General features: G+C 37.4%; 4 protein-coding genes across 4 annotated transcripts; 2 read left to right on the forward strand and 2 right to left on the reverse strand.

Annotated features, from left to right (window-relative positions):
• Positions 1-2,254: 2,254 nt before the first annotated feature.
• LOC108672511 (protein ZBED8) lies at positions 2,255-12,545 on the reverse strand. The gene is made up of 2 exons (XM_018160192.2): positions 12,483-12,545; positions 2,255-4,646 (listed from the first exon to the last, which is right to left on the reverse strand). The coding sequence occupies exon 2, from the start codon at positions 4,636-4,638 to the stop codon at positions 2,791-2,793; it is 1,848 nt and encodes a 615-aa protein (XP_018015681.1). The 5' UTR covers positions 4,639-4,646; positions 12,483-12,545; the 3' UTR covers positions 2,255-2,790.
• A 7,949-nt stretch (positions 12,546-20,494) lies between these two features.
• Positions 20,495-21,968, reverse strand: LOC108672512. The gene is made up of 2 exons (XM_018160193.2): positions 21,624-21,968; positions 20,495-21,097 (listed from the first exon to the last, which is right to left on the reverse strand). The coding sequence occupies exons 1-2, from the start codon at positions 21,868-21,870 to the stop codon at positions 20,790-20,792; spliced, it is 555 nt and encodes a 184-aa protein (XP_018015682.1). The 5' UTR covers positions 21,871-21,968; the 3' UTR covers positions 20,495-20,789.
• Positions 21,969-26,124: 4,156 nt separating this feature from the next.
• On the forward strand, positions 26,125-31,957 carry LOC108672513 (4-hydroxy-2-oxoglutarate aldolase, mitochondrial). The gene is made up of 6 exons (XM_018160194.2): positions 26,125-26,381; positions 29,073-29,201; positions 30,350-30,447; positions 30,654-30,738; positions 30,967-31,097; positions 31,414-31,957. The coding sequence occupies exons 1-6, from the start codon at positions 26,171-26,173 to the stop codon at positions 31,756-31,758; spliced, it is 999 nt and encodes a 332-aa protein (XP_018015683.1). The 5' UTR covers positions 26,125-26,170; the 3' UTR covers positions 31,759-31,957.
• A 6,423-nt stretch (positions 31,958-38,380) lies between these two features.
• Positions 38,381-51,972, forward strand: LOC108672496 (RISC-loading complex subunit tarbp2). Its single transcript, XM_018160171.2, has 10 exons — positions 38,381-38,463; positions 43,258-43,457; positions 43,808-43,964; positions 44,474-44,648; positions 45,147-45,210; positions 45,866-45,983; positions 46,363-46,481; positions 48,503-48,643; positions 49,303-49,414; positions 49,635-51,972. The coding sequence occupies exons 2-10, from the start codon at positions 43,425-43,427 to the stop codon at positions 49,775-49,777; spliced, it is 1,062 nt and encodes a 353-aa protein (XP_018015660.1). The 5' UTR covers positions 38,381-38,463; positions 43,258-43,424; the 3' UTR covers positions 49,778-51,972.
• The last annotated feature ends 5,918 nt before the right edge of the window (positions 51,973-57,890 follow it).

Here is a 57,890-nt window from a genome sequence, read left to right on the forward strand (position 1 = left end):
CACTCGAGTTAACGAGAAGCATTATTCGTCGTGGCTAACCACAGCGCCCTGCATGGCATACGTTGCGGCAATCTTGCATTTGATTGAATTATTACAGTAGCCGGAATATTTGTACATTAAAACTGGATAAGTAGCATTGTTAAGAGTTTGTCAATATTGTTTTGCGCAAGCTGGATTTTGGGTAGTTTTCAATTAACAATTTATTACCTTACAACGTTTTCGATTAAATTTGCATTTCGTGTTTAAATCCTATATCTTAATTAGCAATAACCTGTTCACGGCAGCAACTAAGTGTATTTCTAGTGCAAAATATTTTCAAGCAAAATACGAGCAACCGCTGATCAATTAGACCGATTATCACTTGACCACCTAGATTTTCCGCCACATCTCATCATTGTTGTCAATTGATCTTGAGCAATTCAGTATACGAAATCTTCAACGCGGTAAAATTAACTTCATTTACTAATAAAACTGTCGATTTTTCATTTGTTTCTTCATTTTAGTGCTAACGATGCTGGAGATTTTGGAGTACCTGTCGGCTGGATCCTGGAGGTTGCTGAAAAGGATGTATTCGTGCTGCGGTTCTTCGGGAGCTCGCTGCTGCTGCAACAAGTCAAGAAAAGTGCAAGAAAACCAATAAGCGTTGACGGTATTCAACTCAAATTGGATGCATGGAATATTATTCCTCACGCTTGTGAAATACGGGTTCAAAAATTAATTTTGAATTTAAATTCAGGGGATAACATTTAAGAATTGTATATGAAGCAATTGCGAGAGATAATTTCAAACACGTGCTTTGAAAGAACTAACATTTATTCGCCAGAAACCTTTCAAGCATTTCATATCACGCTTAAGCTTCATGATACAAATATTCTGTTTCCTTTAAATTTGTTCGTGTACAGCGTGAGATTTCAATGATCGAGAGACGGTTCTTCATTACTTCTGACAGATATAAAATATTACAGAAAATTTTTCATCCGTCTTTTCCTGTTACTTCCGGTCAATAGTCAATTTCCAGACGGAAGGTCAGCCCGAATTTTACAATTTGATATAAATCATTTTTTGCATCCTGTGTACTTTGCACATAATATATCACATGGCCAGCCTTTCTGCATAAGTCGGTCGCGCTTTTTTTCTTCCAACGCATTACTCGAATTTGAAAAGGAAAAATCTGCCCATTTCACTCTCGATTTAGCAGCCCTCCTCAAAGGGCGTGACTGGAGGCAGCCGTGAGGCGGTTTGTTAAAGCAAGCCGCTGCATCTGCCTCCGGCGCAGCTGCTCGCTCGTCATTAACTGACTATATTTTGGACTGATTAGCTAACCTTTCTTTATCCATGAGCCGGAAGTGTCGACCGTGTTGTGGGCCTAGAGAATCAGCCTCGTTCATGGTTCTACCACTGGCTCTGCCTTCCGCCTGGACGTCGACCTCAAGTCAATTGTATGTTTATTCACCTGCATGCGATCAGCGTGTCCGAGTCTACAACTGCGTGGACGGTGCTTGCCTAAAACGAGTTCCATCGTGTCTGCATGCCACCAGGAATGTGCTCTCCCTGCTAATTTCTCATCTGCCTCCCAAAGAAACGTTCTACCATAGTGCAGCGTGCAACCTTACCAATGTGACTTCATATCGGCGGCGTGCAACCTTACCAGTGTTAGTACTTCAAATCGGCGGCGTGCAACCTTACCAGTGTTACTTCAAATCGGCGGCGTGTAACCTTACCAATGTTACTTCATATCGATCAAGCGCCGGCAACCTGAATGGTTGGGCCCAGCTGACTCTTGTCTATCGTCTCGAGTTCCATCTACCTAATCGTACTTAATTACTAATTGAATAAATCTTCATTTACAGTTCATCAATTAAGTAATCCACGTGCATTCTAGTCCTGTTAGGCATCCTTTTTTTATTAATTGGATTTTCAACGAAATTATAGCTATCTAGGTAAAGTGTTGTCCGCTTTACTGCAACAATATTAGACATTAGCTAAATGTGTTCAAGCAAGGGTTTTATTTTTTATGCTTCTTGCAATCTTGCAGCAATATTTATGGAATTTGCACTAATCAAGATTTTCAAGCAGGAAAGTTCTAAACTGACTTCTTTCAGATACGATATTTCTTGAAAATCCTTTGAATTTTTCTCAATCATTATTTAATGCAAAATTCATTTACTTTCTCTTTTGCGATCTCGATGGTACTTCGTAAATAAATTTTACCATGTATCTACAGTAATGCAGAGGGAGCAAAGAAACAAAAATGTGGGAAATAATAATTTGAAAGCCCATTCTCCAGAAGTTTGTTCGCAGAGACTTTCTCCATTGATAGCGATTCATTCACCCAAAGAGGGTCCTGTTCTCTGTACGCTCCTCAGCTCAAAAGCGTCTTTGGCCCGTGCGTCGCAATTGAGTCTTCGTCCTCAACGGTATACATGAAACAAAGCCCCACACTCCCGCCGCTCTCTTTATTTGCACGCAAATGCTGCAATAACTGCTGCAGGTCCTGGGAAAAATCCAGTGCAAGTGCACAGTCAACAATGCGACAAAATATCATGCGTCTATATAGAGTGTTTGAAATATTTAACACACAAAAAGTCATTAAAATATAGATCAGTTATTGGATACTGGTGCACTGTTAGATGTTGCTTTCTGTGCACATCTTATGTTAAGTAAGACCTGAGGGTTGGTTTGGTTGTAGCGTGTAGGATATTGAGGAACAGCGGCATTATAGTATTATAATAGCATATTATTATTGATGATTATATTCGTCTTTAAGTAAAAGGTTATAATGATACAATATTATATGTTGGAGCCTTCGGATGTCTTAGGCGCCCAGTCCAGTTGAAGGAAGTCTAGAGCATGGGATGGATGTGCTTGGTGCTGGGATATAAGCTTCTCAACATCAGGCTGGAACTCACTAAGAATAAGTCGTAGATCCCCGCGATCAGTAATTTTCAGTCGGTTTCTTTGCTTGGAAAGAAGCAAGGCGACTGCACTGGAGCCCCGTTCTACTAAATATGATGTTGGGAAGGCAATAAAGTACATCTTGACCCTGTTCCACAGCACTTTATAGCAGTCAGAGATTTTTTTTTGTAACCAAAAATCTTGATATGACTTCTTGAACTTTGGCCTTAGCTCAATGTCATTTTGAATTGAAATCAGTTCTTCCTCTGCCACTCCAGTTTCTTCACCGTCGACATTTAGGAATGGATTAATCACCCAATCTGGTATTTCAAGCAATAAAATGTCCTCGAATCTCTCAGACATGTCTCTATGCAGTTCATCCAGGTGTGTACAATACACTTGAAGGTCATCGTCTGCTATGCCTTTTTCCTTATCCAATTCAGAGAGGCTTGGGAACTGGTAGAGTGCATGGCTAGCTATGTTTCGTTTGAATAACTGTAACTTGGTCAGGAAGGTGGAGATAGCCGATTTGACTTTAATTAGATTAGACTCATTTCCTTGCAGCTGCAAATTAATTTCATTGAACTTTGTGAATATATCTGCCAAATAAGCAATATCGTGCTTCATGTTTCTTAGTTCATCACACAGAACAGGATTGGAGTCATAGAAGAATTCAACAACTGTATCAAACAGTGAATAGAAACGTCCCAGGCAATTTCCCTTTGACAGCCATCTAACTTCTGTGTGCAAAAATAAACGTTCAAACTCTTCATCATTATCAGTGCACAGCTGACGAAACAGTCGGGAATTGGGGGCATGTACCTTGATATAATTTATTGCTGTGATAAAAGCACTCATTGATTTGTGCAGTCTACCACTCAGGTTTTTTGCAACCAGATGCTGCCTGTGGATTACACAGTGCACTGTAAGCACTCCAGGTACAGCTTTTTTCAAGAAATAAATGAAGCCACAATGACGACCTACCATTGATGGTGCCCCATCCGCTGCACAAGCAAGAATGTTGGAAAGTGGGACGTCTTTTTCTTTGAAAAAATCATCAACAACATGAAATACAGACTCCCCTTTTGTTTCTGTCTCAAGTTGTCTTGCAAATAACAGCTCTTGAACCAAGCTTTCATCTTTGATGAAACGAACATAAGCAAGAAGCAATGATTCATTGCCTGGCAGAGTGGACTCTTCTAACAGTAAACTAAATTCTGTTTTCCTAAGCATGTTACACAATGTTTCTTCAATATTTTCAGCCATTTCATCTATTCTTCCCTGAACACAGGTATCACTAAGAGGAATAGCTTTTATAATTTGGTCAGGTGACTCATGTAGAACTGTGTGTAGAACCTCTCTTATTGCTGGTAGAATAAGCTCTTCCCCAATTGTATGAGGCTTAGCAGATCTAGCAATCAGCAAAGAGATGTTGTATGATGCTCGCAAACCATCGGTAGATCGCTGTAAACTACTGGCAAACATATTTCCAAAGATTGTGCGCTTCTGAACTTTGTCTTGAAGTAACTGAAAATATGTTAAGTTTTTGTCTGCTTTATCAGAGTGCATTCTCTTCAAATGTTCCACAAGCCTTGAAGGTTTCATAGCTTCATTTGAAAACACTTTTTCACACAGTAGACACATTGGTTGTTGTTGGTTGTGTGGTGCTGGGATAAATCCATATTTCAGATATTCCACATTATATTGCCGACACTTCTTTTTTGTTTGCTGTATGAAGGCCATACTTTATTCTGGAACAAAAAATAAATAAAGCCATTTAAAATACAGCATTTTATCACATTTCATGGATAGGCCTACATAAAGACAAAAATGACAACATTGAAGGTATGAAAAGCAAGTTTACCCTCTCACATATTCATTATCTTCTATTTACTTACAGAAAATAGTGGCAGATGTGATCTAAGGCATGCCACCCGTGCAACCAACACAATGATACATGTGCAAACATGCATATATGCTAACACCCATGACACACAAGTAAAAAGACATACATTCTTAACAATATACTGGTATATCAGTGAATGCACCACCCTAACCAGCTGAACACAACATGGCACGTTCCACCATAACATTTGTCCAAATTTTTAACAGTAATGAAAAATCAATTAACTGAAGCCTCAATCTTAGTTATGAATGCATATATGCATACAGCATCACAGGGACAACATTGAACTGAGGCCTGAGGCTCAGTGCTCAGTGGCATGCCATGGGCTTGCAGTTCCCTGATAGGAAATAAACTCAGTTCATACATGTCTGATACTCATATGATAGGTATATATACTCTTTAAATATTTCAACATTTTCTTCTTCCTTTCATGTGTGTAATTTTGCATCAGGTTTGCCTAACTTTATTGTATGTAAAACAATCTTTTCTCAAGCATTCTATTTAGAGTAGTGATTGATGAAAAAACAGGTTTTTAATATTTTTGAAAATTTACACTAAAACCCAGGAGGTTAAAAAACAGATCTGGGTGGAAGCCCCATTGCTGGGAGCCATGCGCTGCATGTGTTGTGCACAAATTGTCGAACAAACGTTCAAACTTCTGACTTTGACTTTGGACTGACACCCCCCTACAGCCCCATTCTACATCTTTTCACCACCTCCCAAGGGTAGCAGTACCATCCACTTTTGGAACCGCTGCTCTAGAGCATATCCAAGGCCAAGGCCATTCTCTACTCTGAAGTTAAGTTAGCTTTACTGTCCTGTGTCAGCTGCGTGACATGGACAGGAGCTGTGTCAGGAGTTGATACCAACTTTGGTTCTTGCCCGTGACTGAGGTTTCCGGGTATAGACAGAGCTCATAGCCTCATATAGACTTGCTACCAAGGTGATAAGTCACTACTGGGTTGGATAAGGGAAGTATGACACACAAATATGTTTATGGACATATCACAATTAAGGAAATTAGCTTCTAACAAGTAAGATACTAATGAGGAAATATCCAAGGTCAAATGGTATTAAAAATCACCACCTGCCACATCCAAATTTATACATGAAAATTTTGTCAAACTTTTATTTGCAACATGTTAAGTTTATCTTGAACTGTGAATTGGCATTATGCTAATTTCTTAAACAGTAAGTTTTGCCTCAAATTTTGTGGATTTGACAATTTGATATAAATAATTTCTTATTAGAAATACTGGACAGTAAATATATTTTTGCCCACAATTTATACTTAGATACGTTGTATACGCTTGATGATTTTCATTCAAAAACTAAGGAAAAATTAAACTTCATTCAGAATCTGAATTTACTACTAACTTTCATTAGGATTTTGTGCATTTTAAAATTGAGACGCTTGTGTGAAGCCTTGCATCATAAACACAAATCATTAGAGTGAAGGTAAGACAAAATCTCAAGGTGTAGCAAGAATTTGGGTGCTCTTATTCAACTTCAACAAGGTCAAAATTTTCTGCTCGGAATGAGCTTCAAAATTTTTCAACTATTTACATTGTAGCCAGAGCATTTGTGGGTGAAGTCAACCCTATATAACCTACTTGTGTTGCCCAGGCAACTAAACAATCAGTGCAGAGCCATTGCCAACCCGGAATTGTCACAACTCACGAGGCTTGAAGGAATAACAAGTGAAGATTGCATATACATATATATATATATATATATATTGATGATCAGATTACAATTTAACCATTTTGCATGTAAGTTCCCATATATGGTAATTGAAATGGGAGCAAAAAAACACGCCCACATTTCTTTCAGCAGTCTGCCAACAAGCTCAAACCAATCACAGATTGTGTGGGAGTTACTTCATGTATGATGTTGCGCTCTGACGTGCTCCTGTGTCTGTCTGAGCTGACTAAAAAACTAAGTACTCTGCTGAAATGGCAAAAATGGCATTTCAGGCCCTAATTGTATTCACTTTAGCAGCTCTAGTCCACAAAGAACTGTTGGCAAGTCCATGATAGCTGCGAGTATCATAGTCAAAAACTTGCTTTATCAACTGATTGTGATGCCATTTACTTGAAGCAAATGCAAGATGGTGAAAAATAGTGTGATCATATATGTTCATATGCCTGCCAATGCTGAGAGATAGAAGTGACTATGTTTGGACATATGCCCGCTAGAGTTAAATTTCTACAGTGCTTGGTAAATAACCACTAAGGTTAGCCCTTAGTGGTTAGCTGTACTATGATTTGAGTCATGTTTTCTAGTCTAAGGTACCTATAGTTTACCACTTATTGCTTTCCCAGGCATTAACTGCAGTCCAAGCTCTTGGCATTTCCTTCACTACAGAAAATAGAGCCAACACAGTTGCAAGCAAGATGGTCTCTGCACTGAGCCAGACAATAATATGTCCTTCACCAATATTAAATCTTACTGATAATTTCTTCACAAGTTTTAGGTATATGTTGTATATGAATGCAACTCTTTACATGCAGCATGAATCTTTCATTGTATGGATGGTCAGGAAATATCTTGCCATAAAATGCTAGATATTCCTATAATTTAATTCATCTTGATTGCTTCCTCTGTATACCGTACATTATAATACAAGCATAAAAGAGCAATCAAGTAGTTTTCACAGATAAATAGTAAATTTTTAATGTCAAAATCAGCAAATTTTTCTTATGTTAACTGCAGTGTGGAATTCTAGAGGGATATTAAATTAACCAGTACACATAGCATATTGGAAAGCAGGACCAGAAAGCTTGGGAAGGCCATGAACTCAACACTTTCAGTCCATTATTTACATATAATATCCCTTTCCAGAATTCCAGCTGTGATTGGTTGATGGGATTGTGATTTTAGCCCTTTCAGCTTTCCAGCTGTGATTGGTTAATGGAATTTTAATGTTATCTGCTTTCTAGCTGTGATTGGTTGATGGGGATGCTTTCAAGCTGTGATTGCTTGATGCAGATGCTTTCAAGTTGTGATTGGTTGTGTCCATAAGCCCTGTCCCCATGGTGCAATTCTATAGGTTATTCAAAAGAACCTGGTCTTATGTCATTTTGAACCAATCAACGCTTCTTTACGGACCGATCATGTAACACAACCTTCCCCGGCAAAAGCTTTCTTACTTCTGAAGAAAGAGGCGGTTCGCTGTGTCAGCTGACACTTATTTGAATTTGAACACATGCATCGATTTGAAATCCTATATGCATAGTATACAAGTCAAAGAGCCTAAATTTTTAATATCTATTTAAAAAATGTACATTTCTGCATGGATTATAATGCTGTTAACATTAACAAACTTTGAATTATCTCTAATGCAAGAAATACTTGCTTAAACAATTTTATTTTCAATTTAAGTGACTGGATGCAAAAATCGGTTCGCAAGAACCAACATAGCCCTGAACAACAGTAATTTTGCTTGACATTAATTTCTAAATTAAAATGTATTTAGCCAGTATTTCTTGCATCAGAGATACTTCCAAGTATTTGAATGTTAACAGCATCAAAATCCACACAGAAACGTAAACTTTTAATAGGTTTTAGACTAAAATTTACACTCCTAGTCCAAAGAACTGAAAGCGATTTGAAATCAAAAATGACAAATGAATCGATCGCGCTTTCTGGCACCTTCTGTCACAGCTGTTTGCAGTTTCATTGCATTTTTTTAGCATAAGTTGCCAATACGTATTTAATGTATTTTTCCGTTGGTACAAAACTTACAAAATAACCTTGAATTATTGATTGCAAATTTCTTGCATTAGGTAAATGTTTATGATTCAAATTAATCATAGAAGTAGTATATCCATAATCCAATGTTGAATTAAAATTACCCATAGAAGCTTCACATACAGATGTCAGCACTAGCAGCGGCACTCAAATGAACTACTTTATTGTTAGTATCTTCACTAATAATATAATAATATCGTATTCTGTTTTGGTCTGGTCTCTTTAAAGTGTTCCAGCAACATATTTTCCATTACTAATTATTTAAATGTATCAACTTGTGGTGCAGTGAGATATTGAATTGTTCGAATTCTAAACAAAGGTGGCACGCCCACATTCAGATGCCAGTGCCAGCAGCGGCAATCAAATGAACTACTTTATTGTTAGTATCTTCACTAATAATATAATATTGTATTCTGCTTAGGCACAGTCTCTCAAAATGTTCCAGCAACATATTTTCCATTACTAATTATTTACATTTATTTATTTGTGGTGCAGCGAAAATGCGAAATATTGCATTGTTTGACGTCTTGTTGTGTGACGTGTTCTTGTGTTGTGTGACGTCACCGTAGGCCCGCCCTGCAAGCCATACGTAAACAAAGCCACAGCAGTGAATATATAAACAGTTTTCATTGCGATCAATGTTATTAGTGAATAATATTTTTGATTGTGATATTATAACATATTTCTGATTGTGAAATAATTTTGATTGTGATATTGACACTTGACAGTAGTGTCAACATTTGAACATCAAAGTTCCAACATCATGAGTTACGAGGTAAAAGTGAAAGGACTGAGTAGAGCTGGAAACATGGCTGAGGCTTAACCGATGTCATTATAATTTTATATGTCATTCATAGTGGCAATCGAGAACAAGTTTTTTTAGGGTAAACATCCCATTTCTGAACGCAAATTAAGCCTATGCATTGCAGACTAAATTTATGAACGCGAATGTTAAACAATCATAATTCAATTCATTAAAATCAGTTAACAAAAAATCTTAGTTTTTACGCACCAGACACCTCTGACTCATACGCTAGTAGAATCGAGGCAGACGACAGTGCATGACTGACTGTTGAGCTGAATAAAGGGTATTCAACCAAGTATTAAATTAAAATAATGCGGATTTATTGTTTTGTACGAATACTTTTTTCACCCGAAGAAGTGAACATGTTGCATTGTTTTTTGTTGCATTGAGATTTAATTTCTTTTGATAGAATTTTTGAAAACTATGCGTCTCTATACATAATTTAAATCACTTTTCCTGTTAAGTTTGTGTACTTACATACATTAAAATACGATTTTTCAAGTGTACGAATATTTATTTCCCCCCACTGTATATAATTCTTTTAACGCTTGCAGTAGTGTATTTTGAATAAATAGCTTTGTTGTTGGAAAGGTTAAGCTCGGTTTTGATTATAAAAACTTATGTGCATGAAACGTGCTACAAATTTGCTTTTATCGCGCTAGTTAAAATTGAAACGAATTTTGACAGCGCTCACAAAAAATATTGTTTGTATATAGCTTTTTTCTAAGCTTTATCATGATTGAAATTACTTAATTATGCTTATTACACCTGCTATGAAAATTTTTTCCAAAAAATTCATCCTAAAATTGTCGACGCGACAGGTCTGACAGAAGCGTGTGGGCCATCCCATAAGCGTGGCATAGCGTAGCCATCTTGATGCCACTTCGGCACAATTTTTTTCTCCATTTGTTAGCAATAGATATGAAATTTAATGCAGACATATAAATACTCATTGAGCAGTATGGATGTTTTTTTTTATATTCACGTCCTCTCGTCTTCAATTAATACGGCAAAAGAGTGGAACCTAACCTAGCCAAACTTAAACAAAACTGTTCAAATTGGGAGTAGAGGAATGAGGAAATATGAAAAAATATCCATGCCACAAAGCAATTGGCATTGAAAACTGTGTATTTAATTTCATAAATATTGATTACGAATAGAATGAATGGGCCGTGTCAAAACGGGATGGCAATAGTGCATGCTAACGCACAAGCAATTTTTTCGATGCTCTTATTTTTATTACCTATATTCAGGAAAATTTTTACAAGTAAAATCACATTTGAATAAGCGAACTGATATGACAGTTGCGAATGATTAGAAGGCATGATTATGCTGCCGGAGGTTAGTGCTTATGCTGCAATTAATTTCGTACTTTCTTCCGCAGCGCGAGAAAATAACATTCTAATCCGCGATCACTATGTAACGGCTAATTGCACGTCTAAATGCGTACCAAGCACAGTCACGCACTGGCATACATTTTGCAGTAATTCGATATAGACCAGGTCAAGAATTTGTAGTCGTTTAGTGTATCATTTAATAATGAACTTTTAATAGGGAGCTATTCCATTCGTCGTGCAAATTTACGTACTAACAGATTACAAGACTTACAGAAGTGGTATTTTAAATGATGAAAAGTGAACGAGTGAAGTGATTAAAAGTGAACAAGTCCAAATAGTGTTTCCCCAATTCCTAGATTGCCACTATGATGTCATTGATATCATTCTGGAACCAACATAAGTAAAGTAAAGTAACTAAGGAATTTCCCAGTTCAAATATTTATTGATTTACTTATATCAATTTCGAAACTCCACATATTTCTAGAGGGAGTTGTGATGACACCATGGGGTCAAACCGTTGAGTTTAGACCATTGGCAACTTGCAAGAGGGGCCCAAGAGCCAAGGGCATGGTGCCTTGCGAAGGGTTAAGACCGCCGCATGGCAGTGGACCGCCATAAGTACCTCTCTTCATAGAATTCCACTATGCCCGCCCCCAAATATGGTATATGTTCTACAGTACTGGTCAACTAAATACTTAACTTAAAGTCTTAAACTTGATAATTACAAACAAAGGACCTGGAAAATCTTCAAAAAATCAATTAAATAAAATAAAGATATCTATCAAACACAAGACATCCAAATAATTCTATAACAAATCGAATGCACTCTGCAATTGAAACAATTTGTCCACTTGTGATCCTCCTTTCCATTTATAGTCAGTCACCTGGCAGAGCACTGTATCAAAGGAAAGCTTTTCACCTTGGGTGGAAAGCTTTTTTATAAGTGAACCTCCATTTCTAGAATTCCACCCTGCTTCGAATTCCAGCCTGACCTTAAGGCTTAAGCCAGCAAGCACACATATATGATCACTTCATTTACTGCGATTTACTACTTACATATATATGATAATTTTTGAAAAATGCATAGGAGCAAATATATCTTAGAATTGGTCATACTTTTAAGTTTTAAGACAATCGTCAAATACTGCCATTTCAAAAGTGGTCTAGGTGTATTGGGAATAATATATTAACCGTCAATTTTAGAATTCCATCCAGCCCAGTTAGCTAAGAAATGTACAATATAATAAAATTTGGGAATTAACAAGCATTGGCTGCCAAAATATACCTAACTTCTACAAAATAAGAAGATTGGGATAACAGAGCACAAAATGATCACTAATCAGTGTGAATCAGGTAACATGGTAATATAATAAAGGAAAAATTCATAGATTTTTCACTTTAATTGTATAGCCTAAATTGTATTCCACATATATTTATATGTTTTTTTTTATAATTTTTTCTCTTTTCAGCTGTATAATTTTTATTACCAGAGGAAATTTTTTTTCCTGCACAAAACTAGTATATGTAATTACATGATAGCTAAAACAACAGAACCATTACATTTATACTTTATAGTACCATACAAAAGTCAAAACACAATAAGAATAACGGAACAATGGGAACATTAACTCATCATGAACAGAACTTGATTAATTGAACAAATGAATGTATTGAGAGTAGATATTAACAGATATACACATACACTAACGAATAACGATTAGTGACATTCGGGTCCCTAACAACCTATTATATGTAAATTGGTACAAACTACGAGTCTACGACTCACCGTCACGACTCACGGCGTCACCTGGCGTGTTGCAAACAGTCGAGTCCGTGTGTAGACTGTAGAGTGTTTACTGTTTACTAGAATCCTAGGAAGCAAGTTTCATTGCCCTAAAATGGAAAAGGATAGATATAATTACCCTAAAAATTTCCATTGACTTAATATAATTTTGAGAAATTTGGAGAAGTGATAAAATTAATAAGTTACCCGGTACTAACATTCACTTTCTCGGTTATATTGAGCGTCAAAAAATACTTTTTTGGAGCGAAATTGGATACCGATGAACCGTATTGGAATTCTGTACAAATGAACAATCAATTCAGACTTATCTACGATCACCATTCAATTCTGGAGGCAGCGCAGCCGTGCACCACCAATTTTGTGCACCAATAAGCCATGAATCGAACGCCTTGGATCTCTCCGGACCTACACCAATCAGCCGTGCACAACTCGGCTTTGTCCTCTTCCGGCCTTGACCACCACCTGCCGTGAACCACCAGGCCGAGGCTACGTTCCGGAAGGCAGGAATCATGATGGTCCATTACATCCAGGGCAGTGGTGGTCTTCGGCAGGCGACCCAATTCTGGACATCAATATCGATTGAAACGGGGCCTTCATTGCGTTAGGATCGTTTACACACAATCTGCTAATACTTAATGGAGAATAAAACAGAGCAATATCTGTAAGTTCATTAAAAAAAACATTTTTATTACACCAAAATGTAAACTATTCCGTGTAGAATGCAGATAGTTTATGGCACTTCAGGGGTTCTCATGCAATCGAATTAAAAATATTCAACACCACTTGAGTAAAGCAAAAAACTAAAGTTCACAAATACTCTTATGGTTTGGAGATATAAATAATTAACATAACTAAACATTGTGATGTCGGCGCTGAAGTGTAGGCCTGATGTGGCCTGACGCTGATTCGTTTCCTTTGCGTGTCTAGTTCACAGAAGATCTAAAATCGTGTCATTTGACCGGATCTTTTCATGACTGACGATAGTTTGAAATAGCTACAAGACTTCCACCGGGTTCGATATGGTGCTAGGTATTTCAAGTCTGAACATATATTTTTCCATAGCTTTATCTACAGTGCCGGAAATGGCTATACGACCACCCAGTTTTCTCCAAATATTTTTCTTGCACCAAAAATATGGGATTCTAATTATAGGAGGTTGAACTACGTTTAAAAACGGTTCCAACGCTATGCGAAAAAAAAATTCTCAAAATATATGAGTAGAAATGATGAAAATTAAAAAAAAAAACCTAGGTGGAAATGGTTATAAGACCATGATATGTTTTTCCGTTTGTGGATCACATGCACTCGCAGAGTTATTCTAAAATGTATCCCTTCAGTGTTCTAAAAATCTACGTCAACGTCATGAGTTACCTCCGACTTGTCTTTAAATTCCAATAAACCTTTTCAACCTCGAATAGAAAAATTTTATGAAGAGTATACGGTCTTCACGTTATTTTTGTAACAGCGAACTGTTTACTTTGTAAAGAGTTCTACTTTATTTCAGGAAATATCTACCTGACCCGCACTCATCTTGCCATCAGCCGGTTACATAAATGAAAAATTAAAGAATTTTTTTTTAATTGCGCGTTGTCGAGTCTATGTTAAATATCACAGTTGAATCGACACCAAAACACACCGGCAAAAAACGAGTTTTGAACCCTCTCGTCTATAAATAATACTAATGTCCTCTAATATTATTATTACTAAATAATATTAGACTAATAATATTAGACTAATAATATTATTATTAATACTAATAATAATAATAAGCGAGACTCAATTAAAGCAGTTGCGTATCGATGTCAAGGCCACAAGTACGTAGGGAGAAATAATATGATGTTATAGAAAGTTAGTGCTAAGGATGCGCCTCAACAGAAGTTTTCAACCGTACTTTCGTTAATATAGTTTGCCTTTTCCAGTAGCCATACAAGGTATTTTTAGTGACGTTGATTGGCAGCAGCCGAAAGTTACTTCACAATTCAAAAGTAATCATCGAGTGTCAGAGAGAGCTAAAGAAAGAAGTTTAATTAGTGCTCGGTGGTACCAATAGGTGGTACTGTAACCACTGGGCAGGGTGGCCCAGTGGTTAAAGTTCAGAGTACCAAGATTAGAGCAAAGAGGCGCGGGTTCGATCCCAGCTCTGTGCGCCAGTTCCTGGTCAGAATCGGCGAGGAGGCCGGGCGGTTAAGCACAGAAGAATTGCAGCAGTGAGTTGCGCGTTCGAGACCGCAAAATGCTGTGAATGTTCTGCGATGTTAAGAATCAGCGACAGGCCTACGGCCTAATAAACGCTGAAACCGCTATTATTATTATCAATAGAATATATTTGAGAGATGTCTGTGACAGATACAACCGGAGCGACACTCTTCTTAATTTCCTTTTCCTCTCTCTTACTTTGGCAACTTACGAAGGTTTTATGCGAAACATTCTTCAATTAATCAAGCGAGCACTGAAGCACGATTGATTTAATTTCCATCTAACCCAAGTAATAACAATATGAGACTAGATTTCGAAGCCAGTTGTTGAATATATTTAACATCAATGCGCATCAGCCCTGGACAAGCTGAAAGCCTTCGGTTCAAAATCCGCTTAAATTAAAAAAAAGTGTATTTCTTATTAATGACTCTATTCCAATTTTAGATTCTTGATGTCGATTTATTTTTTTCAATAATAACATGACCTGAACCGCTTTGCAATATAATATTTCTGATTCAAAAGTTTGAAAAATATTCAACAAGTGAAGCAAGGAACGTGCCAATTGGTAAAAATCGTTTCTTGTTGCTATCATGCGAACATTGAAGGCTGGAAAACGATACTTGCTATCCTTTCTAAGCGTTTTTTATACTAAGGGAACTGCATAATTAAAATCCCACAAATTTGTGTGCGGGCAAAATATTTCGAAGAGATTTGTCCCTTTATAAAGATTTATCAACACACCGAGTATATGTACAAGAAAAATTTGGGATCATTATAGAACCCCGGTGAATGAAATATTTTCCTAAATTTGACCTGAAATTATATTCCCAAACCCCCTCAACCCCCCAGACATTCGCCTCGTTTAATCTCAATTGCAGAACTACTAATTTTTCAAGTGTAATGGCGGAGATTCTTCTTCTTTAAACATAATGCTAGGACATAATGTATTTGATCAGAAGTCAAATAGATAAGTATTTGACGCCCAGCAACGAGTACAAGCGGACAATTTTCCTATGTTTGCTTAATAAATATCTTCCTGAACTCAAGCGCAATTTTAGTTTGCAATATGAATTAGCATCGTTGATTATAAGCGCATGCTATCCAGAGCTCGGCCATAAATTATATTTTTATTTTATATGCATAGCCAAACGACGGCATAAAGTCTTTAACGCCTTGCACCAATTTGCTATTTTTTATAATTATCAAAGCCGTTAAATTCGGGGGGCAAACTTTAAATTTTTCATTGCAAAATATTTCTTCTATGAACTGAAATAAGCTTGTAACGAATTTATATTTTGAATATTCTAAAGACGTTTTTGCTGCAGTTTTGATGACCGACTAATATATATTTTTCAAAAAATATTTCAGAGGCAAAAGTCACCTACTCTGCTCACCATGCAAATTTTATAAGCTTTAAATGGCAATAACATTCGTTGGATTCATAATTATGCAATATAACATCACAGTAATTTTTCTGTCACAAATGGCAAAATTACTGTACCGGATCCATTAATAGGTTTTGAATTAAATGAGCAAGTTTTGTTTTTCTCATATTCTCAAAGATAAAAGTCATTTTATTCAAGTCATACTATGCATACTGTAAAATAATTTTCATCGTGGGAGAAACTAAATCCGTTCTGTTTCAAGCCAGAAACATTCAAGCCCTCGAATTCAATGTGTTCTAAATAGAAAATACAAAAAACTCTCTAGCGCTGGACTATTTTTGCCGGAACGCCTAGATATATATTATGTTTCGTTCAAGTAAGTAATGGTCGAAACGTTAACGAACTCGAATGATCCAATTAGGTGGTCTGTAGTACCTTGTCTTTAAGAAAAATTAGTCCCATCAACAAGGTCAGAATTAGCGCTACGAAGATTTGGAGAAGTGTGTGGATTAACCCTGTGTTATGTGTTAACTAAGGGTATACGGTTGTCAGGCTTTCAGTAAGGAATGGCATCGAGAAGGGTAAATGAATGGTTAGACGAATGCTTAACACCGGATCAACAAACTGTAATTCTAACAATCATAACTTAAAGTACGAAAATCATCGACAACGTTAAACACATCCACTGACAAAGTATGAACTTTCCCCATAGGTGATGAAAGCTCAATTCCCGTCGAACATCTTTAAACGTCTATCAACATAATCGAAAGAATACAGATTTTTCAAAAGATTGTTTTTTTTTGTCCAGCGCTTTATCAATACCTGCATTGTTGTGTGGCATTTCAGCTTTAAGAAGCGGTGACTCAGACAGACTTAACGAGAGCATATCCTGTTATACATTTTAGGCGCTCTTAAATCACTTGTAGCCGAGTCACCCCTCCCTTCCAACGTCCGATGTGTGCTCAGTAATTATGTTAAGGCGTCAGATGCTAATTAGGATTTACTCGTACCGAGGATATTACGCTTATAACCTTCTCGGGCAGTCGAGGAGCTGCGCCATGCTTGAGGAATGATGTGTCATGAGTAATAAGGAATGGGGCACTCGGTTGTGGGAATGAAGAACCATGATGAATTAAGATGATGACACTGTTTAGGGGTATGGTACGCTAGATTCGAGGAATGAGGCGCAATGAGAATGAGAAAAAAGCGTCATTATCGAGGAATGTACAATGGGGCGCCATGTTTGAGGAATGAGGCGCGTTGAGGAATGAGGCACTCTGTATTGGGAATGGGGAATGAACAAACAGCACATTGAGCACAACGCCACTATTCGGGCCTCATTTTCTGTATTTTTTAAATTCTTTAAACAATACACAGACAATACATCTATGTATCTTTAATGTAAAATATCCTTATTAATAGGTAAATATGGCATACGTTTACCTCAAAGTAGGTGTAAGTATTGTAGTCGTTCGCTCACATACAACTGATAATAGCCGATAAGTAACACTCCTGCATTTCTTACAGAACTTTCTAATCGTTGATATAATAATCAAAATATCATTAATTTAATGATATAATTATTCCAATATACCATATGAAACTTGAGGTACTGGCTCGCTTGTTCAACTGGGCGGCTAAATGTATGTTAAATCAGCAATAATTCGGTAGTGAAAAACAAGTATTTATTACATGAGGAAATGAGTAAACTCTGGCATGTCAAAACTATATAAATGAGACTCATTTACCTATACACAAACTGACGGGAATTGAACGTCTAAGGCAATTAATTGTTTATATTGGGTAATTAAGAAGACATAGCGTGGCCATTGGCATAGGCTATTTGTTCTCTGTCGACCACAAGCAGCAATGCATTGCTGGCTTCAGCATGACGCAGTTCTCATAACATATACTGAGGAAAATACAAGCTTATGTACATACGGCCGTAGTTTTGTTATGCTTTAGAATAGAATAGAAGTGTCGGCACTGAAGAAATAGGCCCATGGCCTGTTTTAATGACATCATTTAGCTTGTTCTTTTTTTAACAGGACTTATTCATTGTTATTGTTTTTTTATGTTATTTATATGTTTTATGTTATTATTTTTATTTATTTATGTTTTTTATCTTATTATTCTTTTCTTTTACTTATTCATTGACGTCAATCCTGAACTTGGCGATTTTGTATCCTCTAAGTACCTATTCTGCATCCTTACTTTGACAGGATGCCTCCACTTGGGTTCCCTACTATCACGGGAAGTTATAAGCTCAAGTCATATAACTACGGGTATATATAAACGTTTGACGTTATGATCTTAATAATATATTTATATAAACATATGACAAGACTAATATGTAGGTACCATTGCATTGTTCACTCACACGTCGCGTTGTTCACATTGTCAGGCAACGCACACCATGTCCAACAGCAACGTACAAGATGCATAAAAACTTATTTATCAAATTTGATGGTAACAATGCTAGAAGATATACATGCTTGACAATTAAATTGTATAGAAATTAGTCGCGTATACGGATATGTCTTTCAAGCAAAATTAAGCCCTGGACAGCCCAATAAGAAAGCTGTCGCACCGCTGTAAAAACCCTCGAAAAAAGTATTGCTAAAAATGCAAAAAAGAACCCGAAAGCCTTCTTTTTATACGCTAGCTCGAAGTGCAAGATGAAGGACGGTATTTCTGATTTGAAAGTAGATCAGCGAAAACAATCGTCAGTTATGGAAAGATCGGGTTCCAAAGGCCGGATCCCTTGTGAATCAAGTCACGAAAAGTTCAAGAATCGGCAACAGGCCATGGGCCTATTTCTTCAACGCCGACACTTCTATTCTATTCTATTCTATAATAAGCTCAATTCAGCTCAGTTCTATACGCCCTGTAAAAACATACCCTCAGTGTCTAAATAATGCTAAACAGCCTGGAAAATTGCACATCGTTATATCATAGCCATTAAATACGATGATTCTGATAAGCCATTAATGCATTGAAAAACGATCTACGATCGCACAGATCAATCGTGACGGTCGATGTTCACACAGGACAATCTTGACGGTCGATGGTCACACAAGACAATCGTGACGGTCGATGATCGCACAGGACAATCGTGACGGTCGATGGTCGCACAGGACAATCGTGACGGTCGATGGTCGCACAAGACAATCGTGACGGTCGATAGCCGCAATGGACCATTGCGACGGCCGATGGTCGTAATGGACCATTGCGACGGTCGATGGTCGTAATGGACCATTGCGACGGTCGATGGTCGCAATGGACCATTGTGACGGTCGATGGTCGTAATGGACCATCGTGACGGTCGATGGTTGTAAATAACCATCGTGACGGTCGATGGTTGTAAATAACCATTGTGCCGGTTGAAGGTCGCACAAGACCATCGCCTGGTCATATCGCCTGCGATAGGTCATCATGCACACGCTATTCAGCAATTACGGCTCGATAGTGTGACTCAGAGCCACCGCGATCTTTTGATGCTAATGCGTCAAGTAAACAGGAAAAACATTCAAATTTGTAAAGCTAACAGCGAAACCATGTCTGTGTGTAAAGTAAACGAAGAAAACGTACCCATGTAGAAAGATAATAGGAAAAACGTGCCCGTGCATAAAGTAAACAGGAAAAATATGCTCGTGTAAAAATAAACGTAAGAAACGCGTCCATCATAAATACACCCGCTGAGTTCATGTTTCGATTAGACTCTAAGTTGCCCCTATGATTTGAGGTGCGTATTTCTAGCGCAGTCGAAATCAATTGATGTCGTAAAACAATTTATTGTTATATCCAGACATAATTTATGTAATTATTATCGAATATCACGTCATGAATATCCGCACAACTAAAGGCTCATCACTGGATATTTGATATCGAATACAATCGTATATGGCATAAATTTTAAAAATTTATATTGATATACTATAATTGAATTTTAATAATGCAAAAATTTCATACTTTATAAATGCATTCAAAATCCTGTTTTGGAGTCACGTTATGGGACCTAAATACATACAAAATTCATGATTACGCATCCAAATCACATTCATAACATCGTGAACGAGGTTCTAAACTAAATGATTTTGAGAAATCACTGATAACATTCGTTCAACTCATTGAACTGTCGGTAAGTTTTGCATCGGTGAAGCAGTTTTGCGCAATGGTCAAAAATGCGTCGCATACTCAAGTTGTGGTAACTGATATGCTTCATTTCTATTCATTCATGGGAATCTTGGTTTTTAATTAAACTGGAGCGCTAAAAGCTGTTGAATAATTTTAGGCTGGTACGGAAGGTGCAGCTTAAGTTGCGATAGAGCGATGCGTGATCTATTTAAAATTTAATTTAATCTGATTTAATCAATTAATTTATTTGCGCAAATAAATAATGTAGATTCAAAAGATTGTTCTGCGCACCCATGAGCGCAGTCCCATAATGTCCAAAATTTCATTGTTTTCGGAATATTTTGGTCGTTGAAATGGGACTGCAAACTGAAAGAAACAGTTTACCGTTCATGCTACGTGTTGATATTTACTAAAATAATTTTAATTTTGTACTGCGTGTACAATATGGCACAATCTGTGTCATTTTTTCCATCATGATCCAAGCAGTCAACAAATTTCGCGCAAGGGTTCATTGACTGCGTGGATAACATTCATGATTTTCTCCATCGTTGTTCTCATTCGGAAGGCCATCTTAAAGGGGAACTTGATTAGGTTTGCAATTCGCATAATCCCCGCAAATCTCTCGGTCATTTGAGTAGTATGGATTCATTATCCGGTCACCATCAACACCACCTTTGCCGCATCCAGGGGGGTCTTTTTCAAACTCCAAGTACACTGGGAGGTCGTGAGAAGTTTGGAGGATCTCAGTAGATTCGTCCAAGACATATGTGTTCTCTGACGCCTTGCTTCGGAATGTTTCAGTTTCGCGGCTCGGGAGGACCAGAAGCGACTGAGGAGGTCGATTCGCTGGCGCTTCTCCAATTTTCTCAAGGGATTTATCTGCGAAAAAGACTTCGATGAATATAATAGTCGTCATCAAACGCTTGCTAAAAATTGTAGCCTGATATATATTCAATTTGTAACCAACATGTTTATTTTAAATTGATGGTTAAAATTATCGTGAAGAAGCACAAGCGTAATAATTTCATCCGTCAACTATTTGCCTAAACATTAAGTACTTTCCCGGTTACTAAAACTAGGTTAAATACAACTAAAGTAATTTATATTAAATCTTAAAAGAATTTAAATGATGATAAGACTCAAATACTCAATCCAAGCGTGAGAAAGCATTGTAACTTTCTTTTGGAAGTAGTAAAATTGGTGCTGCTCGACATATAACAGCAAGTAGGGAAATTTATTGAATAGTTGATGTGTCCTTTTCTTTAACTATGGAAGAAGGGTGTTAAACGTTGTAGTACATTTCCCGTTTCTTTTTAATAAAACATTTAACTGAGATAACAGCAAAACACTTGAAGAGTTATTCGTCATAATCACGAAAGGTTCCTTCATGAAAGGTAACACTTACTTTTATCGTAAACTATTTTGAATCCGATGCCAAGTCCGCAAGCAATGATCATCGTCAGCACGAGAAAAGTCAGTGCAGTTACCGCGGTCTGCGTGTACTCTGCGCAGGGGCGGGGCGTTTCGGCGCCCACAATCTGGCACGTTACGACACTCGTCGAGTTACCCCTCAAAGCTTCGATGATCTCGCTACATTCCAACGTTTCATTGTCGACACGTATTTTGTAGTTTATTGTGCTAGAATATGCCATAATAAAGTACTAAGATGACCACACAGCAAAGGAAATTTATTGGAAAGCGTAGTGAGTCTTCAATGCTAGTTAATCTTCGTAATACTTTGCATCAGAACAGCATCTGCGAAAGAACAAGAATTATGTCTTTAAACAAGTTAAAAATTTGCAACTTATGTTTACAAATAAATATACTTTTATCCTACTATATTCAATGAAACAAATTTAATTATCCCTTAAATCTATATAGAATCTAGATTAGTGGTTCCATATCAGTGGAAGGATGTTGAAATGTGACGTGTCATATGAGCGTCAGGTTCGCAAAAAAATCACCACTAAAAATAAATAATGGTGAATAAATAATAGAATGCAAGTGCATAACGCGTATTTTACCATAATTAAAGTAGAATTGTTTTAATTGTCTGGACGCGTTTTTAGTTAATATACAGATTGTTATATATTTATTTGTATTTTATTGACACTAATCTACATTTCTGGGTAGTTCAGGATATTCTAGATTCCGTTTTATACTAGTTTATTCTTCAATTCCGAAGTCTATTCGACATCACATAGATTCTTGATAATCAGAACTGAACATGACCTAGGTTAGAACAATAGCATGGATAACTATAACATTAACCTCTCACCTAGCAACTCGATCAATACCGACAATACGCACATAATTCAAAATCGATTCAAATCGCATTGAATTTCTTTTTCTGAGTGTACATCACTTAAGTCTGGCATAAAATGGTCTCAGCCTGACTTGACCAAATATTTCCTAACAAAATTCAATTATATGTCAAATTTTTTGGTACACCTGAACACGTGAAACTTAAATCGAAAAAATAAGACGTGCACCATGCATATTATTAGACTAATTACGCCGAAGCAGGAGCATTAATTACCACTAGACTATTTTCAACGTGATAGCAATATTAATTACTATTAAAAGAATTGCACAATGTGAGAACTATCGATTATTATAAGACTGTCTGCACCGCGAAAAGAATATTAATTACCATCGAACTATTTGCACTGCGGCATGACCATTAATCATCATTAGACTATTTACAACCCAGCATGGCCATTAATTATCCTAAGACTATCTATACCATCACGTCAAGAATTTTAAAGCGGAGAAAACAGCCAAATAAATACCATTTCTAATGAGAGAACACGTTTCCGAGTTCATCTCCATCGTCGTTCAGAAATCCATAACGCAAATGCAAACAAATTTGACCTGTGAATTTTAAAGTCCCTGTATATTCTTTATCAGAAGCCTAGTTTAAATGCAGCCTACAGTTCATATCCCCTCGAAATTGTAAATAAATGGGTTTGTCTGTTCATGTCTACTTCATTTTTATATGTTTTCTCTTGACGATTTAGGTTTCAATATCTTCAATGTGAATTTCAGTTTGCTAATTTTTTGTACACGTGTTCTAGATTTTTTTAACCGGCGATGGAGCTTGATCCGGAAATGTGTTCTCTAATTATAAATGGTGAATTTTTTGGGCAGTTTTCTCTGCTTTTTAATTCATGATGATTTTAAGATTTAAGCTATCAAGTGATCTTAACACTTATTAACACGACTGTTGGACAAAGGCGACTGCATGGTGTGCGTGACAAGCGACTGCCGACGCCTGCCTCGCAAGCCGGCGGATGAGGCTCTTCCGGTCGAGATTACTGCACGCGCCTTAGCCTCGCTCTGCTTCAATTTTGCTCGCTTGATAAAGGTCTTGAGAGTAAATAATAATAAATTATCAATAATTAGAGTGTTTTTCTTTGCAATGAAGGATGCAAAAGAACATTTCAGAACCAGATGTGATGGTAAATTTCTTTGTGAATGATTGCACTATAAACGTAATAGTGCCCCGCTTCTCCTGACAATGGCAAATGCGGGCCATTGTTTCATTCAGTGTCTACTGATATTTGTCAACATTTCATTCTTCCTTACTATTTGCCCATCATTTCTAACTATTATTCATCAGTCCTGACTATATTTCTATCTTTCATGATTATTTTTTCATCATATGTGACTATTCCTCCATCATTCGCGATTATTTAGTCCATCATTCGTGACTATTTATCTATCATTCGTGACTATTTCTTCCATCAATAATAACTATTTTGTCTATCAATCGTGACGATAATGACCGCTAACCAAAGCTGTCCATTACCAACTACCGTCCATTACCGTCTAATATTGTGGAGCTTCACTACGGCATTCGTTGGCTAACTTTCAAAATAATCGATTAAAGTAAAAAATTTGAATTTCTGTCGAGCGTGGAGGATCTAATGTTGATGTAGAGTTTTCCGACAAAAAAGCTGTCCAGAAGGTCACGTTTATATCAAATGAAGACTCGCACTATTTTTCGCACATATGATATCTACGATATTAGTTGTTTTATTTTTTATTATTAATTCATTGTATTATTATTATTTTTCATTAATATATTGTAATAATAAGCTACTCAGAGGGAGACAGCAGACATTAGGCACATTGCCATTTCAAGAGGTGTCGGACAAATTTACGGCCGGACTCGCGGTCGGTCTCGCGGCCGGTCTCACGGTCAATCACCAAATTCAATGACCAAGGAATATCTTCCAATCTAATGAACGCGGCTCGATGAAACTTGGTACACGTATTTATTATGACCTAACGGTAATATGTTTAACTCTTGAATTTTTTCATTCACCTTCATTCCTGAGTTATAGAACAATTCGGGCCAAAATTTGAAGTGACCAAGAAATTTCTTCTTAACTACTTAACAGATTTGAATGAAACTTTGAATATACAAACCCAACCTCCCAACGGTCATGTTTAGCTCGTGTCAATTTTTTAGATTTTTTCCTCGTTTGCGAGTTATATGGCTACACGAATACGGTTCTTTGTCAATCCAAATTTAGAATCGGCTTCAGAAATGTCAGTCGTTTCTCCGTATGTCCGTATAACTCACGAACGAAGGCAAAATCGAAAAAAAATTGTCACGAGCTAAACATCACCAATGGGAGGTTAGGTTTGTTGTTCAAAGTTTCGTTCAAATCTGTTCAGTAGTTTAGGAGAATTTTCTTGGTCACTGCAAATTTCGACACGAATTTCCGTATAATTCACGTACGAATGTGAAATGAAAAAAATCCGCAAACAAAGGCAAAACCGAAAAAAAATTGTCACCGGCTAAACATCACCGTTGGAAGGTTAGGAATATAGAATCTAAGTTTCGTTCAAATCTGTTCAGTAGTTTCAACGAAGTTTCTTGGTCACTGCAAATTGCGGTACGAATTGCCGTATAATTCACGGTTGAAGTAAAATGAAAACGAGCTAAATATCACCAATGGGAGGTTAGGTTTGTTGTTCAAATTTCGTTCAAATCTGTTCAGTAGTTTCCAAGAAATTTCTTTGTCACTGCAAATTTCAGCACAAATTGCCGTATAATTCACGGATAAAGTAAAATAGAAAAAATTTACTTGCTAAATATCACCGTTAGGTCTTGCTCAATGCGTGTACCAAGTTTCATCGAGCTGCGTTCATTAGTTTAAGAGATATTCCTTAGTCACTGAATTTGGAGGATTTGCCGTGAGACAGGACGCATGACCGGCCGTAAATTTGTCCGAGACGTCATTTTCAAGTGTCATTGCTATGGATAAGCTTGCCCAACATGACTGGCCTATAGCTGCATGTATGATGAAGAAAGCCAAGAGAATCTTATTCCTCGGCACGATCAAGTTATGCCACAACTCGTTAGTAATCTCCAAATCATTCTTTTGGTGTTCATTTCAAATTTATATCTAACGTACTTATGGACCTAGAAAGTTTTTCAAGTTCCTCTAATAGCTTTAGTAATTACCCTATAATTTTGCCGATCGCGGTTGATGTGTTAGCATAGCATAGAAATGTCGGCGCTGATCGAAGAACAGGGCCAACAGGCTTTATGTTGCCTGTCGCAAATTCTGGAATAGGAAACGTTATTTCTAACGATATTAAATATACTGCATAATAATCAATGCAATTTTATGACGGTCTTATTTTTGGTTATGAATCGTTCAAAAGTATAAGCAGTATAATGTGCTCTGCAGATTAATTATCCTAATTTATATAAAGAACCCTATAAATTATTTTTTTATCTATATTAAAGATCAATATCTGTTATGTATGCTTGACACTGAGCCCTAGTAAATAATTTATGAGTAGTGATTTTACTCTAGAACCAGAGATAAAGTTGCGCTGGATACATGCGTTTATGCAATGATAACAGCTTATTTCTTGCACAGTAGTAACAGCACAGAGGACGTATTTGCTACAAGCAAAATCACCGCGAAAATGGGTGTCTTGACAACATTATTTCAATGCGCTCAGTCGCCATTTTTAAAGGGCAGACAAATTTTCAGATGCCTTTCGTTAAATATTTCGACTCGTGTAGATTGTAGTGGCATTTTGTCTCCAGTTGCCACACCATTCAACAACGATGAATCAATTAACTTCGATAAATTGGCCGAGAATTTAGATGAATGGAATAAAACTGACTTGAAAGGCAAGTAATTTTTAAGCTTTCATTCATTTCAAGAATAACAGTTTTCTAAAAATATTTGTTATTTCTTCACTGGCAATTTTTTTCTCGTACTAAAATATAAAAACAAACGCTAAACAGTACTAGTAGCTTACCCACTAGACTTGAAAAGCTTAATTAAAATATTAGGTACTTGCCACCCATTACCCACCAGATTTACGGCACATAACCCGCCAGTCGACACTCAGCCACTGTCAACTTGTAAGGTCTTGTTACTCGTCCACAAAAATCTCATTAGCGGGCTTCCATAAAATCCCCTCCAATACAAGCGTAAAATATACGAAATTCTGGATACAGATAGGAATAGCATCAAGTCAACAAGTAACATTAGCCTAGGTAGGTAAGGTAGTAGTAGGTATATTGGTCACAGCCTCTCACAGGTGAGGTCAGAACTACCGGTAGGTATAATTTTGACATGGTTCTAAACTTCTATTGGTGCATAATGACAACAAGCAATTTTGATCTTGTTAGACACTGTTCCTTTCTCATTCAAAGGTTGGTATTATTACTATCAAATCTGGAATATCAAGCAGAAGTTTCCAAAAGGGATGAATGAAAATGATTTTTGAAAGGTGATTTTTGATGAGTTGCAGTCTTGCAGGCAAAAATGTATAAATTTTTTTTATCTATGTAAACTAATGAAAGAAATTGGGCAGACTACCACCCATAGAAATAGGGAAAAACTGTACATACATAAATCATGGAAATTTTATTTTACTTTGTTCGTGAATGGACTGGATGTGATAGCATATAGTGATGGCAAGCTAGATAAATTGGAATTGGTACAAAATAGAGTGGCGAGATTGGCACTAGGAGCCCCCCAGGTGGACTGCAGTAGAGGCCCTGAGAGGAGACATGGGTTGGAGTACCTTCAAGGAAAGAAGAATGAGCAGTTTTGAGGTATAAAGTGAGACTGGAGCGAATGGATGATGAACGTTGGGCTCGAAAGATGTATATGTGGAACATGAAGGTGAGCAAATGGGCACGCAGATGTTGGGTAGTGGTGCGCATAGTGACAAACCAGAGCCTTTTTAGAATCAGTTCATTTTTAATTTCCTCATTTACTCAAGATTTAAACCAATTTCTTAAATATGATAAAGCTGGTATCCATGATACTTTACTGGTCTACTTATAGAACTCAATAATGAACTTGAGGGAGAGTCTAAAAAACTCTCTGCTTTGCCACTATGACTGGTGCGTAAGTGTGGCATGCATGAAGCCAGAAGCATGGGTGCGCCAAAGGCCCGCTGGGCCAAAGGACGAATGGGTGGTGACAGTACGGGGTGCGATTGGGATTTGGGATAGAGTGGGATGAAAAAGAGTGGAAAAGAGAAATAAATGAGCGAGTGAAAGACTATGGGCTGAAGGTATGGAAGCAAGGAATGGAGGGAAAGGACTCTCTAAGACTGTATCAGATGAAAGCGATGCCAAAATATGAATGTACATATGTTTGATGGTAGTAGAGGTTGGGACCTTCTGTTTTGTGTTAGGGCAGGTGCGGTGCGCTAGGTGTGAATGGACGTACATACAGGTGGAATGAAAGGAGAGAAGATAAATGTTTTATGTGTGATGGGGATGAGAAGGAAACTGTAGAGCACTTGTTGATGGAATGTGGGGCGTATGAGAGAGAGCGTCAGTCTACGATTGAGGTGATTCTGAATGAGACAGGTGAGACCCAACGAGGTGGGGCATGAGAGAACAAGCGAAGAGTGGATGGCAATAATTACGGGTCGGTCTGAGGGAGCAACTGCGGCTATGTTTGAGAGTGTGAAGAGATATTTGGAAAACGTGTGGATGATGAGGGAGAGGAGGAGGATGATAAGAGTGGAGTCTTGAGTGGAGGGTTGACAGAGGGGAGGGTGGGAAGACGTGTGAACGTGCCAAATTGTTTTAGTACGTGGTTTTAATTTTTTGCGATTGTCAAATTTTTATATTTTTTCTTAGGACAGCTGTGAATATGGTATATTTGAACTTTTTTGTTAACATAAGAGTGTGAACTTTTAATTTTTTTTTTGATGCTAGTAAAAGTTTTTTTAGGCAGCGTGTATGACCGATTTAAAGGTCATGACCGTAGGTCACCACGCACCCCAATTCCAATTCCATGTCTTCTGCCCAATTTTCCAGCTTTACTTGATGTGGTGAACTTGTGAAGATAGAATAAAATTTAGTTGAATGAATAAATGAGTTGAATTTGTGAATATCATAATATGTCATGGTAGCAATGTTGACAATTAGACAACTTCATTAGAGGCTCTGAGCTGCTCATACTTTGCTATAAGTTATTAGTTTCATAGACTCTTTCATCCATGGTGAGTGGTAACCAACAAGGGACTTTAGAATCTGTATAATTTGATCCAGTAATTTTTCCAGTTCAATATTGTATAGAACAATGAAGGTACAGCCGTACAGATAGGGTCTCTGAGGCTGACATCCCACCCTCACTGGAACTGGAAGTGGGAAGGGCAACCAAAAACTCTTGTTTGTCACTAGGCCTTCATTCTACTTTTTTTCATTGCTTAATTTGTTGCATGGTAATATTTTTTAACTAGCAATCATTTTGGTTTCTCTTTGTTCTTACAAATTCAAGCAATCTATTGTTAATACTGCAATTAGATAATGAGGGTTGAAGTTTTAACCTCCAAATGCTCATTTCAGGATATCTGGTCCAAGGCAGCAATGGAGAGACAGTTTCACTGTCCACTGAAGAAAGGCTGCTGCTCATCAAGCAAGCCCGCACCTTCATTCCTAGAAACAAGATACTTCTTGCTGGAGCTGGGTGTGAAGGTTGGTAATGTTTATTCATTATTATACAAATTGACAGGTATTACACACATATATATATATTAGACAGTACAAGAATAATCACCAAATTGCATTTGAAACTTGAATAAAAAATGCATTGTAAATCCAGATGTCATCCAACTAAATCAATTGCATTGATAATGAGCCATATCACTTAGTGGCATATCACTAGCACTGTAAGTGTAGCACATATTTTCTTCTGATTTTTCTAAAGGTTCTTTATACATGTAAGTAATGAATATAGTATCAGTACCAAAAAGCTAAGAGCTAATAGTGGTTTTAGGCTTTTAGCAAATGATATTTTGCCATGCATCTATTGTGTCTTGTGCCATTCTAGTACATTCTTTCATACAATATATTAAGTTTGGGTGGTTCAGTGGTAACACTGGGCAGGGTGTCCTGGTGATAACAGTGCAGAGTAACAAAATAGGAGCACTGAGTTGCAGGTTTTATCCCAGCTACCTATGACTATTCTGGTCTGAATTGTCTAGGATATAGGATGGTTTAAGTGAATTGTGTGTTTAAACTCTCAAAACTGAGAGAATTCTGCTAAGTCTCAGGTTGGTAGCAGGTCACATTTGGCCTTAGTAGTACCGTACAGCATATATCAGTACCTTAATTTGTATTTGTTTTGGGGTTCTTGACATTAGCAATTGTTCTCGGTTATTTTTTAACACGTTTTTCTTAGCTTAGCTTCGCGTTTGTTTGTTGTTAACATTGACAACGAAAATTAGCCCACTTCTGATTGTTCTAGAGATCTGAAATTCGGCATGCAGGCTATTTTCGCCTAACAATTTCAGATACAATCATAAAAACTAGTAATTAGAGACCTAAATTGGTTTAATTGAGTAAAGTATATATATAGTATGACGTGCGGGCGCTCACGTTAAGTACGTTCACCATCAAATTTCCAAAATTTAAAAATTTGCCCGACACACGTTTTTTTGGGGCGAACCATAATTTATTTTCTACTTTTTAGTCCACAAGAAAAACGTGGTTTTTTTAAAAAGTTTTTTTTAAGTATTTTATTGAATGATTAAGATAGCCAAGCATTGATTCAAGTACCTAATTGAAATATTATTTGTGTTTAAATTGTTATGAATTGTCTAACTTCCTTCATTTTATGTCAGGTACTATGAACACTATCAAGATGTGTGAAGAAATGGCTGCTGCAGGAGCTGATGCCGTGATGCTGGTTTCCCCTTCATTTTACAAGTCTGGATTAAATGTTGGTAAATTATCCATAATTTTGCTCTAATTTCTGTGATCAAGATGTTTTATGATTAATTGACACACGAATTGATTGTGGGCAAATGTACCAAGGTGAATTAAAAAGTTGCAAATTATTCTTATTCGTCCGACAGAATTACAGTTAGTTTGAACGCTACGGATTTTAAGAAGCTGATAATATTTTTTGTTCTTTGATGCTCCCAGGACCGGTCATTGATTCACCACTATTCAGCCGTGGCCGACCGGTGTCCTCTGCCTGTCTTCTTGTACTCAGTGCCTGCTTACACTGGTAACATTTTCTCTGATGTATCCTTTGTTTTCAATATAGAACTCCTCGTGTCATGGATCTTGCTATTCTTCCTTCTATTTACATTTTTCCGAGTTCTAGATGTAATAATCGACACAGTTCACTTCCACAGTGTTTTTGCTTTATATTGATTTTTTATCTCTATGCCAAGAAGTTGGAAACACGATTCTTAGAGCAAATGAAGTTGTAACCCATGCTAACCCTGTGCAGGTGTAGATTTAAGTGTCGCAGCAATTAGAACGCTGAGTCAGCATCCCAACATTTGTGGTATTAAGGACAGCGGTGGTGATGTCACCAAATTAGCTGCTCTCGTTCACGTCACTGCAGGCAACAACTTCCAGGTGATAATTTATTTCTTGATTTGTTGTGATGATGCAGAGCAGAATACTGTACGTATTTTGCATCATCAAATCTTGGCTTGCTTAGTTTTTCTCTCCCACAATGGTTTACTGGCTTGCGCGATCTGGCGTTATAGGGGCTAGCAAATTTAGGATTCTTGTTTTACGTACTTCTAGAACCGAGTGTTAGAAGAGACCTGTTTTGATGCAGTGGAATGACTTACGGTTAGTGTATATATAGGTTAATTATGCCCAAGTCCTTTACCGTTTGATGTGTAGTCATTCTCATCACGTCAACCATTGTTCAATTTTCTCTCAGGTGCTGGCTGGATCTGCGGGATATCTTCTTGCCGCGCTGCACGTTGGTTGCGTGGGTGCCATATGTGGTCTGGCCAACGTGCTGCCCCGGGAGCTGTGCCAGCTTTTCGACTTGTTCGTCGCTACCACGTCTGGCACTGCCCACGCTGCCGCGTCTGAAGCCTTGTCACTCCAGCGACGACTAATTGAACCCAACTCAGCCGTGACCAAAACACTTGGAGTCCCTGCCATGAAATTCGCCATGGACATCATGGGTTACTATGGAGGCCCAACGAGATCGCCTCTCTTACCGCTACTTGCTGATCAGCAAGAGGCTGTGAAGACATTGTTCAATGAATTTTTGTAATCACGAGAGTTCGCACAACGCTCTTCTTTCATTCAATTTCGGAATTTTACATCTTGTCGCTGCAAAATGTTTTGATTAAGATGACCAGAAGAAATTCAGCGCCACTAAACAAAACTTCGAAAATTATTTCACTGAATGAATGCTGTTTCAGCTTTGCTGATCGAGTGTTATTGCAGTGACAAACGGTATTCCCAGATTCTTAAATAGTGTTTCGTTCCATTTTATAAATGAAACGAACCGATTCCCTAGTCAGTGCTTGTAAACCGTATGCATGATGAATTGCAGGGAACTATTTTGCAGAAAGTAAGACCTAAACATGTTTAGAATTTATTTATATATATATATATATAAATATTCAAGAGTTGCTACTTTTTGCATATATTTCTTTTTACATGAAGAACCTCTGATATATATCAAGACTAGTTATCTCCACAATAACGTGCCATGTTATGATTGATACTTAGATTAAAGCTCTCTGATGTTCCGCCCTTTTGGTCTATTCGGTAATTATGCTCAAGGAAAAATGGCAGATAAGGCTCATTTAATATTTTGCATGCTAATGTTTTGTACAGTCGTAAATTTAAGGTATAATTTTTATAACCACGGATCAAGATTGGTGTCATGGTTTTCCAGAAGCCGCCTCATGGGTTTCAGCGTTCCACTATTGTTCCTTTTGCGCCCCACTACAGAGCTTGCATTGTCTAACTGTGGGTCAAGTTGTTGTGTTGGCAATATTTCATGCAATTTATTACACTGTCACCCTCGTGCGGCGACTGACGTCTCGTGTAAGCGACCTTTTGCACGAGTGTTTTCAGTAGGCCGCACAATTGTGTCGTGTCGAAGATGAGGCCTAGGGTTTTCGGGTTGTGGTTGAGCGGCAGCACCTGATTGTTGATTTCCACTTACATGGGTGGCAATTGTATTGAGCTGTGTGAGGAGTGATTAGCGTGACTGTTGACTTGGTAGCTGGAAATTCGAGGTTGCGTTGGGTGAAGGTCAGCTCTGGCAGGTAGTTGTTGAGTTGTTCGGTAAGTCGTATGGTGTCGCGTCCGGTTGTGTATATGGTGAATTCGTCTACGTAAGAGATGAATTTGATGTTCGGCGGAGGTGGTGGGGCTTTGAAAACGTAGTGGTTGAAGAGTGACGGGGGCAGCACGGATTCTTGTGGTACCCCAGTGTGGCTGATGCGATGTTTCGGTTATGGATGCTGAGCTTATCTACATGAACGCTGAGCGTCCATGTAGATAGTTGGTGATCCAGCGGGCGACTGAACGGGGCAGGGTTGAATCGAGAAGATCGTTGACGAGTGTTCGATGGTTGACGATATAGAAGGCTTTGCTGGTGTCCAGTGCAGTGGGCAGGTTTCTTTTGGTTGAATCTATTGGTGATGTTTGTCAGGAGAACGAAAGCCGAGGTGGTAGAGTGTCAGGGTCTAAAATCATATTGGTGACCGGCAAGGGTAAGGTATTCGTTGGCGATTAGCAGGATGCATTTTTCGAGAACTTTGACAGCTTGGCAGAGGAAAGAGATTGGTCGGTACGAGGCGGCTTGGTCTTGTTTACCGGGTTTAAGTAGATGGATAATTTTAGCGGTTTTGTAGATTGCGGGTATTCGGCAAGCTCTGAGCGACTCGTTGAACATTTTGGTCAGGTAGGTTATTCCGTGAGGACAGAGGTGCTTTAGGTAGTGGACTGTCAAATGTGGGGCAGTCAGCCAAGTCGAGTCGTGAAAAGCCTGTTGAATTTTTTGGCCAGTTTCTTATAGTTGTTTAAAGGCTTTCCGTTGAAGGTGATCGCATCGCATGGGTTAAAGCTTGGGTTTTCTGTTTAGGGCTGCTATGGTTGTCCAGAGGCGTTACACGTTAGTGTGGCGGTTGAAGGTGTCGAGGTATTCTTTCCAGCGGCTGGTTTTGAGGTTGTTGGTGAGGCGGTTGATTTGGGTCATCATGTTGGCAATGGTTGGTGAAGAGGGGCTTGTTGAGCGGAGCGTGTCTCGTTGTTTTATGAGGTCGGTTATTTCTTTTGACAAGTCGGGTTTGCAGGTGATGTGACGGCCAGATGGAATGTTGCTTTTCCTTGCGTTGAGTAATGTTAGTCGAAAGAATTTTTAAGCTGCGGAGACGTCAGGCGGGAGGTCAGCTGTGCGAAAGACCTGTTTGGTTTCGAGGGTGAATATTTTCCTGTCAGCATTTGCAAAGTTCTTGAGTGTGATTTTAGGGGGTTTGGTGTTGTAGAAGTCAGCTTGCAGGGTGACGTGTATCGGTAGGTGGTCGAAGGCTAGAGCTGTGGCGGTGGTCCACGCCTTGTGTGAGATCAGGGTGTCCGAGGCGATTGAGATGTCCGGAGATGTAGGTTGTCCGTTGCTGAGTCGCCGGGTCGGGGTGTCCATGTTAAGCGTGCCGCTGTTGAAGTTACCGAGTTCGTTGGCCAGGTAGTCGCCACGGGCTTCTTGAATTTTTGAGTGCCAGAGTGGGTCGTCAGCGTTCAGGTCGCCAAGGATTATTATGTTAGGCACCTAATACAAGTAGATCTATTTGCTGTTGCATTCTCACCCGCTCCATGCGATACCTTCCACTTATAGGTTCTGAGTAATTGTGCCAAACGGTGCGCGATGAGTTGACTGTCCAATTGCTTTATTGCTGTCAATTTTCATATATTATCGTTTTTTAAGGTTCTTTTGTTTTTCATTCTTGGGTGCTATTTTTAAATTAAGCATTAGATTGAATTACTAAAAAATAGTTCAAACGCGTAAAAACTAAGAAATTTTTGAACATTCTATGTATATTTTTGAAATTATATGTTATGGGATATTTTTTCGGAGAATTTAATATTTTTTCTAAAAAATGAAAAATATATACGTACGGCTGGGCGAATTTATTGTTATCCTATGCGCTACAATGCCAGTTGTAGTGCCACAATCAGTTGCCACTTGCCACTCAGCAGAAACTGCTTAGTGCACGTACCTCGCCGCGCGGTCCTTAAAACCGGTAATATTGGTCAGAACTGCGATTTGTAGGGTTCGGTAACCGCATAATGACTACGAAGCTGTTTTGATCACGCTAGACAGATGTGCTTGAGCTTTCTTTGTAAAATATATCGTTTCTATTGAAGGCCGGTGACTAGAGCTACTGGTGAGGTTATCGACATTGGCTATATTGTGTCCAAATCAGTAGTAAATCAGAAATAACTACGACTTAATACATTTAATTTTGTAGCGAGAATATTAACTTGCTATGAATTGCCAAAAAATCAAATCTTTCAAATTAAGCCTGCCGAACGCTTTTGGTTGTTTTACAAGAGAGGTACTATATCTTGGATTGCTGAGTGAGGATCGAAACCCACAGGGAAACACCAGCCTGACTCGGATGAGATTGCATTTTTAGATTGGAAAGTAGCATTGCAACCTGTGGGTCAAACCAAATAGCCCATGTAAACGACACAATGTTGTATAAAATTGAAATATCACTCAAATTGATATCCATTAGCTTTTGATCACTTTTTTAAATGCACTATACGGGGTCCGCCATATTTATGGCAACGCATGTTTTTTTTTATTTCTCAATGGAACAAACAGGTGCATTGTTTTTTCATTGGATGAGCTAGTAGCCAAGAATTACCTAAACAACTCTCAGACATATTTATTCAATGTGACCACCCTTATTTTTAATGACGTCCTCCAATCTACGCGGGAAAGCATACAGGAGACACGCAGCATTTATTGAGAGATCAAGTCCCATTCTCGTGTCAATTTAGACTTCAAACTATCCAAAGAACCATGAAGTGTTCTGCAGACCCTACTCTCTAAAATAGCCCACACAGAAAAGTCGATAGGATTCAAATCCTGAGCTTCTTGAGGGCCATTAATTTTTGCTAATGAAAGCTGGGATATGACCCTGAATCCAGTTTTGGGTCATGTTTGAGCCATGTGATGGGGCAGAGTCTTGTTGAAAACTCCAAGGTGAGCCGTTGAAGTGTTCACGGGCTTAGTGTAACAACACAGCTTCCAAAATGTCCGAAATGTATCGCTGACTGTTCAATTTCACTCTTGAGGGGACAAAAACGAGTGGGGACCTCCCAGTGGCGGTTACCGCGGCCCAAACCACCACGGACATGGAATTTTGACGTCGTGTTGCTGTTTTGGTTGTCACAGATCAATCCCGACTCCAATCTCTGTCGTATGACGGTCAATGCTTTGTTCAATGTCAAATTTTTTCTCGTCACTGAACACCAAGTTGGGCAGCGTGCCATCCTCAATGAGATCCAGAATGTGCTGGCATCTTTCGAGCCTCATTCGTTCATGACGGTCTGTTAGTTCATGCCTTGTTTGCATCCCGTAAGGGGAGGTTTTGAGGTCATCTTTGAGCACTCTACGCATTGATGTCTGACTGACTCCTGCTTCTGCAGCCAATTTTGCAGCTGAGCGACGAAGGTTTCTCCTCAACTTCTCCTTCGTGTTTTTGACCAATTGTTTTGTTCGGATACTTCGTTCCCTTCCTTGACCAGATCGATTGCATGTTTCACCAGTTTTCTTGAATTTTTTTTTACCACCTTCCACACAATTTCACGACGAATTTGAAGCTATTATGCAATGGCTGAATTACTCTCGCACTTTTCATGAAGGGTTACAATTGCATTTCTATCTACTGCCATAAGTAATAGTTAATTTAGACACCTTAGACTTCTGCATTATAAAATAAATGAATTAATAGATGATATTAAGCTTCAATATAAAGCAGGTTTCGGTAAAAAATACGAATGAGGTTCCTCTTTAACCAATTAATAACAATATATTAGCTTTCTCAGCGTTTATTAGGCCCTAGGCCTGTCGCCGATTCTTAACATTGAAGAATATTCACAGCATGTTGCGGTCTCGAACTCGCAACTCACTGCTACAATTCCGCCTTGCTTAACCGCCCGGCCTCCTCGCCGATTCTGACCAGACACTGGCGCACAGAGCAGGGTTCGAACCCGCACCTCTCCAATCACTCGCACCCTGTCCAATCACTGGACAGGGTGGTCAATCAATTCCCTCGAAGCGGTACCACACGGTACCACTCAATTTGCTTATGAAAAATTTTTTTTCAGTTACGTACACCCGAGTAAGAACTCGTTTAAAACTTGTTCTAGGTCCGGGCTTCCCTGTTGAGTCGTCAGTTAATAACTTTCAAGTTCCGTGTTACGCCACAGTGCTGTTGCAGTGAAGTTCTTAACGCAGGTAGTGAATCACAGGTTAAGATTTGAAGATTTATGAGTGAAAAGGTTGCCGAAAGTAAGCATTCAACGTGTTAATTAAAAAAAATTAATGTAAAAATAATTATGACGGCGCTCCCGGTTCCATTGAGCGTATCGTTAATAAAAAAAACTATATTTTTAATTAGAACCTAATCGGTTACGATTTGAGGATTTTATGCGTTAGATTTATTTTTATCCGTTTTTTTTTTCTTCTCGTAGTGTCCAGTAACGCTAAGTTTTGGCCTCTTTGCACTCCTAACTAGTAACTTAGCGTGTAGCGCACTACGTGGAAAACGACAATTCTGACAACGCAAAAATTTATTGTGAATAAATAGCTTCTCTGCTAATAAGGTCAAGATCGGTTTCGATTTGGAAGATGTATGTGTGGAAAACCTGATAAAACTTAGCTTTTAGAGCGATAATTAAGATCGAATCGGACAAAAAAATCTGACAACGCTTACAGGAGCGTCATGTCTATAAATAGCATCGTTGTAGTTAGGTTTAGATCGGTTTCAATTTTACCGGTAGACTTAGTGTTGAGAACACTACAATCTACAAGGAAACGAAGCGGAAAAAATACGTAATTCTGACAACGCCCGTGGGAGTGTTTTGTGGATGAATATGTTTGTCATTGATTAATTGGTTTCAATTTTAAAATGTTATGCGTGAAAACACGTTGAATCTAAGCAGATTAAAGAAATTTTGCCAGTGCTAGCATATGCTTAATGCCAATAAATATTAATATATCTATATTCATTTTTTCCTGATTGGTTTCAATTTTGCAGACTCATGCTCTGAATCCATGTGTTGAAAACCTACTGAATCACACATTCAGTGGTAAACCTGCTAAGGAAATTTGTCCCAGTAGTATCGAAGTGGTTAAATCCATGGTTGAATTAATGCATATATTATATTCATTCAACCATGGTTAAATCCTTACCAAATTCCGGGCCAAAAGTGTTAATGCGGTCCTGTTTTATTAGTATATAACGCGTTGTCTGCGTGTTGGGAAATTGCGGAAACTTTAGGGTACAAAGAGTTTTAAAATTTGTACCATTCATAAATAATTTCTGACATTTCTCTTGTCAATTGATAAAATTTAAACAAATGATTTCTTGGTTCAAAACTTTCCGGAATGACCATAGAAGCTTCTTCATAACAGTCGGTTGCCTCTACGAAGCCAACGCATTGTAAACGTACTAATTTCACTTTCATGTTTCAAATAATTTAGGCCACTGCATTTAAATAAATAGAATTATAGCAAGCTATCGCATCAACCATGAAACTACAGCAGTATAGCTCTTCCTCACTGCTCTGTCAAATACCCTAAATTCAGCGTTTTTGGGGTATTTGTCTGGGTCGAATTTGACGCATGCGCTTCACTTCTTGACTCTAGACTCTAGAGTTGGCGTGCATACTGAGGAGGGAGCACACAAGAGGGGGCAGAGAACATATTTGGCTGCATTTTCACTTGGTACGTTTTGACTTCATTCATCTCGGTTGAAATTTTCTAACCATGTGCATTTTTTATGTCTATTGATCGCTATACATTATCTCGTGTAGTTCAATACTAGATTAGTTTTATCGTTGAAAAATGCCGGATTGTCAGGACCAGACTTTACCGGTACGGCGGTACTTGCATAGCTATTTTTTCACTTTACGTCTTCTCTACAATTGAAATCGGAAGAAATAATGTTCTGTGACTTCAAAAATCTTTAACTTACTTCTAATAAAGACGAGCAAAAAAATGTGCATCAAGTAAGTAGTAAGAATCTTTGAAAAAGTCTTCTTTTTCACTCTCTTGATCTGTTTTCCAGTCCGAATGTCAACAAATGATGTGAGCCTATTTCTAGAATTGCTCTGTACTGTACTAACTGTAGGCCAGTTTAGGTCAGCTCAGCCTCCACAGCTGGGAGCTGGCAGCAGTATCATCTAGCCTACCCAACAGCTGACTTCAGCTTTCAATTCCAGTCACATCCAGTGTTTTCAACAAGTTGTACAGCATAGTGACAAGACAAAGCAGAGAGTTTTTTAGAATCTCCCTCAAGTTCATTTTTGAGTCCTATAAGTAGACCAGAAAAGTATCATGCATACCAGCTTTATCATACATATGAAATTGGTTCAAATCTTGAGTAAATGAGGAAATTAAAAAATGAACCGATTCTAAAAAATCTCTGGTTTGCCACTATGACTGGTGATAATAATGTACAGTACTCTTATGCTTGATCTAACTCAAAGTCCAAACTCCAAAGGCAAGAGATCTCAAGACTCAATAGGCAATACCTAGGTGAATAGGGTAAACGCTGTATATTCCAACATTGTGGGTAATTCTGACACTTCTCAACTTTTAACCTTTATATCAAGCTTTGAAATAATTTCAAAGCTTAATATAAAGGTTAAATTAATTATATAATTTATATATTCCATACTTTAACCTTTATATAATTAATATAAAGGTTAAAGTGTGGAATTCTGTATAGGACAGGTAATATATTGAATTATATTCTCATGTTAATATAAGAAAATGTATTGAAAAACCATCCCTACGGGACCCTACCACCAGGATGGAATTCTAATTTCGAAGGTTCATATATTTCGATCCACTAAGACCACTTTTTCTACCCAACATCGTTATTTGAGGCAAAAAATGAACTTCTTAAAGGCTTAAAACATGTACACTAACTTGCTCAGTTTCTATAAAGTACCTAATCACTTTGAAGTTGTATGCCTGCACCTTTCACTCAACAATTAAAATTAGACTTATAAAAAGTATTAGTTAGTTGAAAATTTGTCTCTTAAGTTGACCACAGTGAACTAAACTTCATTAAGTAATTAGGGTAAACACGGTATATTCCGACATCGTAGGTAATTCCGTCACCTCTCCAGCTTTTCCTTTATATTAAGCTTTGTTTTAGTTCCATGCGTTTGTTGATGGTTGAAATGGTGACGTCATGCATTTGCGCATCAAAATACTGCCAAAACACTAGGTCTTGGCCATCTAGTGGGAAAATATTGAGATCCAAAGAGAGACAATGCATGCCACCTGGTGAGATCATCGAAAAATGTGTAAAATTTGACAGTTGACCTTGCTCTACCAAATAGTGAATAACTGTTTTTATAGGAAGAATATTATGGTTTGAGACTTTTAAATACGTCTGTGAATGTATTAGGAATCCTTTAAGTATACTTGTATTCGCTGATTTCAAGTCTTAAATAAATTAATAGATGATGAAGTTGAGAAATGGATTTAGACACATGAAAACTAATTCCGACACAACTTGAATTGGACACACAGTGGCACACACAGATCGTTCAAAGCTTTGTACAAAAATTGAAATTTGCTTAATTAAAAGCCTAATAGCTGTTAATTAAAACGTAATTAAGTAGTGTTCAATATTCGTTAGTGTTCTAATTCAAAGCCGTGTTGTATCCCAATACAGCTCACACAGCGAACGGAATTCGAACACGTGGATGTCGGCATTAGGTATCAGTTAAATTTGAAGCGCTGACGCAATACGACTCACCACGTGTCGAATATTGCCACACACAGTGACGGAATATAGGGATTTGGTAGGTTTCCATTCTAAAGGCTTTTTAATAAATATGGCAACATTTTGTGACGTTTTATTGTTGCTGACGTGTAGTGAAGTGTTTTGAGAGTCACGTGAAGGCAACAGAACTTGCGTAACGCATACGTTTTTTTTTATAGTTTTTCATTTCTCGATACGTCCTTAATGTGTCGGAATATACCGCGTTTACCTATAACTACGTTGCAAAGCAGAGTTTTCCATCATGCACACTAAACACACAATTCAGAGTTCAGACGAGCAGAACTACATATCAAGTGGGCTAACGTGCAACTGAATTAAATACCTAGCTTCTTTCACGCCTCCCGCTCCAGGTGCATAATCTAGCGGGATGATCAATGCAGACGGTAACCAAGTCCGACTAATCATTCATATATTTAGTGCAAGAGAATGAATAATTATGTTGTTTCTGATCAAACGAACAGAAATTTTTCTTTTTCTGATCAAACAAAAACTTCTGATGAAACAAACAAAAACAAACTTTTTGAAGATGATTCTGAAAGCGTAACGTCTAACGAATTCTAATACGGATCATTAATTTTAGCATCGTATTTCCAAAAATCAAGTATTGCATTTCTTTTAATTGAAAAACATTCTTTTACATCAAAAACAACTAATTTTTTCTTACAGCTCCTCACGAATGATGAATGAATGCTCCTCATATTGATGAATGATGATCTCGCCCATATAGCTAAAAATTTTAAATTTAATTATTTTGTCATTTCAAAGACTCCATTGATTATAGAACTTTAGTTTTTGGAAGTGTATTCAAGAAAAGTTTCTGAAATAGTAGGAACATTTCCATTATCATTCTGAAATAGAAGCGTCATTTACGTACTTATATTTAAACAGAATTAATAAAATACCTATCAAATCCATCCAATGTCTTTCAATTTGTGATGTATGAACGACAGTTTTACTTTCATTCCCATGATGCTCATTTTACTGGTTGAAGCTGTAGATTTTAATTAAATTAAAAAATTAATTAAATTTGAATTTTACTAAATCAAATTTTATTATTTAATACACTAGATGGTACATGCTGTAGAATTAAATTCTATTGGAAAAATGTTGAATTAAAAATCTGATTATATTTTTTAAAATTAATTAATTTTTATTAAATCAAATTGTATTATTAATGCACTATATGGTACATGCTCTGTTTTATATAATGAAATAATTTCCCATTTCAAACAACAAACATTTTCTAGACGACACAAAACATTAAAAAATGCGCGATGGCAGACGAAATCATTCAGAATTTGAAGTGAATTTATCAAGATGAATTCAACATAATAGGGCAAAAAATGGAAAAAAATTCAAATCTGGAGTGTTAAATGGGTTTTTATAATTCAAAAAACGTTAAATCATTTAAATTTCAGAATGGAATGTGAATCAAATCTATTTATTGTGAAATCAAACTAGACACAACCAAAACAAAAGTGTGTGTGACACCATCTTGTAATAAGTTAATGTAGAAGCATGATGTGAACGTACGCAGTGAAACAGTGGCAGTTTATCTCATAATTTTGTGTGATATCAAAACTCTGTTGGTATTGTCCAATCGTGAGAATTTTTTACAAATGTGGATTTTTTTTCATTTTAGAACGTATTCATTGCAAAAATGTGTCCACTAGCCTACAGATAAACGACTAGTTAACTTGATTAGTCGTTGGCAACACGGGATTGGATTTCAAACCACTTGTGATTTGGGAAGCGCAGCAGTTTCTAATGAGCTCAGTTTATCAATTTTCACTGCATTGAAAGGTGGTGTCATGTGGTGGTAGGGTTGGTTTTTCAATACGTTTTCTTATATTAACATGAGAATATATTACCTATACAGAAATTCCACACTGTCTCGTGGCAATTTTTTTTATTTTTCCTTCGTTTGCGAGTTATATGGCTATCTGTATATGGCACATTGTTAATGCAAATTAAAAAATTGGCCTTTAAAATTCCGGTCATTTATCCTTATGTCCGTATAACTCGCAAACGAAAGCAAAATAAAAAAAATTTCACAAGCTGGGAGGTTAGGACTGTGTATTTAAAGTCTCATTGAATCTATCTATTAGGCAGTTTAGAAGAAATTTCTTGTTCACTGCAAATTTTGGCCCTAATTGTGGTGTACCTCATGCCAATATTTTTAGTTTTGTATTATTTTGATTAGTTTAGCTGCTTCAACATTTCTACGAAATGTGGGATGTGCTTCCTGATTTATCCTGCCTGTCCCTTATTATCCCATTTGACAGTATTTAATTGTGAAAGAAAAATGTGGTTCTGTTTGGTTTATATTATATTGTTTCTATTGAAGGCTAAAGTGCTGCTGCTGACATTAATGGTATTAATGGTTGGCCAGGGCCTTGAAAATGTGTGAAATTGATTGTAAGCTGGGTGTTTCTCACTCATGGGTGACTTCTACCTAAGTTTCTAGTTTATGGAAAATGCAATCATTTTACTGTATCGCGGGTGTTATCCCCAAAGTATAAAATTGGATAAAAGTCACCCAGAAATTAGTTGAAAATGCTCATACATGCAGTCATTTCTCAAGTTCCTATAACCCATAATTTACCATCTTTTCAATAATTGACATAATTTCAAACCACTTAACAATGTATTAATGCAGATCTAATGATCACTTGATGGTCTAGAAGTTAACCTGCATTGCAATATAATATTTACAGGTAGGCTGCAGTGAGGCCCAGTGGAGTGTGGTCTGTTCTCCCATCACTTGTGAGGACCATCCTACGGTACACAACCAACCATCATTGTGTGGATGATTACTACTCATCTAATTCACCTGAAGTTCCCTATCATCCCTCCAACAAACTACTCCACACCTTGAAGCACAATGTATCACAGCACGGAACAAGCTTCTGTTGATGTAAGTGTGGTACTCATTTCATTTGTTAGTTGTGAATTATATGAATTTTCCTGATACTTGTTTGAATGTAGAAACATGTATATTTGTAGGTATAACTGCTGTACTCATTGGTATTGTTTGATTTTACAAAAGATTATTGTTCTCCTTAATATTCTTGGTTTAGATTGTTCCCTCTGCAGTTGAAAATTTGTTTGATATTAGATTTACTAGATTTTGATATTTGATATAAGTGCAGAAAAACTACCATAAATCTCAATCCAACAATATATTTTTCTCCATAATTTTTTCAGTTTTATCTGTGTTTCAGTAAAAAAATTGCTTAAAAGTGGTTTGAATTTTAATTTGCTCAGACCCTGGCAGCATCTCTACCATGCAAGACGCCCGTGTCGCTGCTGCAGGAGCTGTGCATGCGGCGGGGAATATCACCCAAGTATGACTTGCTTCAAATTGAGGGTGCTGTTCATGAGCCCACCTTTGTGTACAGAGTTACTGTTGGAGAATTTATTGGTGAGTCTTGCACTGGCCTAAGATTAGGTATTGATTAAACAAGATAACTTCTAAAACTCCATCTAGAATAGTTAATTAATTAAAATGACGAATAAGTTTATATTAGAAAGTGTCATCACAAGAAAAGCTTCCACGTTCCTGATTAACCCAGGGTAATTATTGACTTATTGCGCCAGTAATTCAAGTATTTGTGTTAATTTTGAATGAATAATAAAATAATTTTTTTGAGATTCAAGTTGAATTTTGTACTGAACTAAATTTTGGGCTTTAGGACTTCAATTATTGCTGGTATGCATTAAATTTTTAGTTATTGTGCTTGCAGGTAATTGTTGAACTGTAGTAGGTATTTTCTAATTTTATTTGCATCTTGAATTTGTGACGAAACTTTATTATACATGAAGTAGAAAATGTTACTGATGAGAGATGAGTCAATATTAGGAATTTCTTCCAAAATTTTAGCAAATTATCAATATTAGTATAGAAGGGGTAATTTTCCTTCCATTTCTCAGCAAATGGTTCGGGGCAGAGCAAAAAGAAAGCCAAACACGCAGCTGCCAAGGCTGTGCTTGATATTATCATACATGGAGGCTCTCCACCCGCTGCCACCAGCAGCTCCCAGCTCAATTCTGCGGACTCAACCATCCCTTCTGCTGTCAGCGCCGGCAGTAGCAACCATGCTGACTTGTGAGTAGTCCCTGGACTGCAAGAGTTATGACGTAGGTATAATAACTGACCATAACCATATGACTGGCGTGGGGGAGTCGAGTTAAGGCTTAAAAAATGATCATGTGTGTGAAGGAGTTGTCAAGTAATTTTACACAGTCTAATAGTTTTATTTTATGAGATCGCTACTATTGGAATTAATGGAAAGCAAAATTATTGGTTGAAACCAAAGCTGGCCAGTGATCAACGATAACTTTGTAAAATCTGTAGGCATCAATACCATATTTCACTCCATTTTACTTAAATTGCATATTATAATTGATATTTTTGATTTTTTGTATCCGGCTTCAAATTATAAGGTCAGGTTTCTCTGTGCGAGACTCATTTAATTAAATAATTTTTGTGTTAGAAAGGATAACCCAATGTTTCTTCTTTTAATCAGTGTTTTAGTATGATTGGGATCAATTGAAAGCAATAACACTAGTGATGATCTATTACTGCAATTACTATCTGCTTCAGATCAAACCTAGTGGTGTCTCCGTACGATGATGGCATCCCGGGCAACCCTGTGGGGCAGCTTCAGGTGAGAATTTGAATTCAGAATTAAATGCTTTTGATGTTTTATTCAATATTAATATCATTACAATAAAAACACTCTCCAATAGTATCATAGTTTTGTAACTTATTTATTTGGTTATGAAACTTTTTCTCTCTCATGCTACTAACGTTTTAATCATGTTTGTCCATTAAATCTCATTCAAATTCATGTGATATCAAACTGAATGGAAGTTCGTGATTAGTTGAACTAAATGTGTGCCAGGTTTTTGTAAAGGAAAAATATACACAACTTCACAACAAACAGTTTTACTCATATGGCATTCATTTACTTCACAATCATTTGCTCAAGCATTTCGTTTTGTCGCTAATCCCGTATTAATAATAATGTTTAGATCAACTCAATTCATTAATAATGATACTTGAATTGACGCAAATTTAGTTTTACTGGCTTCATGAGTATATTGTAACTAAATACTGGACCTCTAGACACTATAAGCTTTGATAATAGAAATGTCTCAGTTGACAGAAGGTTACTCTGATAATTCTCTTTACGAAATTCTATTCTCTTTACAAAATTCATTCCATTACTCGAGTTTCACCAAAATTGTGGACCAATATGAAGTCAACTTCACGAATGTTTTTTGTTGTGTGTAACTGTAATTTTCACCCCATTTTTCCAGGAGCTTTGCATGACACGCCGCTGGCCGCCCCCAACCTACGAACTCATCGCCGAGGAGGGCTTCCCACACGAGCGCACCTTCTCCATCGCCTGCACCATTGCCACGTACAAAGAGATCGGTACTGTGTTGGTGGTTACGGTGTGGCGGTCTGTGTTGGTGGTGACGGTGTGGCGGTCTGTGTTGGTGGTTACTGTGTGGCGGTCTGTGTTGTTGGTTATTTTGCATAAGTTTATAATGAAGTTCGTAAAGTCTATTTTCTTTGTTTAAACTGAAATACCGTAATTTGCAAGAAGTATTCAGTACCCAAGAAAGGTATCAAAGGCTTGCTACTTAGGTTCTACGAAGGCACATGAACAATTATTTTTTTGTCCATCAGCCTCACGCGATACTTAATATAGCTCTCTTCAGTAAGCTTTTCAATTTTAACTTAGTCATTGGTGCAAGTCATATCTCAATGTGATGGTAATTTGAAATGAAGGATGTTGGTCACATCTCAGGTGGAGGGAAGAGTAAGAAGCTAGCGAAGCGACAGGCGGCGTTCTGCATGCTGCAGAAACTCCAAGACATGCCACAAGATTACCAGAACAACTCTGCGCTAAACGACGACGATGATGACGTGAGTAGAGCCATCGACAACCTGTCCCTTGACTGACCATCACAACGCATGTGCTTTTATATCTTCCTTTCACTCGGAACATTTTACACGCTGAAGGTATCTTTATTAATTTTTATTATTTGTATTTCGTTCAAGATTTTGCTCATTTTGTACTAGAATTGAGTTCTTTTGAAGTATAAAGAGAGAATATATTCTTTTTAGTGCTTATCCGCCAATCAAGATTCCCACCACAACGGTTAAATCTTAGACAGCTATAATGATTGCTTGATGGACACCTAAAACATATAATAAGTTCCTACTTCGTCCAATTCTTCCGTTACGAGTTTTTTTTACTAGAAGTCATTGAAGTCATTTTCTGCTGCTAACTGAAACCTTCATCTTGAATATTTTATGGGAAACTTTCTGGATGTCTGAAATCTCGATTTAATTCATACTAGTCATGTTTTATGCAGTTTTTTTATATGATCTTAGTGCGTTTCTATGTATTCTGTCTCATGTTTGGTGTATGGATTAATTGTAGAGTTATTTTATAATTGGCATTGTTGTCTTATTTATAATTGTGCAAGATTTATTCTCAACTATTTGCTAAAGAGTCTCGAGTTCTTCATCGAGACACGTTTAATCAAAGTGAACCGATGACGATCACAGCATCATGTATTTATGTACACATTAATTTTATTTTAACTAGTATAAAAATTTTCTGTACTGCAACTTCTAGGATTATTTGATCCACTAGCTCTTAATTTATATTATCGAAAAATTGCTTTTCTTTCACTGACGTTTCAACGTTTGTATTATAATGTGCTCTAATCTATGTTGTCTATTTTGTTATGTTGTTTGCTTTACTTATATTTGTATAATTTTATTAATTAAAACCTATTAATTTCTTCTGAATATCTCAGTCCAACTTTTTTCTGTTTTCTCTTTTGACTCCACTGACATTTTTGTTGTTCAAAAATTTTTTTCACTTATTAAGTGCGTTGAACTTGAAATTTTGGAAAGTATTGCACCGCTATCGTCCATGTGTATACTTATCTGCATTGAGGCGGAGTAAATCACGGCCGTTCTCGACTGTTGTTGCCAATATGTTACAGTGAAACGACTTGTTTTCCAATGTTACCTGACTTGAAATATTTTATGGAAATAAATAATCACTTTGTATTTCATAATTTTTATCCTTTTGGAGGAAGTGTAAGTTGGTCGGTCAAGGTTCAGAGTATATGCCACCAACGTTCTGCGGAAACCTAACGTAACTGCCAGAATTTGAATATTAAATCGTCAATGATGGAGAATCGCCAGCTTATTAGTGTAGATGAGTTTCTTGCCGTACCTCCAGTATCTATTTAGCTTACTATAGAAGATTGAACTTTATGCATCTCAATATTATGGAATTGCACCTTTGAAAACAGAAGGAATGGTTTAACTAATTTCTTCATTTTTTGTGAGCTGTAAAGATGAATCGCTAAGAATTTTTATGTTAAATTACTTCACCTGAAATGATTTGATTTTCTCTTGCTACAAGATATCAAATGTATGGTGCACCAAAATAAGCATATTGAGAAATCATTATTGCACACAATTGCAGGTCTCGTCTATTAGTACTTTATGTTACGAACATAATGCAAGAATTACTCGTGAAAAATCAGATTTCAGTATTGAATTATTTGGCCTTACTTGTTATTCCATATGTAAATGTAAGATAGGGTTTGATTTTCAGTTCTTTATTGTTTGAAGATCGCATTTGTTTAACCCTGGCTTAGCAGATTGCTAACTTCTCATTTCTTTATTGCAATTTATTATATTCCCAACTAGTTTTAGTTATATTTGTTGACACGTTAGGATCATTTATTATAATGAATAACATAATTTTTGGGGTGATATTTAACTGTAATCATTCAGAAAAAATGTATTCCTTTATGAAAATAATTGAATACTTAGATCTTATGCATAACCTTCTTGCTTACAGCTCTTGCAGCTAATCACATAAATATGCCCTCTAATAAACGTGAAATTTTTCTCAGCTGGCCCAGAAGCTGGCACTTCGCTACTCCAACCTCAAAGACACGAAGGTGAAGTCCCTCACTAACGCTGACTCCCGGAAAGTCAGCCAGTTCCACAAGTCATTGAAGCAGAAGGGTGGCCAGAATCTCAAGGATCTTCAGGTACACTTCTTATAAATTATATTTTATACTTTCGTCTTGTATAAAATACATAGTAAGTACTGAACAGTAATTAGCACTACACTATTTTACACAATTTATGTAGTGCTTTTATTATATAATTTCATTCTTTTATAATTTCTCTCGTTCTTTTCATATCTTTTTTATATAAACTAAATCTATCCCGTTTTAGGTTCTATTTGATTTCATCTTGTACATTATTTTTCATAATTTCTCATGGTATATAAACGTATTCATGTCGTTTCTTCTAGCGCCCATTTCCATTCTTATTACTTAAGCATTTGTTTCAAAATGAATTTAAAATCTTCTATCGTCTTTTTTAACTTTTAGCTCATTTGCACGTTAATGACCAGTTTTGCTTCTCAGTTTCCATTGTAATTTCTTCTCATTGCTACCATCTCTCTTGTCCAGATTTTCACTAAATCATGGAAGTATCTTTTCTGGTAATATGAGCAAAACTCAGATACTTGAAATGCACGTTACATCGATGAATGAATTTTCGTCAATTAGAATTTAATCCTGCGCATTAAAAGTGGGTCAAAGTATGGATTCGCTGCATATAATAATGCTCGCCATAACAACAGTCCGTCGCATCCTGACTTGGATACCAGCTGCTTGTGCTGAAGTTGTTTGGTTTCCAGGTGACGAGCTTGAGCATGAGTGGTGTGGACTTCGTGCAAATGCTTCAGAATATCTCAGAGGAAGTCGGCCTGGTGGTTACCTACGTTGGTGTGGAGGAGCGCAGCTTCTCTGGTGGGTCGTGATGTCAATGAAATTTGTCTGTGGCTTCACTAATCGCGTTGCTGTGATATCACGGTGAAACATGTTAAACTCTCAAAGGTTGTTTTGACTTTGGAAATAATATCTGGTGTAAATCAACATGTTAAACTCTCAACTGTTGTTTTGACTTTGGAAATAGTATCTGGTGTAAATCTAATTTTTCAAGTTAAGTAATAATTTTATTGCGTTTCAGGCGAATATCAATGTCTGCTGCAGTTGTCGACCTTGCCGGTGGTTGTTTGCTTTGGAACGGGCGCTACTCCAGAAGACGCTGAATCTTCAGCTGCTCATAACGCCCTTGAATACCTCAAAATTATGACTAAATCCAGGGATTAATTTGCTCTTATCTCCCTAACGTTTCCAGATATATTTCTAATCTTGCTGCCAAGTCGTCAGTGATTGCGGTTCAGTTCTTCCAAGATGAGGTTACGTACTAATACTACAAAATTTATACTGTTTTCGGGTATTGACGGCAGTTGCACTTAGTGTCTAGCTATAGAGGTGGCGTTGAAACATGTAATGTGATGGCGTAATGCAAGAAAGGGCGTTGCTCATCTGGATGTATAATTCTGAGGAAAGTGTATTATGAAAGTTGCTGCTTCGGTGATGTAATGTATTAGAATGGCCAAAATTTAGGTGCTCGTTTCATCTTTCGTCAAAAGAGTTTACCTGTTTTTAATAAATACACTGCAATAGTGTTTGTATTCTGCAAGTCCAGCAACTTGGGTAGTACCTTCCTGGTGTATTATTATACAAGATGAAGACTTATAGTCTTTATTGATGTCTTACTCAAGAGTGAGTTCGTTGCTTGGATAGGCGACGCGAAGCCCCGAATTTTTGTGCGTGGTGGCAACTGTTCGCATTGCCACCCGGTAGCAAATATTCTAGTTTCCTTGCTCGTGAAGCTTCACAGGAAATGACTTCCATTCTTAGTATGAGGTGCACGGCATTGATGGAATGATGGGTGGAGCGGATTTAGGGAGGGGTGGGAGCTCACTGCCCCACCGTCTCACTTTATCCGACCGACGCTCCTGTGGTTCGTGCTCGTGCTTGCTTCAATTTTTATTATAGAATTTCTGGCTCGAAGGCTCTGTACCCTTTGAATATTTTGTTTGACTGTAGTGTGCAACTTTTTTTTCTGAATTTCACAGTTCAGGCTTCCGAATGTCAAGTCAATTCACTTTCAAACGTTGTATTTTTGCTAATGTTTACAAAAATGTGGTGCGTTAGTTTCCTGGGCTTGTTATTTGCATTTGTGATCCGACGTGGGAATCGGTTCGTTTCCCGATTCTGGACAAAGCATGCGTCCAATTCTAATTATGCTGGTGCGGATTCTTGTGACCGTGCAATCAATATTTTATCCTCTTAAAGTCTGATGTATAATTCGGATAATTATTATTTTTTGATCGCAGAATATTATTTCTATTTTAAAATGAGAAAGGTCGGGAAAATAGCGATATTTTATGAATTTCTGTGTTATGATAGTTATTCTTTTGTCTATTGCAGCGAACTTTGGAACAGAATTGACATGTGTAATGAAGCAGTGAAACCGAGATGGAGGAAGATAACTCAGTTCTCAAGCTAGTGGCTTGCGGCAGTCCTTACCTTTAGCGTTGCACGCGTAGCTATTGTCTAATATATTCGCGTATCTCCCACTAATATTTAATACTTAGTGTATGGTTAGGACATAAGATAATTCACTACAGTCGTAATTGTGGAGCATGTGTCGGTCGACTGCTTGAGAATTTAGTTCAATTCTTCCTTAACTGCGGTGTTAGATTTAGTTTCAACCTGAAATATTTGTTTACGTCGGAAGACGTAGGTTATTTGATCCTGGCTGAAATTTTGAAGCTCGATTCGCAATATCCTGAAATTTTAGACATGTGTTTTTTAAGCTGTAAAGTTGCTATTAGCATACATGCAACCTCAAATGCAATTCGACGGTACTCTGTAACGCGGGTAACTCACATACTTTACTCTCTGGTCTATTAACCTGTTCACATTTCGTATCGTAGCTGCGCACTTCTAACGTCGCTCATCTCAAATCCGATAATATAATCAGTATGCATGTCACCACTTTCTGCGTATTATCAGTTACAATGCAGTGGTTATCAGGCGGTTGCATTGAGGTTCGCACGCTCGTTAGATGAGCTTACCTGCACCACCATTATTACGTCGTTAATGGAAGTGTCGGTAAGAAGCCTAAGAGATGCTGCGAAAATTACTGCAACTGGCTGCTGGCTGGTTCATTAGCTCGGATTATCGTTCGCGTTTCGAATTACTGATAGACTCGATATACATATTTGTGCACTACTGTGTTTATTCATATTCTGCACTTGCGCTTAAGCCCGTTCTTTCTGTGCTTTAAACTGTTCATTTAGTGATCCTGGGTTCCCAGTACCCAAAAGCGGTTGATCACTAGTATATAATCGATAAATTTATTCTGAAACATTGCTATTTGTTTTTCTGTTAATCGTCGTGTGAAATACACTTTTTGTTACAACCCTCGCAGTAAATTCTGAGAGAATTAATGGTCAATTTTGATTGTTCACGGAGCTGAATACGACGGAATGCATGTAACCCGGAAGCAATTCCTCTATTCAGCGTACAGGCTATAGCTATATCCAATGCAAGATTCATCATGTTTCTTTCCAAGCTCGTGCATATTACTTGCAGGCAATTCTCATTTGGCAAAGAACAAAGATAACGGGAAGACGTAAAGTTGGCTTGAACGATCGAAGCGGGCTTGGCAAGTTCGTTAAGACAGTGCATCTTTTGTATCAATATATTTGCCTCGGAATCCGGAAGTTAAGGCATGATTTACGTTATTCATAACTCTCCTTTCCTTGTGCAAATTTGCAAATTATCGAATGATGCCCACGAGTAAGAAGCAATGCCAACATAAATACATATTTTTTTTTCTTAAGATTTTTGTTCTCAAACTGACCCACATGAAACGAACAATAATTGAAATTTCACATTCAAGCTTAAACTTCAAATGACAAAATCTTGCTGAAACTATAGTTGAGCCAAGAGAGAATGTATTGCTATAATAGTTCCAGAGTCTGTAACATCAAATTTATATCTAGGATTTTTTCAAGGATATGAAACAGCTAACAGCATAAACATAATTTCTTGTAGTTAGTGCATTGTTAAGAGTAACACAAGCTTTGGCATTAGTAAACACAACAATGATCATATACCTAAGGATAAATTAAGTGCATCGCAGTAATCACATCTTAAAATATTCAATCCGACCGAATCCACATCAAAAAACTCAACACAAACCTTAAACGCGCTATCGCATTTATCGAAGGAGCCGTCAGGAGACGCCAACGATTTAAAATTTGAGAAATTTTTCAATCAAGAGGCAACTGGGATTCAGACAGAAATTTCATCAATTCCTGGCGCCTGGCATGGCAGAAAAAGAACCTTGAAACCGTTCCAATTATGATTCTAGAATATTTATACACAGATGCTAATCATACGCACTAGAATATTGAAGACAATCTTAGCAAGAGAAGGATGACGAGAACCAACGCTCTTAAATGTTACTGGACGGTATTTAATCATTATTACAGTATAGCCAAATCTTAATCTATAGTATCATATTAATATCAGTTGTATCTAAAATTTGAATGCGATTACTTCAATCTCACAATTCTCGCAAACCTCGGCCTAAAACACATTATAATTGATTGCTATGAATAATTGATACATTCAGCTCAAGAAATTAAGCATCAACAACGCGATTTCGTTCAAGACATTACTTTCATAATTCAATTTCGGGTATTTTTGGTGAAAGCCAAAGCGAACCATGCCGATGAGAGCTTCCAAAATTTCTCAAGATACGTTACTACTTCCTTGCCAGATGATAAACTAATATTACTGTAATATATAGGTATGAGTAACACTTAAAATTAACCTTTATGATTTCAAGACAACTAACCATAATTTCATATCAGTCATTTTAAAATAATTTCAATACTATCGGTCAGAATCATGGATTAAAGCCGTAACAAAAAATGACGTGGATTTTACACGTGTTATTTCGTCACTTTTCACATCATATGAAGGGTGCACTGCAAGGAACGATCCTTCATTCAGAGCGTTTTCATACTCCGCTGCTAAATCATGGACATCTTTCGCGTCGAAATTAATATGTTGAAATTGCTCTTTTGCAGCCTCGTTATTTCCTTTGTTCTTCATAAAACATGGCATTTTTGTATGATCTATGGAGGTATTTTTTGAATTTGGATCAGAAGATGAAGTGAGAGAGTCGTTGCTATGCTGACTTCGAGGCGGAGTCAAAGGAGATCCTGACATCAGGGGACTGGATCTAACATCTCGGCTGGAGGAATTCTGATCTTCATGTACGCAATCATTTGCAGCAGGGCATGATGACGAGGTCTTCTCACAAGAAGCACCGTCACCAGCGGAACCAGCAACCGAGTTTTGATAGCTTGGAACCTTCAAAACTGTACCTTGTTGAGAACCTGATAATTGCTCGACTGACGTTGGTGTTATGTCATTAGCACTCTGAACAACACTCCTGTTAAGACTGTACACACGAGCGGCATTGTGACACATTTCCTCGCTAGAATCGAAGGCAAAGTTGGTGTACGCGCGACTGAGATTTTGATCAAGGTAGATTGAGTCTATTTCAGCTGGTAAAATCGCGGGAGGCAAAGACTTCGTCAGAAGAGAATCTTGAAAATCAATACTACCCGAAGGCGCACATGTCCAAGACGAACTAGGAGGTCTCAAAAACTCGTTTTCAAAGCTAACATCACAATGGGATGGTACTTTAACATGAGACAAATTAACCTTCCGCTTCATACTTCGTCGACGATAAGCGAATGCAAAGATCACCATAAGTAGTACGGCAGCGAGAGATAGGGACGTTAATAAAATAGAATAAAAAGCCAAGTTAGACATGGGCAGCGAGTTATGAAACTGAAATTTTCCATCTATTCTAGGAGCATCATTATCCATATAGCCTACAGAGTCAAAATTTAACAACTTATTCACGCCTGTAGTAGTAGAAGAATCAGAGGAATTTAATAGAGGAATTTGAGTAGTCATTCTATTCAAGTTTTTTAAACGACTAGATACAGAATGTTCTCCGGGATTGCCCACTTCCAATTCAGTAACAGATGTCACATCGACATTGTGCTCCAATGAATTTTTTGTGATCAAGCCATCCACCAATAATATATCAGGCTCAGAATAGTCCTGTTCCAAAATATTTTTAACTGGACTATCTAGAAAATTTGAATCCGTCCCCGGTTCATGAGAGATGAATCCAGGGTCTGAATTGATTGGCAAAGATTCAGAGGATGACTCTGATTCCAGAGTAGCGATGGATGCTGGCGAAGATTCGGAAACTTTTTCACTTGTGAAAGTAACCGAGTTGGAATGGATGGATTTTAATTCTGATTTGGGGATAGGAAGCTGTTCTTGAGTGACGAGCACGTGCCCAGAAGTTGTCGGAATTGGTGCAGAAGTGGAAGGCACTGCTTCAGAGGTTGGAGGAATTAGTGCATTGGTGGAAGGCACTGGTTCAGAGGTTGGAGGAATTGGTGCATTAGTGGAAGGCACTGGTTCAGAGGTTGGAGGAATTGGTGTATTAGTGGAAGGCACTGGTTCAGAGGTTGGAGGAATTGTGACATCAGTGGAAGACACTTGTTCAGAAGTGAATAACATTGTACCAGATGGGACAAGTTCAGAGTTTGTGGAGGTAAATAATCGGTCAAAAGGGGAAAATTCAAGATCAGGAGTGGCCGTTACTAGCTTGTCATTGGAAAAAGGTTCTGCTTGATAGGTTGGGAATATAGGTTCAAATTGGAAAGATTCAGTTTCATAATACAAAACTGGTTCAGTCGTAAACAACTCTGGTTCAGAAGTGGCGGTCACTATTCCTGTAGTGAAAGATTCATGTTCACTAGTTGATATTACTAATTCTGTAGTGGAGAATTCTGGCTCAAAAGTGGAGGGTTTCTTTTCTGCAGTTGGAGATTTCAAGTTCAAAGTAGATGACACGGTTTTGAAATTGGATGAATTTGGCTCATAGATAGAGGATTTGGATTCTGAGGTAGAAGATTTTGGTGAAGCGGTGGAGGATTTAGGCTCAGAAGCGGTGAATTGTAGTTCAGAGGAGAATTTTGTTTCTGAGGTAGGTGAAAAGGTAGAGGATTTGGGTTCAGAGATGAAAGATTTGTCGTCCAAAGTGGAAGATTTGGGTTCAAAGTTGGAGTAATTGCGTTTAGAGGTGGTGGATTTTGGTTCTAACGTGGAAGTTTGAAAATCATTTGTGGATGAATTTGTTTCAGAAGTTGTGCTTACTGATTTTGATAGAAGAAGAAACATCTCAGAGTTGGGCCGATCAATTTTAGAGCTAGTAGATCTGTCATTAGAACTATTACTATGAATTCCAGTAATACCCGCGTTGGACAGTTCTCGAGGAGATTCTCCAAGTTCTGAAGGTGAAATTCTCATGAACGTATATGGTGACAAAAATTTTAGCTCATGGGTAAAGGATACTAATTTAGTGGTCATTTTCATAGGTCCCTGAGTCACAATTACTGGTTTTGAAGTAGGAACAGAGGATGGCTCATCAACAGAATGCACTTTTGCACTGCCAGAAAAGAATGAGGCCAAGTCAGACAATGTTGTAGGTGACAAAGCATTAGATAGGTTCAGATCATGGGGAAATGGATCATTTTTTGGTAGGTGGTCGACAGAATAAGCATTATTTAATGACAAAACTTGAGTAGTGAGTGGGTTATTTATGAACTCAATATCTGGGTTCAAGTCAGCAGATTCAGTGTCAATTGAAGCTGAAAGCTGACTAGGAATTGTCAAGGCAAAATTATCAGTTTTTACATGTAGTTTGACATTGTTTAAATCAAGATTTTCTACTGTTGATGGCTCATGCTGCAAGCCAAAGATTTCATCTTTCAAATTGGTCACAACTTTTGAGTAGACACCCATGACACTGACATTAGATTGAGGAGATGCATCAAAAGATGATGTGTTTGAGGAGAGCAAAGTACTGACACCAGAGAAGATTGAATGAAGCTCTTTTGTGTTTAAAATATATGGTAATGGACTAGATGATTGACCATCCTCCATTGCACTTGCAGAATTTTCAAACTACATGCATTCAAAACCCAATTCTTAAATAAATAGTAATAAAATTATCAAGCTGCAAGAAATCAATGACCGATAAAATTTTTTATATTTTTCAACAACAAACCTGAAGAAATGCATAGATGAAAAATAAGTAATTCACAAAGCAGCTATTGCTGAGAAGTTTTCATCACAGAACTAAATTTTATCAACCAAACTGACCACAATGACAGCAAACAAAGACCAAGTCTGACAAAGCCAACTCAGCCTCCAACTGATTATGTAGCACTAGTAGCAGCAATTCAAATCCTGTACAGTAGTGCTGTGTTCCAGATACTTTAATTGCAGTGATGTGTGGCAGTCTTAAACTTGATCCATGGACTGTTCCTTTTCCTTCCTTGTCTACTGCTTTCAGAGACAGGCTCCTGCACAAACAAATTTGTGTAAATAATAATGCTACAAATAATATAATAATAATTCTTGAACAAAGCCACTATCTTAGCTACAAATAAAAGGAAATGATAATAATAAAACAAAAAGCCTAATTTTGGAGTTATTAAAATTGTTTGATATACCTAGATTATTTGCTATAAAAAAATTTCTCTTTGTTGCTGTCTGAATGTCATTTAAGAGTATCAAGTGATTTAAAAGAAAATTTTGGCAATGATAAAGTAACTCAAAGCAGTTTTCTGTATTTCCTAGAGGCAGGGTGTTAAGACTCCTGCATCTCAGAATAATTTTCTCAAGATGAACCGGGACAAACGGGATGAGACGAGAAATTGCTGGGACAACAATAACGGGACAGGGCAAAAAAATTGTCCTGAAATAAACGTATGAACCAGGAGAAGATTTGTGTTCCGGACTTTAAAACTTGTTTCCTGGCAGTTATGAAACAATACAAGACAGGTAGAGATGAAATGAGAATTAATGTAACAAGAAAAGACATACCTTGAATATTCAAGACAAAACAAGACGTTTTGAGCAAGCAGCAGATTAAGGAATAATAAGTTAGCTCCTGAATGTTAATAAGCAGTTGTCAGTCGTGTGCAGATGAAGCAACATTTGGCTGCCAAATTAGTTAAATTAGTGGGCAGATTTGGCAATATATGACTGAATATTGAGTGAATGATGTCAATGTCTAGCCTTTAACCGCGCCTAATGAGAGAATCATACGAGTTCAGTATGGGTAGCCATACGAGTTCAGGAACGCATTGCAAGTTAGTGACACATTGTCTATGAGGCACTGTTTCAGCAGTTGGAAGAATTGGGGCATAAGACAATTAGAAGACTGTGGAATGGTTCTCTTTTCTCTAGCCAT

Source organism: Hyalella azteca, unplaced genomic scaffold (assembly GCF_000764305.2).
Source record: "Hyalella azteca isolate HAZT.00-mixed unplaced genomic scaffold, Hazt_2.0.2 contig13457, whole genome shotgun sequence".
Taxonomy (NCBI): Eukaryota; Metazoa; Arthropoda; class Malacostraca; order Amphipoda; family Hyalellidae; genus Hyalella; species Hyalella azteca.

What these genes read in the sequence shown, in the direction of transcription:
- LOC108672511 (XM_018160192.2), bottom strand. Translation starts at nt 4,638, where the DNA reads ATGGCCTTCATACAGCAAACAAAAAAGAAGTGTCGGCAATATAATGTG.
- LOC108672512 (XM_018160193.2), bottom strand. Translation starts at nt 21,870, where the DNA reads ATGGCATATTCTAGCACAATAAACTACAAAATACGTGTCGACAATGAA. An exon ending in CAAAATAGTTTACGATAAAA is followed by an intron (nt 21,098 to 21,623) that starts GTAAGTGTTACC and finishes TCTTTTTCGCAG; the next exon opens with ATAAATCCCTTGAGAAAATT.
- LOC108672513 (XM_018160194.2), top strand. Translation starts at nt 26,171, where the DNA reads ATGGGTGTCTTGACAACATTATTTCAATGCGCTCAGTCGCCATTTTTA. An exon ending in TGCTGGAGCTGGGTGTGAAG is followed by an intron (nt 29,202 to 30,349) that starts GTTGGTAATGTT and finishes ATTTTATGTCAG; the next exon opens with GTACTATGAACACTATCAAG. An exon ending in CTGCAGGCAACAACTTCCAG is followed by an intron (nt 31,098 to 31,413) that starts GTGATAATTTAT and finishes ATTTTCTCTCAG; the next exon opens with GTGCTGGCTGGATCTGCGGG.
- LOC108672496 (XM_018160171.2), top strand. Translation starts at nt 43,425, where the DNA reads ATGTATCACAGCACGGAACAAGCTTCTGTTGAT. An exon ending in AGAATCTCAAGGATCTTCAG is followed by an intron (nt 48,644 to 49,302) that starts GTACACTTCTTA and finishes TTTGGTTTCCAG; the next exon opens with GTGACGAGCTTGAGCATGAG. An exon ending in GGAGGAGCGCAGCTTCTCTG is followed by an intron (nt 49,415 to 49,634) that starts GTGGGTCGTGAT and finishes ATTGCGTTTCAG; the next exon opens with GCGAATATCAATGTCTGCTG.